The 51668-nt window shown below is 43.1% G+C and overlaps 1 protein-coding gene across 1 annotated transcript; it reads left to right on the forward strand.

Annotated features, from left to right (window-relative positions):
• The first annotated feature begins 2662 nt into the window (after window positions 1-2662).
• Window positions 2663-41221, forward strand: LOC120042933 (tumor protein p53-inducible protein 11-like). Its single transcript, XM_038987696.1, has 6 exons — window positions 2663-3571; window positions 16474-16532; window positions 20951-20999; window positions 22318-22408; window positions 28909-29010; window positions 41044-41221. The coding sequence occupies exons 1-6, from the start codon at window positions 3443-3445 to the stop codon at window positions 41199-41201; spliced, it is 588 nt and encodes a 195-aa protein (XP_038843624.1). The 5' UTR covers window positions 2663-3442; the 3' UTR covers window positions 41202-41221.
• Window positions 41222-51668: the final 10447 nt, after the last annotated feature.

The following is a 51668-nucleotide window of genomic DNA, read 5'->3' on the forward strand; positions in this document are numbered from 1 at the left end:
ACAGCCTTCTATTCTCCATACAGTATGGCTGGATGGTAGTGGTTATACGTCACACTGTTAAACCAACTAATGACAGCCTTCTATTCTCCATACAGTATGGCTGGATGGTTATACGTCACACTGTTAAACCAACTAATGACAGCCTTCTATTCTCCATACAGTATGGCTGGATGGTAGTGGTTATACGTCACACTGTTAAACCAACTAATGACCGGCTGTTTACAGTCTGTGTACATGGTACGTCCCAACTGGCCCCCTATCCCCTATATAGTGCACTACTTCTGACCTGAGTCCTATTAGGCCCTGGTCAAAAGTAGTGCACTATATAGAGAATAGTGCGCCATATGGGACTCCCTCGGTCATTTGGTCAATATATTGCCCCAATCTGAGAGTCCGCGTGGATCCTCTTTAGGTGTATTGATCCATGGACTAACAGCCATTTCCCTGACGGATCAATCCATTCACTAAAGACCGCAGTGTTAGTAGTTACTACAGCAAAGGGGGGGTCAGAGGGTACAAGGGGGCCATGGTGTACGGGGGGGTCAGGGAGGAAAGAGGGTACGGGGGACAGGGAGGAAAGAGGGTACGGGGGACAGGGAGGAAAGAGGGTACGGGGGGGACAGGGAGGAAAGAGGGTACGAGGGGGACAGGGAGGAAAGAGGGTACGGGGGACAGGGAGGAAAGAGGGTACAAGGGGGCCATGGTGTACGGGGGGGGGGGTCAGGGAGGAAAGAGGGTACGGGGGACAGGGAGGAAAGAGGGTACGGGGGACAGGGAGGAAAGAGGGTACGAGGGGGACAGGGAGGAAAGAGGGTACAGGGGGGACAGGGAGGAAAGAGGGTACGGGGGACAGGGAGGACAGTAACGAGTGCTGCGTTCCCTTTTTTTGGGTTGTGGTTGCTTGGTAACGGCCCGTCCTAGTGCCATTGGCCCCTTGAGCCAGAGTAAACAGGTTGGCAGTAATCTGGTCGTTAACCTCCTGCTGCTGTTTTAATTAAACACGGCCGCCGACCTAGGACGTCTGACTGAAATCAGTCAGATTAACTTCTGGAAAACATCAGGACCGTAACGATGTCTTCTTCTATGCTTTGAAAAAACGAATACTAAAACAACGGCTACACTAAATTATACTAAGAAGAGAAAACATTGGGATTTTTAGGCCTAATCTTTTAATGTGTCAAATTCTCTATTCCCAATCCCAAGCCACACACACATACCGCCCTCGACACCATGGCAACTACTGTTTCCGCTCAGCTGAAAGGTCAACGTTGATCTGGGTGGATTCAGGGACATGCATATTGCATGGGCTCTCTCTCGCTCTCTCTCGCTCTCTCTCGCTCTCTCTCTCAGAACCAGTATTTGGAGCGAACCCAGAGGCTTGTTATCGTATGTGTTCAGGGTTGAAAAGACACAGAGCCTAAAGGACAGGTTTACTCTGAGTAATCTACAAACGTCTCCTACATTTCAACAACTAGGGCAGAAGAAACACTCCTTTCATCATTCACAGTACAATGGAATTACATTTTGAATTACAGTAGTTTCCATAACCATTCCAGCAACTCCTTGTACTTGAAACCTTTAAAAAAAAATCAAACCTCTGCTTTATGAAAAGGTGTAGATGGCTGAATGGGAGTAAATGGTTTCTAAGAAGAAGAAACTGTCCCTAGAAATGGAAGTAGTTTCCCTTCCTTTGTCTAGTTGAGACCTGTTCAAGGTGGGTTACAATCCATTTACCTCAGGCCCACTCTCATAAACATCCAGCAGTCTCCAAAAAGACTTTCCCCGTCGGTAATGCTACTGAACATGAATTATGAGAACTTTACTTTAGTAAATACGAGCTTTGCTTTCACCTAATAACTCCATGGTAGTTATTTCAGCTGCTACCTGTTGTAAACATGGTGTTATTGGCCTTCCAGAGGGAATCTGATGACAGATGAGAATTCTACAGCTGTAGATATGTGTTGTAGTTCCTCTGTTATTCTACGAGTGGAAACAGGCTGTTACTTGCTTGAGAGAGAGTCAGAGAGAGAGTCAGAGAGAGAGTCAGAGAGAGAGTCAGAGAGAGAGTCAGAGAGAGAGTCAGAGAGAGAGAGAGAGAGAGTCAGAGAGAAAGAGAGGACTGAAGCGTGAAACAACTCTTCTCTCTGACTCTGTTTTTACAGAAAGCACTGACACACAGCCTTATCAGGAGTTGGGATGGGCTCTATTTAGGAGTACACAGACCAACACTCCAGATTGATCCATTTCTCTCTGCACATAAATCCATGGTAGTACTGTACTACATTTCCCTCAACAGAAATGCCTGGCCTATACTGGGCCTGCTCTGCTCTACATCAGAGAGATAGAGAGCTCATGTCGGCCCTGTGTCCTCATCCTCCTCACCCCAGGCATTCTACTATCTGTACAGAAACATAACAGTAAATCTCAGAACTGTAACATCACACCTCAGGACCGTAGTGTCACACCTCAGGACCGTAGCGTCTCCCCTCAGAACCGTAGCGTCACCCCTCAGAACCGTAGCGTCACCCCTCAGAACCGTAGCGTCACCCCTCAGAACCGTAGCGTTTCCCCTCAGAACCGTAGCGTTTCCCCTCAGAACCGTAGCGTCACCCCTCAGAACCGTAGCGTCACCCCTCAGAACCGTAGCGTCACCCCTCAGAACCGTAGCGTTTCCCCTCAGGACCGTAGCGTCTCCCCTCAGGACCGTAGCGTCTCCCCTCAGGACCGTAGCGTCTCCCCTCAGGACCGTAGCGTTTCCCCTCAGAACCGTAGCGTTTCCCCTCAGAACCGTAGCGTCACCCCTCAGGACCGTAGCGTCACCCCTCAGGACCGTAGCGTCACCCCTCAGGACCGTAGCGTCACCCCTCAGGACCGTAGCGTTACCCCTCAGAACCGTAGCGTAGCGTCACCCCTCAGGACCGTAGCGTCACCCCTCAGGACCGTAGCGTCACCCCTCAGGACCGTAGCGTCACCCCTCAGGACCGTAGCGTCACCCCTCAGGACCGTAGCGTCACCCCTCAGGACCGTAGCGTCACCCCTCAGGACCGTAGCGTCACCCCTCAGGACCGTAGCGTCACCCCTCAGGACCGTAGCGTCACCCCTCAGAACCGTAGCGTTACCCCTCAGAGGGACAAAAGTCTAATTCCCAAATGGGACCCTATTCCCTAGATAGTGCACAACTTTATATCAGAGCCCTATGGCACCCTATTCCCTAGATAGTGCACTACTTTGGATTGATTTTGTATTCCATGTGTATGTTGTGGTTTTCAGGAGTGAACTATCTGAACTTTAACCAATAAGAAACGCTTGTTTTGCGTTTTATGATGCAAACTGTTTTTTTGCTACGACGTGTCCTAATGAACACGACCCATGTTCCCCATCTTTCTCTTGTTATGTTGTGGTTTTTAGGAGTCATAGGTCGTAACCGCCCCCCGTATCAGCCATGAGTAGCAAACCCCAACCCCCTCTGATGAAGAAGCACAGCCAGACAGATCTGGTGAGCCGGCTGAAGACCAGGAAGATACTGGGCGTCGGAGGAGAGGATGATGATGGAGAGATACACAGGTCAAAGGTCAGTAGTATGCAGGCACACACACAGATTCTACAGGGCCTTCAGGAAGTACTCACACCGCTTTTCTTTTCTTTTCCCACATTTTGTTGTGTTACAGCCTGAATTTAAAATGGATCAAATTTAGATTTTGGGGGGTGGGGGGGGGGGGGGGGGGGGTCACTGGCCTACATACAATACCCCATAATGTAAAAGTTGAATTATGTTTTTTGAAATATTTACGAATTAATAAAAAAATGAAAAGCTGAAATGCCTAAATAACTTTAGGAGTAAAAATGTGCTCAACAAGTCACATAATAAGTTGCATGGACTCTGTTCAATAATAGTGTTTTAACATGACTACCTCATCTCTGTACGCCACACATACAATTATCTGGTCCCTCAGTCGAGCAGTGAATTTCAAACACAGTTTCAACCACAAAGACCAAGGAGGTTTTCCAATGCCTCGTAAAGAATGGCACCTATTGGTAGATGGGTAAAAAAAAAAAGCAGACATTGAATATCCCTTTGAGCATGGTGAAGTTATTAATTACACTTTTAGATGGTGTATCAATACACCCCATTCACTACAAAGATACAGGCGTCCTTCTTAACTCAGTTGCCGGAGAGGAAGGAAACTGCTCAGGTATTTAAACATGAAGCCAATGGTGACTTTAAAACAGTTAGAGTTTATTGGCTGTGATAGGAGAAAACTGAGGATGGATCAACAACATTGTAGTTACTCCACAATACTAATCTAACTGACAGAGTGAAAAGAAGGAAGCCTGTACAGAATAAAAAATATTACAAAACATGCATCCTCTTGTTTTGGAACAAGGCACTAAAGTAATACTGCAAAGAAATTAACTTTTTGTCCTGAATAAAAAGTGTTATGTTTGGGGCAAATCCAATATAACACATTACTGAGTTCCACTCTCCATATTTTCAAGCATAGTGGTGGCTGCATCATGTTATGGGCATGCTTTTAATCGTTAAGGACTGGGGAGTTTTTCAGGATAAAAAAAAAAAGAGTATGAATGTTCCTGAGTGACCAAGTTACAGTTTTCACTTAAATCTACTTGAAAATCTACGATAAGATCTGAAAATGGTTGTCTAGCAATGATCAACAACCAATTTGACAGAGCTCGAATAATTTTTTTACAAGAATAAATGGGCAAATGTTGCACAATCCAGGAGAGCCAAAAGGCTCACAGCTTTAATCGCTGCCAAAGGTGATTCTAAAATAAATGTGCAAAAGATGTATAGAAATGTGTTCACTTTGTCGTTATGGGGTATTGTGTGTGTAGAAATATATATTTTTAAATAGTATTCTATTTTGAATTCAGGCTGTAACACAACATGTGAAATAAGTCCAGGGGTGTGAATACTTTCTGAAGGCTCCGTATACATTTTATTTTGTATGAGTGTGTCAATAGGTGGGGGGGGGGGGAAACGTGTTTTGTTGTCTCATATACCCGATAGGTGCAGTGAAATGTTGTTTCATAGTAGCACGGCACCCCTGGAGCAAATAAGGGTTAAGTGCCTTGCTCAAGGGCACGTCGACAGATTTTTCACTTTGTCGAACTTGGGTATTCAAACCAGCAACGTTTCAGTTACTGGCTCAACGCTCTAACCGCTAGGCTACCTGCCTCCTTACATGCTGACCAAACCGCACGCGCCCGTGCGTCCGCAAGTTGATTTTGTTCACCCCCCCCCAGAAGATCAGGACACGCAGGTTGAAATATCAAAACAAACTCTGAACCAATTATTAATTTGGGGACAGGTTGAAAAGCATTAAACATTTATGGCAATTTAGCTAGCTAGCTAGCTTGCTGTCGCTAGCTAGCTAGCTTGCTGTCTTCTTTGGACTTTATATGGCGGTTGGCAACCAACTTTACAGCATTACTACAACCCACCCGGAGTGTGGACCTCAGTTCATCTTTCAATCACCCACGTGGTGCTCCTAAAAACCAATGAGGAGATGGGAGAGGCCGGACTTGCAGCGCATTGAGCGTCACAAATAGAACCAATTACTATTTTAGTGCCACGCAGACGCTCGCGAGCAGTGTGGGTGCAAACTGGAAAAATTTATGTAAAAAATGTATCACTAGCCACTTTAAACAATGCCACTTAATATAATGTTTACATACCCTACATTACTCATCTCATATGTATATGTATATACTGTACTCTATATCATCTACTGCAGCTTGCCATCTTTATGTAATACATGTATCACTAGCCACTTTAAACAATGCCACTTTATGTTTATATACCCTACATTACTCATCTCATATATATATACTCATATATACATCTCATATATATATACACTGCTCAAAAAAATAAAGGGAACACTTAAACAACACAATGTAACTCCAAGTCAATCATACTTCTGTGAAATCAAACTGTCCACTTAGGAAGCAACACTGATTGACAATACATTTCACATGCTGTTGTGCAAATGGAATAGACAAAAGGTGGAAATGATAGGCAATTAGCAAGACACCCCCAATAAAGGAGTGGTTCTGCAGGTGGTGACCACAGACCACTTCTCAGTTCCTATGCTTCCTGGTTGATGTTTTGGTCACTTTTGAATGCTGGCGGTGCTTTCACTCTAGTGGTAGCATGAGACGGAGTCTACAACCCACACACGTGGCTCAGGTAGTGCAGCTCATCCAGGATGGCACATCAATGCGAGCTGTGGCAAGAAGGTTTGCTGTGTCTGTCAGCGTAGTGTCCAGAGCATGGAGGCGCTACCAGGAGACAGGCCAGTACATCAGGAGACGTGGAGGAGGCCGTAGGAGGGCAACAACCCAGCAGCAGGACCGCTACCTCCGCCTTTGTGCAAGGAGGAGCACTGCCAGAGCCCTGCAAAATGACCTCCAGCAGGCCACAAATGTGCAATGCCACTTAATATAATGTTTACATACCCTACATTACTCATCTCATATGTATATACTGTACTCAATACCATCTACTGCATCTTGCCTATGCCGTTCTGTACCATCACTCATTCATATATCTTTATGTACATATTCTTCATCCCTTTACACTTGTGTGTATAAGGTAGTAGTTGTGAATTGTTAGGTTAGATTACTCGTTGGTTATTACTGCATTGTCGGAACTAGAAGCACAAGCATTTCGCTACACTCGCATTAACATCTGCTAGCCATGTGTATGTGACAAATAACATTTGATTTGATTTGCAATGATTTGAATAACATGTAAGTGTACATTTATTTTTGCGACGCAAGCGTTGTGGTCTGCATGTTAGAGTCATAGCAGACATGGAGACTTGGTATAGAATTCAATCCAGGGACCTTGTTTGTAGAGACAGCCTTTGAAAGTGAATTTGATACCATGGACACATGTTCATAGTGTCAACAGCAGACACAGCAGATGGCTACCTGGTACAGAATTGAACTGGCTCTCTGTGTACAGAGATGGCCTTTGATCAGGCATCAAACACCTGACTCCATGTCACCTCACCTCTATCGCTGCACGTACATTCACTCTCTCTGTGTTTCTCTCCATCTTCTCTCTCTTTTTCTCTCTCTGTTTCTCTCTCTGTTTCTCTCTCTCTGTTTATCTCCATCTCTCTCTGTGTTTCTCTCTCTCTCCATCTCTCTTTCTCTCTCTCTCTCTCTCTCTCTCTCTCTCTCTCTCTCTCTCTCTCTCTCTCTCTCTCTCTCTCTCTCTGTTTCTCTCTCTCTCTCTGTTTATCTCCATCTCGCTCTGTTTCTCTCTCTCTTTCTCTCTCCATCTCTCTCTCTCTCTCTCTCTCTCTCTCTGTTTTTCTCTGTTTCTCTCTCTCTGTGTGATTCTCTGTCTCTCTCTCTCTCTCTCTCTCTGTTTATCTCCATCTCTCTCTGTGTTTCTCTCTCTCTCCATCTCTCTCTCTCTCTCTCTCTCTCTCTCTCTCTCTCTCTCTCTCTCTCTCTGTTTTTCTCTCTGTTTCTCTCTCTCTCTGTTTATCTCCATCTCGCTCTGTGTTTCTCTCTCTCTCTTTCTCTCTCCATCTCTCTCTCTCTATCTCTCTCTGTTTTTCTCTCTGTTTTTCTCTCTCTCTCTCACTCCTTCTTTCTCTCCTATGGATTATGTTCTTGACAGTACAAACATGTCTTCCTACCATGTGATGATGAAAGCTTCCTAGGGTCGAAGACACAACGGGTATTAAATAAATGAAATGCTGAACACAGTTTTGGGAGGAATATTCATGCTCTGTCAACATGGTGTGATTTTGGATTCGTTACATAATTATTATTGAAATATTTCTGGAGATCAAGTCTTTATGACACAATCTGAGTTTGTTTGTCACATGCACAGAACAAAGAGGGTGTAACGGTACAGTGAGATATTTACTACAGCTCTTCATCAACAGTGTATATGCGTTAGATTAGGAAAGGACTAGAAGGCACTCAAACAACTTAAACCCCCCAAAATATATACACTACCGTTCAAAGTTTAGGGTCACTTAGAAATGTCCTTGTTTTTGAAAGAAAAGCACATTTGTTGTCCGTTAAAATAAGATCAAATTGATCAGAAATACGGTGTTAATGTTGAATATGACTATTGTAGCCGGAAACGGCAGATTTTGTTTTAAATTGAATATCTGCATAGACGTACAGATGCCCATTATCAGCAACCATCACTCCTGTGTTCCAATGGCATGTTGTTTTAGCTAATCCAAGTTTATCATTTTAAAAGGCTATTTGATCATTAGAAATCCCTTTTGCAATTATGTTAGCACAGCTGAAAACTGTTGTCCTGATATAAAGAAGCAATAAAACTGGCCTTTTTTAGACTAGTTGAGTATCTGGAGCATCAGCATTTGTGGGTTCGAGTACAGGCTCAAAATGGCCAGAAACAAAACTTTCTTCTGAAACGCGTCAATCTATTCTTGTTCTGAGAAATGAAGGCTATTCCATGTGAGAAATTGCCAGGAAACTGAAGATTTCGTACAACGCTGTGTACTACTCCCTTCACAGAACAGCGCAAACTGTCTCTAACCAGAATCGAAAGAGGAGTGGGAGGCCCTGGTGCACAACTGAGCTAGAGTACAAGTACATTAGAGTGTCTAGTTTGAGAAACAGATGCCTCACAAGTCCTCAACTGGCAGCTTCATTAAATAGTACCCGCAAAACACCAGTCTCAACGTAAGCAGTGAAGAGGCGACTCCGGGATGCTGGCCTTCTAGGCAGAGTTCCTCTGTCCAGTGTCTGTGTTCTTTTGCCCATCTTAATCTTTTATTTTTATTGGCCAGTCTGAGATATGGCTTTTTCTTTTGCAACTCTGCCTAGAAGGCCAGCATCCCGGAGTCGCCTCTTCACTGTTGACATTGAGACTGGTGTTTTGCGGGTACTATTTAATGAAGCTGTCAGTTAAGGCCTTTACAAGTGGATTCAGCACCACGGACAGAGATCAGAATTCCTGCGATTTGACAGTTGGGTCAAACAGAGGAAAAACTAAACACAATAAGACGTCTTTTTTTAAATAACTTGATGTTTGTGAACAGGCTTCCTCCGACAGTCACTGACACCTTTCGTGCAATGGTCGTCGCACATAATGAGTCGGAAACTTTTCACAGATGCTGGACAAACATAATGTCCAATATATGAATGAAAAAGGGGAATGTCTGACTGTTTTGCTGCCTGTGATGTTTTAATAAAACATTTGTGATGAACATAAGGATACTGCGTGGGCCTGCGCTGGCTAAACCAATGACGTAACCCGGGTTACCGCTAAGACCAGCTGTAGGTCGTTCTTAAACATCTCGAGTTGCGCTGACTGAAATATATATTTATTATTTACGAGATGTCTCAAATATTTCTACCTGTCCCACCTCAGCGGAAGCAAGCTGATATTAGACAGATGGATTCCCGAACCTGGGGTAAAGGCTGGAAAATGCAAGTGCGCCAGTTTTTGTACGATGAAATTGCAAACTAACGTGCGTTTGACACTTGCGTCTCCTTCGCTCCAGAGGAACATAGAACCCTGAGTGTTAGAGAGACCAGGTAGCCAAGGCAACCGTGTTGCCTGTCACAGTCAACTCTCTACTCTCAATCATACGTGCTGAAAACACGGGCTGAAGACGTGACGTTGTTTTCCAGACAGTCTGTTTCACTTGTCAGAATCCACCAGTCACCCAGATAGGCCTACAATACATTCATTCACCCAGATAGGCCTACAATATATTAAGTCACCCAGATAGGCCTACAATACATTCATTCACCCAGATAGGCCTACAATACATTCATTCACCCAGATAGGCCTACAACACATTCATTCACCCAGATAGGCCTACAATATATTCAGTCACCCAGATAGGCCTACAATACATTCATTCACCCAGATAGGCCTACAATACATTCATTCACCCAGATAGGCCTACAATATATTCATTCACCCAGATAGGCCTACAATATATTCAGTCACCCAGATAGGCCTACAATACATTCATTCACCCAGATAGGTCTACAATATATTCATTCACCCAGATAGGTCTACAATATATTAAGTCACCCAGATAGGTCTACAATACATTGTCACCCAGATAGGCCTACAATACATTCATTCACCCAGATAGGCCTACAATATATTTAGTCACCCAGATAGGCCTACAATATATTTAGTCACCCAGATAGCCCTACAATATATTCAGTCACCCAGATAGGCCTACAATATATTTAGTCACCCAGATAGGTCTACAATATATTTCATCACCCACATAGGCCTACAATATATTTAGTCACCCAGATAGGCCTACAATATATTAAGTCACCCAGATAGGCCTACAATATATTCAGTCACCCAGATAGGCCTACAATATATTAAGTCACCCAGATAGGCCTACAATATATTAAGTCACCCAGATAGGCCTACAATATATTAAGTCACCCAGATAGGTCTACAATATATTCATTCACCCAGATAGGCCTACAATATATTCATTCACCCAGATAGGTCTACAATATATTCAGTCACCCAGATAGCCCTACAATATATTCAGTCACCCAGATAGGCCTACAATATATTTAGTCACCCAGATAGGTCTACAATATATTTCATCACCCACATAGGCCTACAATATATTAAGTCACCCAGATAGGTCTACAATATATTCATTCACCCAGATAGGTCTACAATATATTCAGTCACCCAGATAGCCCTACAATATATTCAGTCACCCAGATAGGCCTACAATATATTAAGTCACCCAGATAGGTCTACAATATATTCAGTCACCCAGATAGGCCTACAATATATTTAGTCACCCAGATAGCCCTACAATATATTCAGTCACCCAGATAGGCCTACAATATATTTAGTCACCCAGATAGGTCTACAATATATTTTATCACCCACATAGGCCTACAATATATTTAGTCACCCAGATAGGCCTACAATATATTCAGTCACCCAGATAGGCCTACAATATATTCAGTCAGCCAGATAGGCCTACAATATATTAAGTCACCCAGATAGGCCTACAATATATTAAGTCACCCAGATAGGCCTACAATATATTAAGTCACCCAGATAGGTCTACAATATATTCAGTCACCCAGATAGGCCTACAATATATTCATTCACCCAGATAGGCCTACAATATATTCATTCACCCAGATAGCCCTACAATATATTCAGTCACCCAGATAGGCCTACAATATATTTAGTCACCCAGATAGGCCTACAATATATTAAGTCACCCAGATAGGCCTACAATATATTAAGTCACCCAGATAGGTCTACAATATATTCAGTCACCCAGATAGGCCTACAATATATTCATTCACCCAGATAGGCCTACAATATATTCAGTCACCCAGATAGGCCTATAATACATGTGTTTGACTTTGGGGACATGTTTACATTCACAGAAGGAACCACATGGTGTTTGACATGCTGTAGTTCTCTCTGTCCGAGAGCTGGAGATATTATTGGCTCTTCTTTCAGCCCAAAACCTCTATTGTGTTTCCTTCTATTTTGTGAGAGATGGGGCCCCCTTTTCAACACAAACTATTTCATTTTCTCACCCTTCCAAGTCACAAGGCTGTAACACAACCGGCCGGGATTGGGAGTCCCATAGGGCGGCACACAATTGGCCCAGCGTCGTCCGTGTTTGGCCGGTGTAGGCCGCCATTCTAAATACGAATTTGTTCTTAACTGACTTGCCTAGTTTAGATAAAGGTTAAATAAAACAAAACAAATGTGGTATTATACTTTGCTGCAAACCTCATAGTAAATAAATACATATCTAACGGGAGTGTGAACATGTCCACAAAGACAAACAGCTCTGAGTTTATAGTTTTTACTGTTTGTGTCACTTCCTGTTCACTCTTTTCTCTCTCAGCCTCACAACCTATTGTGAGGATATCATGTCAATCCTGGTCCCTCCGTCTACTGTGTCTGAATCTCCTCAAGTGGCTCTTGAGAAATACTCTGACCCTGATATCAGAGTTATATCAGGCACCAGATCTGGAAATAAACATTATGGAGGAAATGGGAGGAGAAGATTGACTAAAGAAGAGATTTAGCCCAGTCAGATAGAGATGCATGCTGGGGGTTTGGACCTGGCCTTCAATAGTGTTGCTACATCCATTGTGGACTTCTACATTAATGACACGTACACATTGATTCTTAAAGGACATCCATTGTGGACTTCTACATTAATGACACGTACACATTGATTCTTAAAGGACATCCATTGTGGACTTCTACATTAATGACACGTACACATTGATTCTTAAAGAACATCCATTGTGGACTTCTACATTAATGACACGTACACATTGATTCTTAAAGGACATCCATTGTGGACTTCTACATTAATGACACGTACACATTGATTCTTAAAGGACATCCATTGTGGACTTCTACATTAATGACACGTACACATTGATTCTTAAAGGACATCCATTGTGGACTTCTACATTAATGACACGTACACATTGATTCTTAAAGGACATCCATTGTGGACTTCTACATTAATGACACGTACACATTGATTCTTAAAGGACATCCATTGTGGACTTCTACATTAATGACATGTACACATTGATTCTTAAAGGACATCCATTGTGGACTTCTACTTAATGACATGTACACATTGATTCTTAAAGGACATCCATTGTGGACTTCTACATTAATGACACGTACACATTGATTCTTAAAGAACATCCATTGTGGACTTATACATTAATGACACGTACACATTGATTCTTAAAGAGCATCCATTGTGGACTTCTACATTAATGACACGTACACATTGATTCTTAAAGGACATCCATTGTGGACTTCTACATTAATGACACGTACACATTGATTCTTAAAGAACATCCATTGTGGACTTCTACATTAATGACACGTACACATTGATTCTTAAAGAACATCCATTGTGGACTTCTACATTAATGACATGTACACATTGATTCTTAAAAGACATCACTTTTATAAAGGCCTCATCAGCCTATTTCAACCCAAAATACAAGCTTGTTTTACTCCAATGTTGGTAGACAAAGTTCATGTAAACAAACGCTGTATAGACTCAAAACATGGTTAAAACTATCAGGTTCGTTCCTGCATCCATAGCTCGGGTCTATGAATTTGAGAGTGGGTACATTTCTCCGGCCCCATCCCTCAGCTTCTTACCGAAACAGTACACTTTGTTATTGTTTCAACTACAGATGGGCCCTTTAAAGGATAGAGCAGACAAATACAGCAGGAACCAGTTATATTAGATTGTACCAGGGGTGGAGGGGACCTGTACCAGGTGTATTAGATTGTGCCATGGTTGGAGGGGACCTGTACCAGGTGTATTAGATTGTACCAGGGGTAGAGGGGACCTGTACCAGGGGTGGAGGGGACGTGTATTAGATTGTACCAGGGTTGGAGGGGACCTGTACCAGGTGTATTAGATTGTACCAGGGGTGGAGGGGACCTGGTCATAGGCCCACCCACTGTGGAGCCAGGCCCAATCAATCAATCAAATGTATTTATAAAGCCCTTCTTACATCAGCTGATGTCACAAAGTGCTGTACAGAAACCCAGCCTAAAACCTCAAACAGCAAGCAATGCAGATGTAGAAGCACGGTGGCTAGGAAAAACTCCCTAGAAAGGCCAAAACCTAGGAAGAAACCTAGAGACGAACCAGGCTCTGAGGGGTGGCCAGTCCTCTTCTGGCTGTGCCGGGTGGAGATTATAACAGTACATGGCCAAGATGTTCAAACGTTCATAGATGACCAGCAGGGTCAAATATTAATAATCACAGTGGTTGTAGAGGGTGCAACAGGTCAGCACCTCAGGAGTAAATGTCAGTTGGCTTTTCATAGCCAATCATTCAGAGTTAGAGACAGCAGGTGTGGTAGAGAGAGAGTAAAAATCATCAGGTCTGGGACAAGGTAGCACGTCCAGTGAACAGGTCAGGGTTCCATAGCCACAGGCAGAACAGTTGAAACTGGAGCAGCAGCACGACCAGGTGAACTGGGGACAGGAAGGAGTCATCAGGCCAGGTAGTCCTGAGGCATGGTCCTAGGGCTCAGGTCCTCCGGGAGGGGAGGGAGAGAATCAGAATTAGCCCAGCCAATCAGAATTAGTTTTTCCCCACAAAAGGGTTTTATTACAGACCGTAATACTCCTCAGTTTTATCAGCTGTCTGGGTGGCTGGTCTCAGACGATCCCACAGGTGAAGAAGCTGGATGTGGAGGCAGTTTATGGTAGAGAAATGAACATTCAATTCTCTGGCAACAGCTCTGGTGGACATTCCTGCAGTCAGCATGCCAATTGCACACTCCCTCAAAACATCTGTGGCATTGTGTTGCGTCACAAAACTGCCCATTTTAGAGTGGCCTTTTATTGTCCCCAGCACAAAGTGCACCTGTGTAATGATCATGCTGTCTAATCAGCTTCTTGATATGACACACCTGTCAGGTGAGGGATTATTTTGGCAAAGGAGAAATGCTCACTAACAGGGATGTAAACAGAGAAATCATCTTTTTGTGTGTATGAAACCTTTCTGGGATCTTTTTGTGTGTATGAAACCTTTCTGGGATCTTTTTGTGTGTATGAAACCTTTCTGGGATCTTTCATACTTCAGCTCATGAGACCAACTCTTTACATGTTGCGTTTATATTTTTGATTGTACCAGATTGTACCAGGGGTGGAGGGGACCTGTACCAGTTATATTAGATTGTACCAGGGGTGGAGGGGACCTGTACCAGGTGTATTAGATTGTACCAGGGGTGGAGGGGACCTGTACCAGGTGTATTAGATTGTAACAGCGGTGGAGGGGACCTGTACCAGGTGTATTAGATTGTACCAGGGGTGGAGGGGACCTGTACCAGGTGTATTAGATTGTACCAGGGGTGGAGGGGACCTGTACCAGTTATATTAGATTGTACCAGGGGTGGAGGGGACCTGTACCAGGTGTATTAGATTGTACCAGGGGTGGAGGGGACCTGTACCAGGTGTATTAGATTGTACCAGGGGTGGAGGGGACCTGTACCAGTTATATTAGATTGTACCAGGGGTGGAGGGGACCTGTACCAGGTGTATTAGATTGTACCAGGGGTGGAGGGGACCTGTACCAGGTGTATTAGATTGTACCAGGGGTGGAGGGGACAGCTACCAGGTGTAATTAGATTGTACCAGGGGTGGAGGGGACCTGTACCAGGGGTGGAGGGGACCTGTACCAGGGGTGGAGGGGACCTGTACCAGGTGTATTAGATTGTACCAGGGGTGGAGGGGACCTGTACCAGGTGTATTAGATTGTACCAGGGGTGGAGGGGACAGCTACCAGGTGTATTAGATTGTACCAGGGTTGGAGGGGACCTGTACCAGGTGTATTAGATTGTGCCAGGGGACCTGTACCAGGTGTATTAGATTGTACCAAGTGTATTAGATTGTAACAGGGGTGGAGGGGACCTGTACCAGGTGTATTAGATTGTACCAGGGGTGGAGGGGACCTGTGCCAGGTGTATTAGATTGTACCAGGGGTGGAGGGGACCTGTACCAGGTGTATTAGATTGTACCAGGGGACCTGTACCAGGTGTATTAGATTGTACCAGGGTTGGAGGGAACCCTGGGCTCCCGAGTGGCACAGCTTTCTAAGGCACTGCATCTCAGTGCAAGAGGCATCACTACAGTCCCTGGTTCCAATACTCTGTTACTCTGTCTCTGTTACTGTCTGTGTTACTCTGTTACTGTCTGTGTTACTCTGTCTGTGTTACTCTGTCTGTGTTACGTTATTCAAGATATATGTTAACAACATTCTAAAGATTGATTCAATACATCGTTTGACATGTTTCTACTGACTGTTACGGAACTTTTGGACATTTCGTCAGGTTTTAGTGAACGCACTTTGTGACTTTGGAATTGTTACCAAACGCGCTAACCAAAGTAGCTAATTGTACATAAATAACGGACATTATCGAACAAATCAAGCATTTATTGTGGACCTGGGATTCCTGGGAGTGCATTCTGATGAAGATCATCAAAGGTAAGGGAATATTTATCATGTAATTTCTGGTTTCTGTTGAGTCCAACATGGCGGCTAATTTGACTATTGTTCTGAGCTCCGTCTCAGATTATTGCATGGTTTGCTTTTTACGTTTTTTTTTTAAATCTGACACAGCGGTTGCATTAAGGAGAGGTATATCTATAATTCCATGTGTATAACTTGTATTATCATCTACATTTATGATGAGTATTTCTGTTGAAACGATGTGGCGATTGCATAAGGCAAATGTTGTGTAAGGCAAATCCATCAATCAGTGTATATTTGTATAGCACTTTCAACTGATACAGTTGTCACCAAGTGCTTGACGTTGGGGCTTATGAGCCCCTTTGCTTGTAGAAGGTTAAATGGTTTATTAAATCAAGATGTATTCATTTGAGATGTATTGTGTTTTCTATTTATCTTACAGATCAGTCAGATGCTCGGAAATCAGATGAGGTTTGGCGTACGAGAGCCAATAGGCCTCAGGTAAGACCGGAGACTGTATGTATCCTGATCTACTGTAGTCAATAGGCCTCAGGTAAGACCGGAGACTGTATGTATCCTGATCTACTGTAGTCAATAGGCCTCAGGTAAGACCGGAGACTGTATGTATCCTGATCTACTGTAGTCAATAGGCCTCAGGTAAGACCGGAGACTGTATGTATCCTGATCTACTGTAGTCAATAGGCCTCAGGTAAGACCGGAGACTGTATGTATCCTGATCTACTGTAGTCAATAGGCATCAGGTAAGACCGGAGACTGTATGTATCCTGATCTACTGTAGTCAATAGGCCTCAGGTAAGACCGGAGACTGTATGTATCCTGATCTACTGTAGTCAATAGGCCTCAGGTAAGACCGGAGACTGTATGTATCCTGATCTACTGTAGTCAATAGGCCTCAGGTAAGACCGGAGACTGTATGTATCCTGATCTACTGTAGTCAATAGGCCTCAGGTAAGACCGGAGACTGTATGTATCCTGATCTACTGTAGTCAATAGGCCTCAGGTAAGACCGGAGACTGTATGTATCAAACATCTCAGAGTAAGAGTCCTGATCTAGTCAATAGGCCTCAGGTAAGACCGGAACCAGTCGGTGTCTTTCAACTCGGAGAAGTCGTCAGCTTCACCAACCGTATCAAGGAACATACTGATCTCTCCCCTCTCAGTTCCCACACGGCTAAATGCTTCCCCCAGGCTTAACCAGAGCACAGTCCAATGGTACAACAAGTCCTGGTGCTCTGCCTCCGTGTCATTGAGCAGCTGAATGAACTGACCATGGTTAAGACTCCTTGCCCGTATAAAGTTGAACTGAGATGGTTAAGACTCCTTGCCCGTATAAAGTTGAACTGAGATGGTTAAGACTCCTTGTCCGTATAAAGTTGAACTGAGATGGTTAAGACTCCTTGCCCGTATAAAGTTGAACTGAGATGGTTAAGACTCCTTGTCCGTATAAAGTTGAACTGAGATGGTTAAGACTCCTTGTCCGTATAAAGTTGAACTGAGATGGTTAAGACTCCTTGTCCGTATAAAGTTGAACTGAGATGGTTAAGACTCCTTGTCCGTATAAAGTTGAACTGAGATGGTTAAGACTCCTTGTCCGTATAAAGTTGAACTGACGATGGTTAAGTCTCCTTGTCCGTATAAAGTTGAACTGAGATGGTTAAGTCTTCTCGCCCGTATAAAGGTGAACTGAGATGGTTAAGTGTTGAACAGAGATGGTTAAGTCTCCTTGCCCGTATAAAGTTGAACTGAGATGGTTAAGTCTCCTTGTCCGTATAAAGTTGAACTGAGATGGTTAAGGCTCCTTGTCCGTATAAAGGTGAACTGAGATGGTTAAGTGTTGAACAGAGATGGTTAAGTCTCCTTGCCCGTATAAAGTTGAACTGAGATGGTTAAGTCTCCTTGTCTGTATAAAGTTGAACTGAGATGGTTAAGGCTCCTTGTCCGTATAAAGTTGAACTGAGATGGTTAAGACTCCTTGTCCGTATAAAGTTGAACTGAGATGGTTAAGACTCCTTGTCCGTATAAAGTTGAACTGAGATGGTTAAGTCTCCTTGTCCTTATAAAGTTGAACTGAGATGGTTAAGACTCCTTGTCCTTATAAAGTTGAACTGAGATGGTTAAGACTCCTTGCCCGTATAAAGTTGAACTGACGATGGTTAAGACTCCTTGCCCGTATAAAGTTGAACAGAGATGGTTAAGTCTCCTTGCCCGTATAAAGTTGAACTGAGATGGTTAAGTCTCCTTGTCCGTATAAAGTTGAACTGAGATGGTTAAGTCTCCTTGTCCGTATAAAGTTGAACTGAGATGGTTAAGTCTCCTTGTCCGTATAAATTTGAACTGAGATGGTTATGTCTCCTTGTCCATATAAAGTTGAATTTAGATGGTTAAGTCTCCTTGTCCGTATAAAGTTGAACTGAGATGGTTAAGTCTCCTTGTCCGTATAAAGTTGAACTGAGATGGTTAAGACTCCTTGCCCGTATAAAGTTGAACTGAGATGGTTAAGACTCCTTGCCCGTATAAAGTTGAACTGAGATGGTTAAGACTCCTTGCCCGTATAAAGTTGAACTGAGATGGTTAAGTCTCCTTGCCCGTATAAGGTTTTACAACCACTTTGACAACATTTTCCAGCTTTAACAGACTTTTACACAGGGCTTCCTGACAAATAATACAGTCTTTTACTTTGGTCTTTAGCCCAATGTTTTTACCGGTTAGATTTGGTGATCCATCTGTTGTGACGTTTGTCACTTTGTTCCACGGTAGATTCATTGTTTTCCATGCAGGCAGACACCCTGTCGTATAATTCAGAGAGGCCCTGGTTGTTCCCATCGTTGATTCCATCACAAGAAGTTCCTCTGTTATCTCAAAGTTCTCGTTTATTCCACTGACAAACATGTTAAGTGGAGCGGTGTCTCTGATGTCACTACTCTCATCCAGTGCTATAGAAAAACAGATCAAAGCCATCTGCTTTTTTTCCTTCAACTCTGAGATGAGCTCCTCACCTATCACTTCCACGCGCCTGGTGATGGTTCTGCGTGATAAGCTAATTTTCTCAAATTGGCTTTTTCTCTCGGGACAAAATATACCAGCAGTCTCCACCACAAACTCCCCTTCAGTAAAAGGTTTATACTTAGATTTTTATGTGCCGCTACGTAGCTTGCCTTAGTTACGGAGTCTGGAGTAGAGCACCGTTTAGTAAACACATTTTGTTGGGCTTTTAAGTTTGTGGCAAATTTTGAAGCCTTCCTTGCCTTTTCCTGAGAGGACAGAGAGCTAGCGTAGTTAGCATGCTTGCTTGAAAAATGACGTTTTGAGATTATATTCCTTAAAAACGGCAACACTTTCTTGGCATATCAGACATACCGCCTTATGTCCAATATTAGTAAAAAAAATAATTTTTTTTGCTGTCCATTCTTCTTTAAACGCACAACATTCAGAGTCCACTTTTCTAATTTTCGCAGCACTTATTTTTTTACATCAAAAGTCGTCAAGCAATGAAGTGGCCATGATGACTGAGCGCATTCTGAATCTGACTGTAGGCCGAAATACAGTGCTGCCAGGCTACAGCGCCATCTATTGGAGGTTGTTTGTGTATCATGGAATGAGTCATTTTAGGCCCAAAATATTAAATCAAATATAATAATATTTAATACATTTAAAAAATGTCTCGCGGGCTGTACTTTGCCCCCCCCCTCCCCCCCCCGGTCTAAGGTAATGGAAAGTGTACACATCAAAGCGTGAGTGATGGAGAAGCAGGACATGAAAAGAAAATTAATGTCCACTGACTCCAGGCCAAATGCCACCCTATTCAATATATAGTGCACTGCTTTAGACCAGGACCCAAAGGGACTATGTAGGGTATAGTATTCCATTTGGGATGCAGCCCAGTGTTTACTGCTCCCAGCAGCCAGACATAAAAGGTGTCGTGATCTTTACAGAAGCTTCATTATACAGACAGGTAGCAGACATTAGATTTACTCTCTCGTTTAGTTCCTTCTCACTATCTGTGTCCCTATTCCCTATATAGTGCACTACTTTTGACAAGAACCCTGTTCAAAAGTAGTGTACTTGATAAGGGAATCGGAGTGCCATTTGGTTCGCTTACATTCTCCACTACTATGGTTGTTGTAGTGTGAAGAGAATAGGATCCTTATAGAACCATCAACAGAATATAGGATCCTTATAGAACCATCAACAGAATATAGGATCCTTATAGAACCATCAACAGAATATAGGATCCTTATAGAACCATCAACAGAATATAGGATCCTTATAGAACCATCAACAGAATATAGGATCCTTATAGAACCATCAACAGAATATAGGATCCTTATAGAACCATCAACAGAATATAGGATCCTTATAGAACCATCAACAGAATATAGGATCCTTATAGAACCATCAACAGAATATAGGATCCTTATAGAACCATCAACAGAATATAGGATCCTTATAGAACCATCAACAGAATATAGGATCCTTACAGAACCATCAACAGGATATAGGATCCTTATAGAACCATCAGCAGAATATAGGATCCTTATAGAACCATCAACAGAATATAGGATCCTTACAGAACCATCAACAGGATATAGGATCCTTACAGAACCATCAACAGAATATAGGACTCTTATAGAACCATCAGCAGACAGAATATACAGTAGTTCTCCCTGTAGCCTATTTGATATGATAGTTGTACTGTGAGAGAATACAGGAGAAGTACAGGACTCATATTGGCAGCTGGTTCAGTCACTCTGTTTGCGTCCTGAATGGCCCAATGGATCCCATTGTTCTCTGAGCTCTGTCTCGGGTGTTTCTGATGATCAATATCCGTGTTTATTCCTCTCCTGTGTTTCTTTGATCAATACATGTATTTATGTCTCTCTTCTGTGTTTTCTTTCTAGGATATGGATTCTCATGTCTGCTGTTCTGTTCACAACCATAGCCTTAATAGTAAGTACTGTACATTAGTCAACTGGACTATAACCATAGCCTTAATAGTAAGTACTGTACATTAGTCAACTACACTATAACCATAGCCTTAATAGTAAGTACTGTACATTAGTCAACTACACTATAACCATAGCCTTAATAGTAAGTACTGTACATTAGTCATCTGGACTATAACCATAGCCTTAATAGTAAGTACTGTACATTAGTCAACTGGACTATAACCATAGCCTTAATAGTAAGTAGTGTACATTAGTCAACTGGACTATAACCATAGCCTTAATAGTAAGTACTGTACATTAGTCATCTGGACTATAACCATAGCCTTAATAGTAAGTAGTGTACATTAGTCATCTGGACTATAACCATAGCCTTAATAGTAAGTACTGTACATTAGTCAACTGGACTATAACCATAGCCTTAATAGTAAGTACTGTACATTAGTCATCTGGACTATAACCATAGCCTTAATAGTAAGTACTGTACATTAGTCAACTGGACTATAACCATAGCCTTAATAGTAAGTACTGTACATTAGTCAACTGGACTATAACCATAGCCTTAATAGTAAGTACTGTACATTAGTCAACTGGACTATAACCATAGCCTTAATAGTAAGTACTGTACATTAGTCAACTGGACTATAACCATAGCCTTAATAGTAAGTACTGTACATTAGTCAACTGGACTATAACCATAGCCTTAATAGTAAGTACTGTACATTAGTCAACTGGACTATAACCATAGCCTTAATAGTAAGTACTGTACATTAGTCATCTGGACTATAACCATAGCCTTAATAGTAAGTACTGTACATTAGTCACATGGACTCAGCTTGACTTCTCCTGGTCTGAATAGATATCTCCCAGTCCAACTCCTTTGACAGCATGGTTCCACCTTGGTCCTGGGGGATGGACAGGGTGTGCAGGCTTGTTCTCCAGCCCCACACTAACATCAACACATCTGATTTGACTCATCAAGGGCTTGTTGAGTCAGGAGTGTTACACCTGTAACCCCGGTGTGTGTGCACCTGAACCAGGACAGAAGACACTACTGCTGTATGGGTTGTCAAGTGTCTCTGGGTCTATCAAAAGCCTTAGTATACTATGGTGTTATTATTATTTCACAGCATCTGTAACACGGAGCTCTTCTTCCCTCTCTCTCTCTCTCTCTCTCCCACCTCTCTCTCCCCCCTCTCTCCCACTCTCTTGCGCTCTCGCTCTCTCTCTCACCCTCTCTCCCCTCCCTCTCTCTCTCCCCCTCGCTCCCCTCCCTCTCTCTCTCACCTCTCTTTCCCCTGTCTCTCTCTCTGTCTCTACAGGCTCTAGTGTTCCCCAGTCAGCTCTATGAGTTTGTGTTTGAGCTCAGGACCACCAGGATCTCCATCAGACTCTATGGAGGAGCACTACTCAGTAAGGGCTGTCTACTGTGACAGTATCAGACTCTATGGAGGAGGAGCACTACTCAGTAAGGGCTGTCTACTGTGACAGTATCAGACTCTATGGAGGAGCACTACTTAGTAAGGGCTGTCTACTGTGACAGTATCAGACTCTATGGAGGAGGAGCACTACTCAGTAAGGGCTGTCTACTGTGACAGTATCAGACTCTATGGAGGAGCACTACTCAGTAAGGGCTGTCTACTGTGACCGTATCAGACTCTATGGAGGAGCACTACTCAGTAAGGGCTGTCTACTGTGACCGTATCAGACTCTATGGAGGAGCACTACTCAGTAAGGGCTGTCTACTGTGACAGTATCAGACTCTATGGAGGAGCACTACTCAGTAAGGGCTGTCTACTGTGACAGTATCAGACTCTATGGAGGAGCACTACTCAGTAAGGGCTGTCTACTGTGACAGTATCAGACTCTATGGAGGAGCACTACTCAGTAAGGGCTGTCTACTGTGACAGTATCAGACTCTATGGAGGAGCACTACTCAGTAAGGGCTGTCTACTGTGGCAGTATCAGACTTTATGGAGGAGCACTACTCAGTAAGGGCTGTCTACTGTGGCAGTATCAGACTCTATTGAGGAGCACTTCTCAATAAGGGCTGTCTACTGTGACAGTATCAGACTCTATGGAGGAGCACTACTCAGTAAGGGCTGTCTACTGTGACAGTATCAGACTCTATGGAGGAGCACTACTCAGTAAGGGCTGTCTAATGTGACAGTATCAGACTCTATGGAGGAGCACTACTCAGTAAGGGCTGTCTACTGTGACAGTATCAGACTCTATGGAGGAGCACTACTCAGTAAGGGCTGTCTACTGTGACAGTATCAGACTCTATGGAGGAGCACTACTCAGTAAGAGCTGTCTACTGTGACAGTATCAGACTCTATGGAGGAGCACTACTCAGTAAGAGCTGTCTACTGTGACAGTATCAGACTCTATGGAGGAGCACTACTCAGTAAGGGCTGTCTACTGTGACAGTATCAGACTCTATGGAGGAGCACTACTGAGTAAGGGCTGTCTACTGTGACAGTATCAGACTCTATGGAGGAGCACTACTCAGTAAGGGCTGTCTACTGTGACAGTATCAGACTCTATGGAGGAGCACTACTCAGTAAGGGCTGTCTACTGTGACAGTATCAGACTCTATGGAGGAGCACTACTCAGTAAGGGCTGTCTACTGCCACTTCTCTGCCAGGGAAACCGCTCAGTCTCACTGGCTATTAATGATTTAAAAACTGTACTTCTTAATATTTAATGGTCCTGTCTAGTTCCTGACTAACTCCTCTAGGGTAGAGTACACTTGTTGTTGATGAACAGTGTTAAAGTGAGGGCATGAAGCAGTGCATTCTGGATCCTGTAGTTCGTGTTGAGTGACTTGTTGGCCCAGGAAGAGGCACCAGGTATAATAAGAGGATAACATTCAGATGTCTAGAGGGTTTTTCTGCCGGTAAAGAAACACATCTATTTAACTGGATTGAAAAGACCGCCTGCTATAACCTTATTCAATTATACATTAAACATTTCCATCTCTAAATCACAATGAGAATATATTATGTAATGCAGTCTCACTTTGTATCTCCTTTTCGATGGAACAGGTAGGACCAGAACCAGCTTAGGGCTTACCTAGCTAAATAACAGGTAGGACCAGAACCAGCTTAGGGTTTACCCAGCTAAATAACAGGTAGGACCAGAACCAGCTTAGGGCTTACCCAGCTAAATAACAGGTAGGACCAGAACCAGCTTAGGGTTTACCTAGCTAAATAACAGGTAAGACTGGAACCAGCTTAGGGCTTACCCAGCTAAATAACAGGTAGGACCAGAACCAGCTTAGGGCTTACCTAGCTAAATAACAGGTAAGACTGGAACCAGCTTAGGGCTTACCCAGCTAAATAACAGGTAAGACTGGAACCAGCTTAGGGCTTACCTAGCTAAATAACAGGTAAGACTGGAACCAGCTTAGGGCTTACCCAGCTAAATAACAGGTAAGACCAGAACCAGCTGAGGGCTTACCTAGCTAAATAACAGGTAAGACCAGAACCAGCTGAGGGCTTACCTAGCTAAATAACAGGTAAGACCGGAACCAGCTTAGGGCTTACCCAGCTAAATAACAGGTAAGACTGGAACCAGCTTAGGGCTTACCTAGCTAAATAACAGGTAAGACCAGAACCAGCTGAGGGCTTACCTAGTTAAATAACAGGTAAGACTGGAACCAGCTTAGGGCTTACTTAGCTAAATAACAGGTAGGACCAGAACCAGCTTAGGGCTTACCTAGCTAAATAACAGGTAAGACTGGAACCAGCTTAGGGCTTACTTAGCTAAATAACAGGTAGGACCAGAACCAGCTTAGGGCTTACCTAGCTAAATAACAGGTAGGACCAGAACCAGCTTAGGGCTTACCTAGCTAAATAACAGGTAGGACTAGAACCAGTTTAGGGCTTACCTAGCTAAATAACAGGTAGGACTAGAACCAGCTTAGGGCTTACCTAGCTAAATAACAGGTAAGACTGGAACCAGCTTAGGGCTTACCTAGCTAAATAACAGGTAAGACCAGAACCAGCTGAGGGCTTACCTAGTTAAATAACAGGTAAGACTGGAACCAGCTTAGGGCTTACTTAGCTAAATAACAGGTAGGACCAGAACCAGCTTAGGGCTTACCTAGCTAAATAACAGGTAAGACTGGAACCAGCTTAGGGCTTACTTAGCTAAATAACAGGTAGGACCAGAACCAGCTTAGGGCTTACCTAGCTAAATAACAGGTAGGACCAGAACCAGCTTAGGGCTTACCTAGCTAAATAACAGGTAGGACTAGAACCAGTTTAGGGCTTACCTAGCTAAATAACAGGTAGGACTAGAACCAGCTTAGGGCTTACCTAGCTAAATAACAGGTAAGACTGGAACCAGCTTAGGGCTTACCTATCTAAATAACAGGTAGGAACAGAACCAGCTGAGGGCTTACCTAGCTAAATAACAGGTAGGACTGGAACCAGCTTAGGGCTTACCTAGCTAAATAACAGGTAAGACCGGAACCAGTTTAGGGCTTACCTAGCTAAATAACAGGTAGGACCAGAACCAGCTTAGGGCTTACCTAGCTAAATAACAGGTAGGACTGGAACCAGCTTAGGGCTTACCTAGCTAAATAACAGGTAAGACCGGAACCAGCTTAGGGCTTACCTAGCTAAATAACAGGTAGGACTGGAACCAGCTGAGGGCTTACCTAGCTAAATAACAGGTAAGACTGGAACCAGCTTAGGGCTTACCTAGCTAAATAACAGGTAGGACTGGAACCAGCTTAGGGCTTACCTAGCTAAATAACAGGTAAGACCGGAACCAGTTTAGGGCTTACCTAGCTAAATAACAGGTAAGACCAGAACCAGCTTAGGGCTTACCTAGTTAAATAACAGGTAAGACCAGAACCAGCTTAGGGCTTACCTAGTTAAATAACAGGTAAGACCGGAACCAGCTTAGGGTTTACCTAGTTAAATAACAGGTAGGACCAGAACCAGAACCAGCTTAGGGCTTACCTAGCTAAATAACAGGTAAGACCAGAACCAGCTGAGGGCTTACCTAGTTAAATAACAGGTAGGACCAGAACCAGCTTAGGGCTTACCTAGCTAAATAACAGGTAAGACCAGAACCAGCTTAGGGCTTACCTAGCTAAATAACAGGTAGGACCAGAACCAGCTTAGGGCTTACCTAGCTAAATAACAGGTAAGACTGGAACCAGCTTAGGGCTTACCTAGCTAAATAACAGGTAAGACTAGAACCAGCTTAGGGCTTACCTAGCTAAATAACAGGTAAGACCAGAACCAGCTGAGGGCTTACCTAGCTAAATAACAGGTACGACTGGAACCAGTTTAGGGGTTACCTAGCTAAATAACAGGTAAGACCAGAACCAGAACCAGCTTAGGGCTTACCTAGCTAAATAACAGGTAGGACTAGAACCAGCTTAGGGCTTACCTAGCTAAATAACAGGTAAGACCGGAACCAGCTTAGGGCTTACCTAGCTAAATAACAGGTAAGACCAGAACCAGCTTAGGGCTTACCTAGCTAAATAACAGGTAAGACTGGAACCAGCTTAGGGCTTACCTAGCTAAATAACAGGTAAGACTGGAACCAGCTTTGGGCTTACCTAGCTAAATAACAGGTAGGACTGGAACCAGCTTAGGGCTTACCTAGCTAAATAACAGGTAAGACCGGAACCAGTTTAGGGCTTACCTAGCTAAATAACAGGTAGGACCAGAACCAGCTTAGGGCTTACCTAGCTAAATAACAGGTAGGACTGGAACCAGCTTAGGGCTTACCTAGCTAAATAACAGGTAAGACCGGAACCAGCTTAGGGCTTACCTAGCTAAATAACAGGTAGGACCAGAACCAGCTTAGGGCTTACCTAGCTAAATAACAGGTAGGACTGGAACCAGCTTAGTGCCTGCCTAGCTAAATAACAGGTAGGACTGGAACCAGCTTAGGGCTTACCTAGCTAAATAACAGGTAAGACTGGAACCAGCTTAGGGCTTACCTAGCTAAATAACAGGTAAGACCGGAACCAGTTTAGGGCTTACCTAGCTAAATAACAGGTAGGACTGGAACCAGCTTAGGGCTTACCTAGCTAAATAACAGGTAAGACCAGAACCAGCTTAGGGCTTACCTAGTTAAATAACAGGTAAGACCAGAACCAGCTTAGGGCTTACCTAGTTAAATAACAGGTAAGACCGGAACCAGCTTAGGGCTTACCTAGCTAAATAACAGGTAAGACCAGAACCAGCTGAGGGCTTACCTAGCTAAATAACAGGTAAGACCAGAACCAGCTTAGGGCTTACCTAGCTAAATAACAGGTAGGACCAGAACCAGCTTAGGGCTTACCTAGCTAAATAACAGGTAGGACTGGAACCAGCTTAGGGCTTACCTAGCTAAATAACAGGTAGGACCAGAACCAGCTTAGGGCTTACCTAGCTAAATAACAGGTAAGACCAGAACCAGCTGAGGGCTTACCTAGCTAAATAACAGGTAAGACCGGAACCAGCTTAGGGCTTACCTAGCTAAATAACAGGTAGGACCAGAACCAGCTTACGGCTTACCTAGCTAAATAACAGGTAGGACCAGAACCAGCTTACGGCTTACCTAGCTAAATAACAGGTAGGACCAGAACCAGCTTAGGGCTTACCTAGCTAAATAACAGGTAGGACTGGAACCAGCTTAGGGCTTACCTAGCTAAATAACAGGTAGGACCAGAACCAGCTTAGGGCTTACCTAGCTAAATAACAGGTAAGACCAGAACCAGCTGAGGGCTTACCTAGCTAAATAACAGGTAAGACCGGAACCAGCTTAGGGCTTACCTAGTTAAATAACAGGTAAGACTGGAACCAGCTTAGGGCTTACCTAGCTAAATAACAGGTAGGACCAGAACCAGCTTACGGCTTACCTAGCTAAATAACAGGTAAGACTGGAACCAGCTTAGGGTTTACCTAGCTAAATAAGATAGTAATAATCATGAATGCTTTAATAGTTTTATGTCACAGGGTATTAAGAGGTCTGTATTCAGTCTGTCATGTTTTACAGTATTAGATGATGAGTGCAGTTGAGTACAGCAAGGCGTGACTGTACAGTCTCTCTCTGATGGAGGGAGAGATAGAGGGATGGATGGAAGGAGGAACCCTACTGAGAAAGACAGGAAGAGAGGATAATCCCTTTACAGCGGAAGGCTTTAGGCAACATGGGGGGAAGATACAGTGTTCGTCCCAAATGGCGCCCTATTCCCTTTTTATAGTGCACTACTTTTATCCAGGGTCCATAGAGCTCTGGTTAAAAGTAGTGCGCACTAATAGAGAATAGGGTGCCATTTGGAACACAGGCACAGTTCCTCTACTGTCTGTTCAGTAACATTCTGGGTTGGAGCAGAGCCATAGATGTACTATATAGTTCTAAATATAGTATTATACTGCATCTATCCAAGGCTTTGTGTGGGCCGGGGTCATCAGAAGGGCTCACTACTTCCTGATGGACAGGATGTACGCCCTACTCTAGTACAGTGTTAAAACCAGCCACTTCCAACACACTGGTCTGATGCCACATCTGTAAGGAAGGAATTAGTAGCTGAGAGGTTTGGTTGTTTGGATCCGTTCTGATGTGAACCTATGTGGACCTGACCTCGGAAACCCGGGCTTTTCACAGTACTTCCAATAGTGGAGTGATCGAGACAACTGGGTTTTAGAAGGCTGGCAACACTAGACTACTGTAGTCCTCACCCTAATGCTAAACATCCCTCTCTCTCTCTGTCTCTCTCTCTGTCTCTCTCTCTGTCTCTCTCTGTCTCTCTATGTCTCTCTGTCTCTCTGTCTCTGTCTCTGTCTCTCTCTCTCTGTCTCTCTCTCTGTCTCTCTCTCTGTCTCTCTCTCTCTCTCTCTGTCTCTCTCTCTGTCTCTGTCTCTCTCTGTCTCTCTCTGTCTCTCTCTCTCTCTCACCAGGTGTCTCATTGATCATGTGGAATGGTCTGTACACAGCAGAGAAGGCCATTATCCAGTGGACCCTGCTGACCGAGGCCTGTCTCCTGTCTGTCCAGTTCCTGGGTGAGGGATCCGTTGTTCTGTCTTCCATTTACTAACAACACAAACTAACAACTATGCAGTAAGGATGCACTGGGCTTCACCTATTGGTTTATGATTGGAACATGTCATCAGAGTTGTTCTTTACAGACTATCTGTAGGTTACAGGATTGTCCATGATCAGTAACAGTAGTGTCTATGATCAGTTGGTTACAGTAACAGTAGTAGTGTCTATGATCAGTTGGTTACAGTAACAGTAGTAGTGTCTATGATCAGTTGCTTACAGTAACAGTAGTGTCTATGATCAGTTGGTTACAGTAACAGTAGTGTCTATGATCAGTTGGTTACAGTAACAGTAGTGTCTATGATCAGTTGGTTACAGTAACAGTAGTGTCTCTGATCAGTTGGTTACAGTAACAGTAGTGGCTATGATCAGTTGGTTACAGTAACAGTAGTAGTATCTATGATCAGTTGGTTACAGTAACAGTAGTGTCTATTATTAGTTGGTTACAGTAACAGTAGTAGTGTCTATGATCAGTTGGTTACAGTAACAGTAGTAGTGTCTATGATCAGTTGGTTACAGTAACAGTAGTAGTGTCTATGATCAGTTGGTTACAGTAACAGTAGTAGTGTCTATGATCAGTTGGTTACAGTAACAGTAGTGTCTCTGATCAGTTGGTTACAGTAACAGTAGTGTCTATGATCAGTTGGTTACAGTAACAGTAGTGTCTATGATCAGTTGGTTACAGTAACAGTAGTGTCTATGATCAGTTGGTTACAGTAACAGTAGTAGTGTCTATGATCATTTGGTTACAGTAGTAGTGTCTATGATCAGTTGGTTACAGTAACAGTAGTAGTGTCTATGATCAGTTGGTTACAGTAACAGTAGTAGTGTCTATGATCAGTTGGTTACAGTAACAGTAGTGTCTATGATCAGTTGGTTACAGTAACAGTAGTAGTGTCTATGATCAGTTGATTACAGTAACAGTAGTGTCTCTGATCAGTTGGTTACAGTAACAGTAGTGGCTATGATCAGTTGGTTACAGTAACAGTAGTAGTGTCTATGATCAGTTGGTTACAGTAACAGTAGTAGTGTCTATTATTAGTTGGTTACAGTAACAGTAGTAGTGTCTATGATCAGTTGGTTACAGTAACAGTAGTAGTGTCTATGATCAGTTGGTTACAGTAACAGTAGTGTCTATGATCAGTTGGTTACAGTAACAGTAGTGTCTCTGATCAGTTGGTTACAGTAACAGTAGTGTCTATGATCAGTTGGTTACAGTAACAGTAGTAGTGTCTATGATCAGTTGGTTACAGTAACAGTAGTGTCTATGATCAGTTGGTTACAGTAACAGTAGTAGTGTCTATGATCATTTGGTTACAGTAGTAGTGTCTATGATCAGTTGGTTACAGTAACAGTAGTAGTGACTATGATCAGTTGGTTACAGTAACAGTAGTAGTGTCTATGATCAGTTGGTTACAGTAACAGTAGTGTCTATGATCAGTTGGTTACAGTAACAGTAGTAGTGTCTATGATCAGTTGATTACAGTAACAGTAGTGTCTATGATCAGTTGATTACAGTAACAGTAGTAGTGTCTATGATCAGTTGGTTACAGTAGTAGTGTCTATGATCAGTTGGTTACAGTAACAGTAGTAGTGTCTATGATCAGTTGGTTACAGTAACAGTTGTGTCTATGATCAGTTGGTTACAGTAACAGTAGTATTGTCTATGATCAGTTGGTTACAGTAACAGTAGTAGTGTCTATGATCAGTTGATTACAGTAACAGTAGTGTCTATGATCAGTTGATTACAGTAACAGTAGTAGTGTCTATGATCAGTTGGTTACAGTAGTAGTGTCTATGATCAGTTGGTTACAGTAACAGTAGTAGTGTCTATGATCAGTTGGTTACAGTAACAGTTGTGTCTATGATCAGTTAGTTACAGTAACAGTAGTATTGTCTATGATCAGTTGGTTACAGTAACAGTAGTAGCGTCTATGATCAGTTGGTTACAGTAACAGTAGTAGTGTCTATGATCAGTTGGTTACAGTAACAGTAGTAGTGTCTATGATCAGTTGGTTACAGTAACAGTAGTAGTGTCTATGATCAGTTGGTTACAGTAACAGTAGTGTCTATGATCAGTTGGTTACAGTAACAGTAGTATTGTATATGATCAGTTGGTTACAGTAACAGTAGTAGTGTCTATGATCAGTTGGTTACAGTAACAGTAGTAGTGTCTATGATCAGTTGGTTACAGTAACAGTAGTAGTGTCTATGATCAGTTGGTTACAGTAACAGTAGTAGTGTCTATGATCAGTTGGTTACAGTAACAGTAGTAGTGTCTATGATCAGTTGGTTACAGTAACAGTAGTAGTGTCTATGATCAGTTGGTTACAGTAACAGTAGTGTCTATGATCAGTTGGTTACAGTAACAGTAGTAGTGTCTATGATCAGTTGGTTACAGTAACAGTAGTAGTGTCTATGATCAGTTGGTTACAGTAACAGTAGTAGTGTCTATGATCAGTTGGTTACAGTAACAGTAGTAGTGTCTATGATCAGTTGGTTACAGTAACAGTAGTAGTGTCTATGATCAGTTGGTTACAGTAACAGTAGTAGTGTCTATGATCAGTTGGTTACAGTAACAGTAGTAGTGTCTCTGATCAGTTGGTTACAGTAACAGTAGTAGTGTCTATGATCAGTTGGTTACAGTAACAGTAGTAGTGTCTATGATCAGTTGGTTACAGTAACAGTAGTAGTGTCTCTGATCAGTTGGTTACAGTAACAGTAGTGTCTATGATCAGTTGGTTACAGTAACAGTAGTGTCTCTGATCAGTTGGTTACAGTAACAGTAGTGTCTATGATCAGTTGGTTACAGTAACAGTAGTGTCTCTGATCAGTTGGTTACAGTAACAGTAGTGTCTATGATCAGTTGGTTACAGTAACAGTAGTGTCTATGATCAGTTGGTTACAGTAACAGTAGTAGTGTCTATGATCAGTTGGTTACAGTAACAGTAGCCGTGTCTATGATCAGTTGGTTACAGTAACAGTAGTGTCTATGATCAGTTGGTTACAGTAACAGTAGTAGTGTCTATGATCAGTTGGTTACAGTAACAGTAGTAGTGTCTATGATCAGTTGGTTACAGTAACAGTAGTAGTGTCTATGATCAGTTGGTTACAGTAACAGTAGTAGTGTCTATGATCAGTTGGTTACAGTAACAGTAGTAGTGTCTATGATCAGTTGGTTACAGTAACAGTAGTAGTGTCTATGATCAGTTGGTTACAGTAACATTAGTAGTGTCTATGATCAGTTGGTTACAATAACAATAGTGTCTATGATCAGTTGGTTACAGTAACAGTAGTGTCTATGATCAGTTGGTTACAGTAACAGTAGTAGTGTCTATGATCAGTTGGTTACAGTGACAGTAGTAGTGTCTATGATCAGTTGGTTACAGTGACAGTAGTAGTGTCTATGATCAGTTAGTTACAGTAACAGTAGTGTCTATGATCAGTTGGTTACAGTAACAGTAGTAGTGTCTATGATCAGTTGGTTACAATAACAATATTGTCTATGATCAGTTGGTTACAGTAACAGTAGTGTCTATGATCAGTTGGTTACAGTAACAGTAGTAGTGTCTATGATCAGTTGGTTACAGTGACAGTAGTAGTGTCTATGATCAGTTGGTTACAGTAACAGTAGTAGTGTCTATGATCAGTTAGTTACAGTAACAGTAGTGTCTATGATCAGTTGGTTACAGTAACAGTAGTAGTGTCTCTGATCAGTTGGTTACAGTAACAGTAGTAGTGTCTATGATCAGTTGGTTACAGTAACAGTAGTAGTGTCTATGATCAGTTGGTTACAGTAACAGTAGTGTCTATGATCAGTTGGTTACAGTAACAGTAGTAGTGTCTATGATCAGTTGGTTACAGTAACAGTAGTAGTGTCTATGATCAGTTGGTTACAGTAACAGTAGTAGTGTCTATGATCAGTTGGTTACAGTAACAGTAGTAGTGTCTATGATCAGTTGGTTACAGTAACAGTAGTAGTGTCTATGATCAGTTGGTTACAGTAACAGTAGTAGTGTCTATGATCAGTTGGTTACAGTAACAGTAGTAGTGTCTATGATCAGTTGGTTACAGTAACAGTAGTAGTGGCTATGATCAGTTGGTTACAGTAACAGTAGTAGTGTCTATGATCAGTTGGTTACAGTAACAGTAGTAGTGTCTATGATCAGTTGGTTACAGTAACAGTAGTAGTGTCTGATCAGTTGGTTACAGTAACAGTAGTAGTGTCTATGATCAGTTGGTTACAGTAACAGTAGTAGTGTCTGATCAGTTGGTTACAGTAACAGTAGTAGTGTCTATGATCAGTTGGTTACAGTAACAGTAGTAGTGTCTATGATCAGTTGGTTACAGTAACAGTAGTAGTGTCTATGATCAGTTGGTTACAGTAACAGTAGTCGTGTCTATGATCAGTTGGTTACAGTAACAGTAGTCGTGTCTATGATCAGTTGGTTACAGTAACAGTAGTCGTGTCTATGATCAGTTGGTTACAGTAACAGTAGTAGTGTCTATGATCAGTTGGTTACAGTAACAGTAGTAGTGTCTATGATCAGTTGGTTACAGTAACAGTAGTAGTGTCTATGATCAGTTGGTTACAGTAACAGTAGTAGTGTCTATGATCAGTTGGTTACAGTAACAGTAGTAGTGTCTATGATCAGTTGGTTACAGTAACAGTAGTAGTGTCTATGATCAGTTGGTTACAGTAACAGTAGTAGTGTCTATGATCAGTTGGTTACAGTAACAGTAGTAGTGTCTATGATCAGTTGGTTACAGTAACAGTAGTAGTGTCTATGATCAGTTGGTTACAGTAACAGTAGTAGTGTCTCTGATCAGTTGGTTACAGTAACAGTAGTAGTGTCTATGATCAGTTGGTTACAGTAACAGTAGTAGTGTCTATGATCAGTTGGTTACAGTAACAGTAGTAGTGTCTCTGATCAGTTGGTTACAGTAACAGTAGTGTCTATGATCAGTTGGTTACAGTAACAGTAGTGTCTCTGATCAGTTGGTTACAGTAACAGTAGTGTCTATGATCAGTTGGTTACAGTAACAGTAGTGTCTCTGATCAGTTGGTTACAGTAACAGTAGTGTCTATGATCAGTTGGTTACAGTAACAGTAGTGTCTATGATCAGTTGGTTACAGTAACAGTAGTAGTGTCTATGATCAGTTGGTTACAGTAACAGTAGCCGTGTCTATGATCAGTTGGTTACAGTAACAGTAGTAGTGTCTATGATCAGTTGGTTACAGTAACAGTAGTAGTGTCTATGATCAGTTGGTTACAGTAACAGTAGTAGTGTCTATGATCAGTTGGTTACAGTAACAGTAGTAGTGTCTATGATCAGTTGGTTACAGTAACAGTAGTAGTGTCTATGATCAGTTGGTTACAGTAACAGTAGTAGTGTCTATGATCAGTTGGTTACAGTAACAGTAGTAGTGTCTATGATCAGTTGGTTACAGTAACATTAGTAGTGTCTATGATCAGTTGGTTACAATAACAATAGTGTCTATGATCAGTTGGTTACAGTAACAGTAGTGTCTATGATCAGTTGGTTACAGTAACAGTAGTAGTGTCTATGGTCAGTTGGTTACAGTGACAGTAGTAGTGTCTATGATCAGTTGGTTACAGTGACAGTAGTAGTGTCTATGATCAGTTAGTTACAGTAACAGTAGTGTCTATGATCAGTTGGTTACAGTAACAGTAGTAGTGTCTATGATCAGTTGGTTACAATAACAATAGTGTCTATGATCAGTTGGTTACAGTAACAGTAGTGTCTATGATCAGTTGGTTACAGTAACAGTAGTAGTGTCTATGATCAGTTGGTTACAGTGACAGTAGTAGTGTCTATGATCAGTTGGTTACAGTGACAGTAGTAGTGTCTATGATCAGTTAGTTACAGTAACAGTAGTGTCTATGATCAGTTGGTTACAGTAACAGTAGTAGTGTCTCTGATCAGTTGGTTACAGTAACAGTAGTAGTGTCTATGATCAGTTGGTTACAGTAACAGTAGTAGTGTCTATGATCAGTTGGTTACAGTAACAGTAGTGTCTATGATCAGTTGGTTACAGTAACAATAGTGTCTATGATCAGTTGGTTACAGTAACAGTAGTAGTGTCTATGATCAGTTGGTTACAGTAACAGTAGTAGTGTCTATGATCAGTTGGTTACAGTAACAGTAGTAGTGTCTATGATCAGTTGGTTACAGTAACAGTAGTAGTGTCTATGATCAGTTGGTTACAGTAACAGTAGTAGTGTCTATGATCAGTTGGTTACAGTAACAGTAGTAGTGTCTATGATCAGTTGGTTACAGTAACAGTAGTAGTGGCTATGATCAGTTGGTTACAGTAACAGTAGTAGTGTCTATGATCAGTTGGTTACAGTAACAGTAGTAGTGTCTATGATCAGTTGGTTACAGTAACAGTAGTAGTGTCTGATCAGTTGGTTACAGTAACAGTAGTAGTGTCTATGATCAGTTGGTTACAGTAACAGTAGTAGTGTCTATGATCAGTTGGTTACAGTAACAGTAGTAGTGTCTATGATCAGTTGGTTACAGTAACAGTAGTCGTGTCTATGATCAGTTGGTTACAGTAACAGTAGTCGTGTCTATGATCAGTTGGTTACAGTAACAGTAGTAGTGTCTATGATCAGTTGGTTACAGTAACAGTAGTAGTGTCTATGATCAGTTGGTTACAGTAACAGTAGTAGTGTCTATGATCAGTTGGTTACAGTAACAGTAGTAGTGTCTATGATCAGTTGGTTACAGTAACAGTAGTAGTGTCTATGATCAGTTGGTTACAGTAACAGTAGTAGTGTCTATGATCAGTTGGTTACAGTAACAGTAGTAGTGTCTATGATCAGTTGGTTACAGTAACAGTAGTAGTGTCTATGATCAGTTGGTTACAGTAACAGTAGTAGTGTCTGATCAGTTGGTTACAGTAACAGTAGTAGTGTCTATGATCAGTTGGTTACAGTAACAGTAGTAGTGTCTATGATCAGTTGGTTACAGTAACAGTAGTAGTGTCTATGATCAGTTGGTTACAGTAACAGTAGTCGTGTCTATGATCAGTTGGTTACAGTAACAGTAGTCGTGTCTATGATCAGTTGGTTACAGTAACAGTAGTAGTGTCTATGATCAGTTGGTTACAGTAACAGTAGTAGTGTCTATGATCAGTTGGTTACAGTAACAGTAGTAGTGTCTATGATCAGTTGGTTACAGTAACAGTAGTAGTGTCTATGATCAGTTGGTTACAGTAACAGTAGTAGTGTCTATGATCAGTTGGTTACAGTAACAGTAGTAGTGTCTATGATCAGTTGGTTACAGTAACAGTAGTGTCTATGATCAGTTGGTTACAGTAACAGTAGTAGTGTCTATGATCAGTTGGTTACAGTAACAGTAGTAGTGTCTATGATCAGTTGGTTACAGTAACAGTAGTAGTGTCTATGATCAGTTGGTTACAGTAACAGTAGTAGTGTCTATGATCAGTTGGTTACAGTAACAGTAGTAGTGTCTATGATCAGTTGGTTACAGTAACAGTAGTAGTGTCTATGATCAGAGTAGGACTGCTGATCTATCTCTGTTCAGTCCTGCAGTGTCGACGGAAGTGAAGTCTGGGGCTGTATGTACTGTATCAGAGTAGGACTGCTGATCTGGGATCAGTTTAACCTTTTAGGTTGTAATGAATAACATTACATGGACGGGGGGACCAGGAGCCATATGTACTGTATCAGAGTAGGACTGCTGATCTGGGATCAGTTTAACCTTTTAGATTGTAATGAGTAAGATCACAGAGACAACGAGGGATCTGATTCTAGATCAGTAGTCCTGCTCTGAGATGCTTGATATATATGAGCCCGGAAGTGAACTGCAAGATAAGGGTGTTGCCATGAGAAACGGGCAACCAGTGAAGAACAAACACCATTGTAAATACAACCCATATTTATGCTTATTTATGTTCCCTTTTGTACTTTAACTATTTGCACATCGTTACAACACCGTATATAGATATAATATGACATTTTGAAATTCTTTTGGAACTTTTGTGAGTAATGTTTATTGTTCATTTTTGACTGTTTTGTTTATCTATTTCACTTGCTTTGGCAATGTAAACATATGTTTCCCATGACAGTAAAGCCCCTTGAATTGAATTGAGAGTGAAGTTCCGTCTATGGTCAAGATGATCACATATACAGAGCCTTCAGAAAGTATTCAGACCCCTTGACTTTTCTACATTTTGCTACGTTAAAGCCTTATTCTAAAATGGATTAATTAAAAAAATCCTTACCAATCTAAACACAATACCCCATAATGACATCACAATACCCCATAATGACATTACAATACCCCATAATGACATCACAATACCCCATAATGACAAAGCGTAAACAGGTTTTTAGACATTTTTGCAACAAATAAAACTGAAATACATTATTTACATAAGTATTCAGACCCTATGAGACTGTAAATTGATCTCAGGTGCATCTTGTTTCCATTGATCATCGTTGAGATGTTTCTACAACTTGATTGGAGTCCACCTGTGGTAAATTCAGTTGATTGGACATGATTTGGAAAGGCACACACCTGACTATATAAGGTCCCACAGTGGACAGTGCATGTCAGAGCAAAAACCAAGCCATGAGGTCGAGGGAATTGTCCGTAGAGCTCTGAGACAGGATTGTGTCGAGGCACAGATCTGGGGAAGGGTAACAAAACATTTCTGCAGCATTGAAGGTCCCCAAGAACACAGTGGCCTCCATCATTCTAAAATGGAAGAAGTTTGGAACCACCAAGGCTCTTCCTAGAGCTGGCCGCCCGGCCAAACAGCAATCGGTGGAGGGGCCTTGGTCAGGGATGTGACCAAGAACCCGATGGTCACTGACAGAGCTCCAGAGTTCCTCTGTGGAGATGGGAGAACCTTCCAGAAGGACAACTATTTCTGCAGCACTCCACCAATCAGGCCTTTATGGTAGAGTGGCCAGACGGAAGCCACTCCTCAGTAAAAGGCACATGACAGCCCGCTTGGAGTTTGCCAAAAGGCACCTAAAGACTCTCAGACCATGAGAAACAAGATTCTCTGGTCTGATGAAACCAAGATTGAACTCTGGCCTGAATGCCAAGCGTCATGTCTGGAGGAAACCTGGCACCATCCCTACGGTGAAGCATGGTGGTGGCAGCATCATACTGTGGGGAGGATTTTCAGCGGCAGGGACTGGGAGACTAGTCTGGATTGAGGCAAGGATGAACAGAGCAAAGTACAGAGAGATCCTTGATGAAAACCTGCTCCAGAGCGCTCTGGACCTGAGACTGGGGCGAAGGTTCACCATCCAACAGGACAACGACCCTAAGCACACAGCCAAGACAACGTAGGAGGGGCTTCGGGACAAGTCTCTGAATGTCCTTGACTGGCCCAGCCAGAGCCTGGACTTGAACCCGATCTAACATCTCTGGAGAGACCTGAAAATAGCTGTGCAGCGACGCTCCACATCCAACCTGACAGAGCTTGAGAGGATCTGCAGAGAAGAATGGGAGAAACTCCCCAAATACAGGTGTGCCAAACTTGTAGCGTCATACCCAATGAGTCTCGAGGCTGTAATCGCTGCCAAAGGTGCTTCAACAAAGTACTGAGTAAAAGGTCGGAATACTTATGTAAATGTGATATTTCAATTTCTAAAAACCTGTGTTTGCTTTGTCATTATGGGGTATTGTGTGTAGATTGATGAGGGGAAAAAAATATTTAATCCATTTTAGAATAATGCTTTAACATACCAAAATGTGGAAAAAGTCAAGCGGTCTGAATATTTCCGATGGCTCTGTATGAGTACACATATTACATTTGTATAGGCTGCATCCCAGATGTCACCGTGTCCCCTATATCAGTGTTGGGAAACACGCCTAGCGGTTCAAAGCATTGGGCCAGTAAGTGAAAGGCCGCTGATTTATGAATCCCTTAGCCGACTAGGTGTGTGTGCCCTGGAGCAAGGTACTTAACCCGAGTTGTAAAAGGTGTGTGCCCTGGAGCAAGGTACTTAACCCGAGTTGTAAAAGGTGTGTGCCCTGGAGCAAGGTACTTAACCCTAGTTGTAAAAGGTGTGTGCCCTGGAGCAAGGTACTTAACCCGAGTTGTAAAAGGTGTGTGCCCTGGAGCAAGGTACTTAACCCGAGTTGTAAAAGGTGTGTGCCCTGGAGCAAGGTACTTAACCCGAGTTGTAAAAGGTGTGTGCCCTGGAGCAAGGTACTTAACCCGAGTTGTAAAAGGTGTGTGCCCTGGAGCAAGGTACTTAACCCGAGTTGTAAAAGGTGTGTGCCCTGGAGCAAGGTACTTAACCCGAGTTGTAAAAGGTGTGTGCCCTGGAGCAAGGTACTTAACCCTAGTTGTAAAAGGTGTGTGCCCTGGAGCAAGGTACTTAACCCGAGTTGTAAAAGGTGTGTGCCCTGGAGCAAGGTACTTAACCCGAGTTGTAAAAGGTGTGTGCCCTGGAGCAAGGTACTTAACCCGAGTTGTAAAAGGTGTGTGCCCTGAAGCAAGGTACTTAACCCGAGTTGTAAAAGGTGTGTGCCCTGGAGCAAGGTACTTAACCCGAGTTGTAAAAGGTGTGTAGCCCTGGAGCAAGGTACTTAACCCTAGTTGTAAAAGGTGTGTGCCCTTGAGCAAGGTACTTAACCCGAGTTGTAAAAGGTGTGTGCCCTGGAGCAAGGTACTTAACCCTAGTTGTAAAAGGTGTGTGCCCTGGAGCAAGGTACTTAACCCGAGTTGTAAAAGGTGTGTGTCCTGGAGCAAGGTACTTAACCCGAGTTGTAAAAGGTGTGTGTCCTGGAGCAAGGTACTTAACCCGAGTTGTAAAAGGTGTGTGTCCTGGAGCAAGGTACTTAACCCGAGTTGTAAAAGGTGTGTGTCCTGGAGCAAGGTACTTAACCCTAGTTGTAAAAGGTGTGTGTCCTGGAGCAAGGTACTTAACCCGAGTTGTAAAAGGTGTGTGTCCTGGAGCAAGGTACTTAACCCGAGTTGTAAAAGGTGTGTGTCCTGGAGCAAGGTACTTAACCCGAGTTGTAAAAGGTGTGTGTCCTGGAGCAAGGTACTTAACCCTAGTTGTAAAAGGTGTGTGTCCTGGAGCAAGGTACTTAACCCTAGTTGTAAAAGGTGTGTGCCCTGGAGCAAGGTACTTAACCCGAGTTGTAAAAGGTGTGTGCCCTGGAGCAAGGTACTTAACCCGAGTTGTAAAAGGTGTGTGCCCTGGAGCAAGGTACTTAACCCTAGTTGTAAAAGGTGTGTGTCCTGGAGCAAGGTACTTAACCCTAGTTGTAAAAGGTGTGTGTCCTGGAGCAAGGTACTTAACCCGAGTTGTAAAAGGTGTGTGTCCTGGAGCAAGGTACTTAACCCGAGTTGTAAAAGGTGTGTGCCCTGGAGCAAGGTACTTAACCCTAGTTGTAAAAGGTGTGCGCCCTGGAGCAAGGTACTTAACCCGAGTTGTAAAAGGTGTGTGCCCTGGAGCAAGGTACTTAACCCGAGTTGTAAAAGGTGTGTGTCCTGGAGCAAGGTACTTAACCCTAGTTGTAAAAGGTGTGTGTCCTGGAGCAAGGTACTTAACCCGAGTTGTAAAAGGTGTGTGTCCTGGAGCAAGGTACTTAACCCTAGTTGTAAAAGGTGTGTGTCCTGGAGCAAGGTACTTAACCCGAGTTGTAAAAGGTGTGTGTCCTGGAGCAAGGTACTTAACCCGAGTTGTAAAAGGTGTGTGTCCTGGAGCAAGGTACTTAACCCTAGTTGTAAAAGGTGTGTGTCCTGGAGCAAGGTACTTAACCCTAGTTGTAAAAGGTGTGTGCCCTGGAGCAAGGTACTTAACCCGAGTTGTAAAAGGTGTGTGTCCTGGAGCAAGGTACTTAACCCTAGTTGTAAAAGGTGTGTGTCCTGGAGCAAGGTACTTAACCCTAGTTGTAAAAGGTGTGCGCCCTGGAGCAAGGTACTTAACCCGAGTTGTAAAAGGTGTGTGTCCTCTCTCTCATTGCAGTGACCAGCATCACCCTGGTGGAGCTGGGTCTGATGTCAAACTCTGCCATCCTCCTCCTCCTCAGTGAAGTCCTCTTCCTCATCATCACACTCCTCTACTACTACCACCTGGGTCGCAGGACCAAGAAGACCCAGAACCATACACATAGCTCTGATTAGACCCAGAAGACCCAGAACCATAGATCTAGCAGCTCTGATTGGACCCAGAACCATAGATCTAGCAGCTCTGATTAGACCCAGAACCATAGATCTAGCAGCTCTGATTAGACCCAGAACCATAAATATAGTAGCTCTGATTAGACCCAGAACCATAGATATAGCAGCTCTGATTAGACCCAGAACCATAGATGTAGCAGCTCTGATTAGACCCAGAACCATAGATATAGCAGCCCTGATTAGACCCAGAACCATAGATATAGCAGCTCTGATTAGACCCAGAAAACCCAGAACCATAGATATAGCAGCTCTGATTAGACCCAGAACCATAGATATAGCAGCTCTGATTAGACCCAGAACCATAGATATAGCAGCTCTGATTAGACCCAGAACCATAGATCTAACAGCTCTGATTAGACCCAGAAGACCCAGAACCATAAATATAGCAACTCTGATTAGACCCAGAACCATAGATATAGCAGCTCTGATTAGACCCAGAACCATAGATATAGCAGCTCTGATTAGACCCAGAACCATAGATATAGCAGCTCTGATTAGACCCAGAACCATAGATATAGCAGCTCTGATTAGACCTAGAACCATAGATATAGCAGCTCTGATTAGACCCAGAACCATAGATATAGCAGCTCTGATTAGACCCAGAACCATAGATCTAACAGCTCTGATTAGACCCAGAACCATAGATATAGCAGCTCTGATTAGACCCAGAACCATAGATATAGTTCTGATTAGACCCAGAACCATTGATATAGTTCTGATTAGACCCAGAAGACCCAGAACCATAGATATAGCAGCTCTGATTAGACCCAGAACCATAGATATAGCAGCTCTGATTAGACCCAGAACCATAGATATAGCAGCTCTGATTAGACCCAGAAGACCCAGAACCATAGATCTAGCAGCTCTGATTAGACCCAGAACCATAGATCTAGCAGCTCTGATTAGACCCAGAACCATAGATATAGCAGCTCTGATTAGACCCAGAACCATAGATATAGCAGCTCTGATTAGACCCAGAAGACCCAGAACCATAGATATAGCAGCTCTGATTAGACCCAGAACCATAGATATAGCAGCTCTGATTAGACCCAGAAGACCCAGAACCATAGATATAGCAGCTCTGATTAGACCCAGAACCATAGATATAGCAGCTCTGATTAGACCCAGAACCATAAATATAGCAGTTCTGATTAGACCCAGAACCATAGATATAGCAGCTCTGATTAGACCCAGAACCATAGATATAGCAGCCCTGATTAGACCCAGAACCATAGATATAGCAGCTCTGATTAGACCCAGAACCATAGATGTAGCAGCTCTGATTAGACCCAGAACCATAGATATAGCAGCTCTGATTAGACCCAGAACCATAGATATAGCAGTTCTGATTAGACCCAGAACCATAGATATAGCAGCTCTGATTAGACCCAGAACCATAGATATAGCAGCTCTGATTAGACCCAGAACCATAGATATAGTTCTGATTAGACCCAGAACCATAGATATAGCAGCTCTGATTAGACCCAGAACCATAGATCTAACAGCTCTGATTAGACCCAGAACCATAGATATAGCAGCTCTGATTAGACCCAGAAGACCCAGAACCATAGATATAGTTCTGATTAGACCCAGAACCATAGATATAGCAGCTCTGATTAGACCCAGAACCATAGATATAGCAGCTCTGATTAGACCCAGAAGACCCAGAACCATAGATATAGTTCTGATTAGACCCAGAACCATAGATCTAGTTCTGATTAGACCCAGAAGACCCAGAACCATAGACATAGTTCTGATTAGACCCAGAAGACCCAGCACCATAGACATAGTTCTGATTAGACCCAGAACCATAGATATAGCAGTTCTGATTAGACCCAGAAGACCCAGAACCATAGATATAGTTCTGATTAGACCCCCTCTCCCAAAACAGTGTTATAAATATCAATTTGATAGCATGGCTGGTCAGTCCTTGCATCCATAGCTTTGTCTATGAATTTGAGTGTTTACAAATCTCCAACCCCATCCCTCAGCTTTTGACCAAAACAGTGGTGGGGTGGACACTTTGTTATTGTTTGAACTGCAGATTGCCCCTTGACGGTCAGTTAAGATAAAAACCTTGACGGGTTTAGATTGTGGCTCCAAAGCAACACTCCAGTCAACGTGACTGCTTAGTGCTTACCCTGCCCAGATGGCACCCTATACTTACCCTGCCCAGATGGCACCCTATACTTACCCTGCCCAGATGGCACCCTATACTTACCCTGCCCAGATGGCACCTTATACTTACCCTGCCCAGATGGCACCCTATACTTACCCTGCCCAGATGGCACCCTATACTTACCCTGCCCAGATGGCACCCTATACTTACCCTGCCCAGATGGCACCCTATACTTACCCTGCCCAGATGGCACCCTATACTTACCCTGCCCAGATGGCACCCTATACTTACCCTGCCCAGATGGCACCCTATACTTACCCTGCCCAGATGGCACCCTATACTTACCCCACATAGGACTGTTCAGAAGTAGTGCACTATATAGGGAATAGGGCTCTGTTCAGAAGTAGTGCACTATATAGGGAATAATGTCTGGTCTATAGTAGTACCACTATATAGGGCATAATAGGGTGCCATTTTTCATGTACACTTCGATCACAGTTTCATTGAGACTGCCCCAGCCACTTAAATCCATTGTGTTCATAGATAAAGCTCTGGTTTAATTTTTGTTTAGGAAAGAAGCTGTTAAATGTGATTGCCAAAGAAGGTGATTGTATTTTGCAATATGCCACTTGTTATAAAGACATGTCAACACATATTTGCTAGTTACTGAACATGTACCTGCAGAAAGAGAGCAGTGTTGTGTTCAGACTGTGTGTCTCTTCTGTAGATACCAGGTCCCGTGAGTCATGTAGAACTTGTAGAAGCCTGTTTGGGAAACCCTGGGTTAGGGGCAGAACTTGTGTGTAGACAGTGAAACATACTTTAATGGGTTGGGACAAGCGTTGATCATTTGAGTCAGCTGTGTAGTGCTTGGGGGGGCGGAAACCCAAAACGTGCACCTCTTCGGGCCCCCGGGACCGAGTTTGGGAAACCCTGGGTTAGGGGTGGAACTTGTGTGTAGAGAGTGAACATACTTTAACTGGCAGCACAAGATATATATCTTAAGACACACAGCTTTGTCTGTTCATGTAGGTCTGGCTCAGAGAGTGTTGTCTAATGACCTGCTTCATGTAGGTCTGGCTCAGAGAGTGTTGTCTAATGTCCTGCTTCATGTAGGTCTGGCTCAGAGAGTGTTGTCTAATGACCTGCTTCATGTAGGTCTGGCTCAGAGAGTGTTGTCTAATGTCCTGCTGTATGTAGGTCTGGCTCAGAGAGTGTTGTCTAATGACCTGCTTCATGTAGGTCTGGCTCAGAGAGTGTTGTCTAATGTCCTGCTTCATGTAGGTCTGGCTCAGAGAGTGTTGTCTAATGACCTGCTTCATGTAGGTCTGGCTCAGAGAGTGTTGTCTAATGTCCTGCTTCATGTAGGTCTGGCTCAGAGAGTGTTGTCTAATGTCCTGCTTCATGTAGGTCTGGCTCAGAGAGTGTTGTCTAATGTCCTGCTTCATGTAGATCTGGCTCAGAGAGTGTTGTCTAATGTCCTGCTTCATGTAGGTCTGGCTCAGAGAGTGTTGTCTAATGTCCTGCTTTATGTAGGTCTGGGTCATGTTCATATCGGCGCAAAACAGAAGAAAACCCCCCAGAGTGAAACAGTGAGGTACTTACCTGTCCAATAAGAAACGCTCATGTCAGTTTTCCCGTTGCATTCCCTGATGAACACACCGCTGGTTTTGTTCTGTGCTAATATATGTTGTATTAAAGGACCACAACACTGGTTTTGTTCTGTACTAATATATGTTGTATTAAAGGACCACAACACTGGTTTTGTTCTGTACTAATATATGTCGTATTAAAGGACCACAACACTGGTTTTGTTCTGTACTAATATATGTTGTATTAAAGGACCACAACACTGGTTTTGTTCTGTACTAATATATGTGGTATTAAAGGACCACAACACTGGTTTTGTTCTGTACTAATATATGTGGTATTAAAGGACCACAACACTGGTTTTGTTCTGTACTAATATATGTCGTATTAAAGGACCACAACACTGGTTTTGTTCTGTACTAATATATGTTGTATTAAAGGAACACTCCACCTCTTTTGTTTTGTGGGACGACTGAAAAATGTTTTCTGGGAAAATGTGACACGAGGAAAAGGAATCAATCAGGCCAATGTATCATTTTAATACTCTCCCACTGAACAGTTCTTTTCTGTTCAGCAGTGCATCAAAAAGGTAATTTCTTTTAAATCGTGATGTACTTAAGCCTGGGGTCGTGGAAACTGGGCCCGCTGATTTTGCATTGACGTAGAGAGAACATACTAGAAGCATTCTTCAGGAAACAATAGAAGGTTTAGGACACTTTGGGTAACAACGTTGGATCCAACGTGTTTTTTGTTTTTTTAAATCGTTGTGTTTTGACATTTCTACAGAGATGTACTTCTTTTGGTGGGGGGGGTATGGTATCACGTCTGATTTAAAATTTCTCTGAACACCAAGCAATTTGAATATCTCTTATTAGAATAGAGGAAGTTTACTTTCTCTTCATCCAGGCACATCTTTATCTTTCAGTGTATTTGGGACCACGGTGGATTTGTCATCATGAACGGCATCAATGCTTTAGGAAATGTGATTACGTGTTATTTTGTGTCTATTTTAAATGTACATTGTGCATAAATGTATAGACATGCTGTATTGGATTTGTTATTGTATAGACAGACAACAATAAAATGGACTCTTTTTTCCCCCCCCGCTGTTTTTCTTTGAGTGGTCTCGTTATGCCCAGGAGATGCTCTGACTTCTCAAGACTCACAGTTCTTATCTATGCCCAGGAGATGCTCTGACTTCTCAAGACTCACAGTTCTTATCTATGCCCAGGAGATGCTCTGACTTCTCAAGACTCACAGTTCTTATCTATGCCCAGGAGATGCTCTGACTTCTCAAGACTCACAGTTCTTATCTATGCCCAGGAGATGCTCTGACTTCTCAAGACTCACAGTTCTTATCTATGCCCAGGAGATGCTCTGACTTCTCAAGACTCACAGTTCTTATCTCCAAGCTTTTCCTATTGTCTGCTATTCCTGTTTTCTTTAACGTCATCTATTTCTTTCTCAACACGCCACGTCGTTGTGCCCTGCTGTCAGCAGGCCTGTTGTGCAGTAGTTCGCCTCCAGAGGGCGACGTTGATATGTTTAGAGTTACTGTCTGGATGGGTCTCGCTCTCTCACCTCTCCTCCTCTGTATAATGGTCACCTCTCCTTCTCTGTATAATGGTCAACACACTGTCTCACCTCTCCTCTGTATAATGGTCAACACACTGTCTCGCTCTCTCACCTCTCCTCCTCTGTATAATGGTCAACACACTGTCTCACCTCTCCTTCTCTGTATAATGGTCAACACACTGTCTCGCTCTCTCACCTCTCCTCCACTGTATAATGGTCAACACACTGTCTCACCTCTCCTTCTCTGTATAATGGTCAACACACTGTCTCACCTCTCCTCCTCTGTATAATGGTCAACACACTGTCTCGCTCTCTCACCTCCTCTGTATAATGGTCAACACACTGTCTCACCTCTCCTTCTCTGTATAATGGTCAACACACTGTCTCACCTCTCCTTCTCTGTATAATGGTCAACACACTGTCTCGCTCTCTCACCTCCTCTGTATAATGGTCAACACACTGTCTCACCTCTCCTTCTCTGTATAATGGTCAACACACTGTCTCGCTCTCTCACCTCTCCTCCACTGTATAATGGTCAACACACTGTCTCACCTCTCCTTCTCTGTATAATGGTCAACACACTGTCTCACCTCTCCTCCTCTGTATAATGGTCAACACACTGTCTCGCTCTCTCACCTCCTCTGTATAATGGTCAACACACTGTCTCACCTCTCCTTCTCTGTATAATGGTCAACACACTGTCTCACCTCTCCTTCTCTGTATAATGGTCAACACACTGTCTCGCTCTCTCACCTCCTCTGTATAATGGTCAACACACTGTCTCACCTCTCCTTCTCTGTTTAATGGTCAACACACTGTCTCGCTCTCTCACCTTCTCTGTATAATGGTCAACACACTGTCTCGGTCCAGGGGTAATAGAGCAATGACTCCCTCCACCAGCAGTCCAGGGGTAATAAAGCAATGACTCCCTCCACCAGCAGTCCAGGGGTAATAAAGCAGTGACTCCCTCCACCAGCAGTCCAGGGGTAATAAAGCAATGACTCCCTCCACCAGCAGTCCAGGGGTAATAAAGCAATGACTCCCTCCACCAGCAGTCCAGGGGTAATAAAGCAATGATCCCTCCACCAGCAGTCCAGGGGTAATAAAGCAATGACACCTTCCACCAGCAGTCCAGGGGTAATAAAGCAATGACTCCTTCCACCAGCAGTCCAGGGGTAATAAAGCAATGACTCCTTCCACCAGCAGTCCAGGGGTAATATAGCAATGACTCCTTCCACCAGCAGTCCAGGGGTAATATAGCAATGACTCCCTCCACCAGCAGTCCAGGGGTAATAAAGCAATGACTCCCTCCACCAGCAGTCCAGGGGTAATATAGCAATGACTCCCTCCACCAGCAGTCCATATGGGAGGCATCTGTGTCTAGATTCAATAACAACCACAGGCCTCAAGGGCGTGTGTGCGTGCGTTCATCTGTATGTTTTATTATCTGTGTTTCCGGTACAGGAAAGGCCTCTCCTCGCAAAGTAAAGTGTCCTGATGGAACTAAGTGTGTGTGTGTGTGTGTGTGTGTGTGTGTGTGTGTGTGTGTGTGTGTGTGTGTGTGTGTGTGTGTGTGTGTGTGTGTGTGTGTGTGTGCGCGCGCGCGCTCTGTTGGAACTACAGTCACTAATGGAAACGGGGTCATGAGAGGTCAGAGGAAAGGGTTATGTTGTCTCCATCAAGGTTCTTCAAATGACATCACACACATTATGCCCCAGTTCAGAGGTCATTGTTTCACGCATTCTGCCCCAGTTCAGAGGTCATTGTTTCACACATTCTGCCCCAGTTCAGAGGTCATTGTTTCACGCATTCTGCCCCAGTTCAGAGGTCATTGTTTCACACATTCTGCCCCAGTTCAGAGGTCATTGTTTCACACATTCTGCCCCAGTTCAGAGGTCATTGTTTCACACATTCTGCCCCAGTTCATAGGTCATTGTTTCACACATTTTGCCCCAGTTCAGAGGTCATTGTTTCACACATTCTGCCCCAGTTCAGAGGTCATTGTTTCACACATTCTGCCCCAGTTCAGAGGTCATCGTTTCACACATTCTGCCCCAGTTCAGAGGTCATTGTTTCACACATTCTGCCCCAGTTCAGAGGTCATCGTTTCACACATTCTGCCCCAGTTCAGAGGTCGTTGTGTGTCACAGTGTTCTTATATTAGGAACCTTTAAAAAAAAAAAACATTTGTACATTTGTACCGCCCCTTTTTCTCCCCAATTATGATCTTGTCTAGTTGTAACTCCTCAATGGGCTCGGGAGGCGAAGGTCAAGTCATACATCCTCCGAAACATCACCCGCCAAATCACCTTCTTAACACCCGCCCGCTTAACCCGGAAACCAGCCGCACCAATGTGTCGGAAGAAACACTGTTCAACTGACGACCGGGGTCAGCCTGCAGGTGCCCGGCCCGCCACTAGGAGCTGCCAACCCTTCCCTTATCCCAGACGACGCTGGGCCAATTGTGTGCCGCCCTATGGGACACCCGATTGGTTGTGATACAGCCCGGGATCGAACTCGGGTCTGTAGTGACGCCTCTAGACCGCTGCGCCACTCGGGAGGCCCCGGAACGATGTTTTTTAATTCCCGGCATCACAACACTAGACTGTGTGGTAGTATGGTCGTATTTCTGTTCAGTCTCAACAGAAGTTCCCTAGTGGGACAGCAGGGAGAGAAAGGCTGCGTCCTGATTCTCTACCCTTCACCCAAAGTATTCATTTGCACATTTTCTCGCATGGATTTAACAATGGGGGAAACTCCCTCCAGCCAATTCTTCCACCAATGCAATACTTTTAAATCAATGGCAGGAAGTGTGCAAGTGGAGAATCCGGAGTAGTGGGAATGAATACACCACGATCTCTGCCAGTATGATGTCATCAAAGGTCACTGTCACTAGGAGGAGTAAGACATGGAATTCTAGAATGTTAGTAGAACTCTGTTTCTATGAGTAAGACATGGAATTCTAGAATGTTAGTAGAACTCTGTTTCTAGGAGTAAGACATGGAATTCTAGAATGTTAGTAGAACTCTGTTTCTATGAGTAAGACATGGAATTCTAGAATGTTAGTAGAACTCTGTTTCTAGGAGTAAGACATGGAATTCTAGAATGTTAGTAGAACTCTGTAGAACTCTGTTTCTATGAGTAAAACATAGAATTCTAGAATGTTAGTAGAACTCTGTTTCTATGAGTAAGACAGAGAAGGCATAGAGGTCACTTTCAGTTCTGCCCACATATTTTCTATAGGATTGAGGTCAGGGCTTGTGATGGCCACTCCAATACCTTCACTTTGTTGTCCTTAAGCCATTTTGCCACAACTTTGGAAGTATGCTTAGGGTCATTGTCCATTTGGAAGACCCATTTGCAACCAAGCTTTAACTTCCTGACTGATGTCTTGAGATGTTGCTTCAATATATCCACATAATTTTCCTCCCTCATGATGCCATCTATTTTATGAAGTGCACCAAACCCTCCTGCAGCAAAGCACCCCCACAAGATGATGCTGCCACCCCCGTGCTTCACGGTTGGTATGGTGTTCTTCGGCTCGCAAGCCTCCCCCTTTTTCCTACAAACACAACAATGGTCATTATGGCCAAACAGTTCTATTTTTGTTTCATCAGACCAGAGGACATTTCTCCAAAAAGTACAATCTTTGTCCCCATGTGCAGTTGCAAACCGTAGTCTGGCTTTTTTTATGGCAGATTTGGAGCAGTGGCTTCTTCCTTGCTGAGCGGCCTTTCAGATTATGCCCATATAGGACTTTAATCTCTAGGAGACAGAACGTGTCTCCTTCCTGAGCGGTATGACAGCTGCGTGGTCCCATGGTGTTTATACTTGCGTACTATTTTTTGTACAGATGAGCATGGTACCTTCAGGCGTTTGGAAATTGCTCCCAAGGATGAACCAGACTTGTGGAGGTCTACAATTTTATTTCTGAGGTCTTGGCTGATTTCTTTTGATTTTCCCATGATGTCAAGCATAGAGGCACTGAGTTTGAAGGGTGGCCTTGAAATACATCCACAGGTACACCTCCAATGGACTCAAATGATGTCAATTAGCCTATCAGAAGCTTCTAAAGCCATATCATTTTCTGGAATTTTCCAAGCTGTTTAAAGGCACAGTCAACTTAGTGTATGTTTAACTTCTGACCCACTAGAATTGTGATACAGTGAATTTTAAGTGAAATAATCTGTCTGTAAACAATTGTTGGAAAAATGACTTGTGTCATGCACAAAGTAGATGTCCTAACCAACTTGCCAAAACTATAGTTTTTTAACAAGAAATTTGTGGAGTGGTTGAAAAACGAGTTTTAATGACTCCAACCTAAGTGTATGTAAACTTCCGACTTCAACTGTAGAAGTAGTCTCTCATACCAGGCTCCTAAGTTCTCCTCTCCTAGAAGTAGTCTCTCATACCAGACTCCTAAGTTCTCCTCTCCTCTCCTAGAAGTAGTCTCTCATACCAGGCTCCTAAGTTCTTCTCTCCTCTCCTAGAAGTAGTCTCTCATACCAGGCTCCTAAGTTCTCCTCTCCTAGAAGTAGTCTCTCATACCAGGCTCCTAAGTTCTCCTCTCCTAGAAGTAGTCTCTCATACCAGGCTTCTAAGCTCTCCTCTCCTAGAAGTAGTCTCTCATACCAGGCTCCTAAGTTCTCCTCTCCTCTCCTAGAAGTAGTCTCTCATACCAGGCTCCTAAGTTCTCCTCTCCTCTCCTAGAAGTAGTCTCTCATACCAGGCTCCTAAGTTCTCCTCTCCTCTCCTAGAAGTAGTCTCTCATACCAGACTCCTAAGCTCTCCTCTCCTTCACTCCTCTCCAAGTGTTGTCTTCAGACACGCGGCTCATGGGGAAACAAGACTACTTTAGAAGTACATGAATCTACAGAACCTGGGGACATCAGGGCTCATATACACAAAGCGTGCTGATCTAAGATCAGTTTTGCCTTTTAGATTATAATGAATACCATTTATATGAACAGATCCTAGATCAACACTCCTACTCTGAGATTCTTTGTGGATACGGACCCCTGAGCTCTGGTATGACGTCGTCTTAGGTCAGTGGCACTAGGAGAAGAGGAGCGAGAGAAGGAGGGAGAAGAGGAGCGAGAGAGGGAGGGAGAAGAGGAGCGAGAGAA

Source organism: Salvelinus namaycush, unplaced genomic scaffold, assembly GCF_016432855.1.
Source record: "Salvelinus namaycush isolate Seneca unplaced genomic scaffold, SaNama_1.0 Scaffold815, whole genome shotgun sequence".
In the NCBI taxonomy this organism is placed as follows: domain Eukaryota; kingdom Metazoa; phylum Chordata; class Actinopteri; order Salmoniformes; family Salmonidae; genus Salvelinus; species Salvelinus namaycush.

What these genes read in the sequence shown, in the direction of transcription:
- LOC120042933 (XM_038987696.1), top strand. Translation starts at nt 3,443, where the DNA reads ATGAGTAGCAAACCCCAACCCCCTCTGATGAAGAAGCACAGCCAGACA. An exon ending in CGAGAGCCAATAGGCCTCAG is followed by an intron (nt 16,533 to 20,950) that starts GTAAGACCGGAG and finishes TTTTCTTTCTAG; the next exon opens with GATATGGATTCTCATGTCTG. An exon ending in CTATGGAGGAGCACTACTCA is followed by an intron (nt 22,409 to 28,908) that starts GTAAGGGCTGTC and finishes CTCTCTCACCAG; the next exon opens with GTGTCTCATTGATCATGTGG.